We start from the raw sequence: 62272 nt of genomic DNA on the forward strand, positions 1-62272 counted from the left end.
CATCTCAGTCAGAGCTTAATGTCAGAGTCCATCGCTCATGTGCAATATTTACCTTTTCTGAAAAATGTACCCAGTGCTTATTATAATTTATTTATATATTTATTTGGGGGGGGGGGTTAATACCCAACATACTTCTCTGAAAGGTTCTGCAAATTCTCTCCTGGAGCCTTAAAAGGTTGATTCTGTTCATCTGAACGTAGTGTTTTTAGTGGGAGAAACGTTTAGTCGCTCATCCAAGTTACTGAATGTTTCTCCCATTGAAAATGTTACGTCCAGATGAACAGAATCAGCCTTTTGGGATTTACTTCCCTGGATGATTGAGCATGCATCAAGACTTCCCTTCTGGAATTTTATATATGTAATAAACTGTAATTTGGCATCTTAAAAAAAAAAAAAAAGTGCTGTCTTGGTACACAGTAAACAATAGTTGTATTTTATCATGAAAGTTTTGATTTGCTTAAAGAACACACTGGAGGATTAACCATTATAGAAACATCCAACATTTGTTAATACCAAAAATGCCAACACTATTAATTTAGGCCAGCTGTGGCATAAAGCTCACATTGGGTTAGTAGTCTTATACATTTGTTAAGTAATGCACATGACTACAATATATGCTAACAACTAAAGCCAGTATCAAAAGGTGAGTTTGACTGAGGATGAGGATTTACTTTGTGTAATTCATGTAGGAAGATGTCCAGGCTGTGTTGTCAGCACTTTGCATCAGCTGTGGTTTAAAAGTGCTTTATAAATAAAGGTGGATGGATGGATGGATGAGCAGTATATGGATGATAAATCAGTTTATGTGCATTTTTCCAGGTGAGTGTGATTCCCAAACTGCTGTGGAAGAGTCAGAACTGACACAGTGTGTGGAAGATGTATACAAGGTGAGGACGCAAGGTCTTTACAGACATGTAAAAGCAGGAATGTAAGAGGAGTGAATTTCTTTCATCTAACAGAGCTCTTTGGGAAGGATGTGTCCGGCATTGAGGATGTTGGTGGAGTAGAATAGGGCCATCAAGATGATCTCTGAATGTGCCATCCAGCATCTTCCTAATAACTAGGTCCAGTGTATTCCATTTTTTTTAGCCAGCATTATTGTATTGCCTCTTCCTATTCTTCTGCTTTAATCCAGCTGAACTGTGGTCTTTGAGTAACCTGCGTTTGAGTTTCATTGAATTGTTGTTGCAGTTGAGTCAGACATGTCTTCTCAGTGGCGTTGAAGTAGCATAGAAAAAAGTGCTTGTGCGAGTGGGTGAATGAGGCAAGTTGTAAAGCGCTGTGAGTGCTCAGAGTAGAAAAGTGTGATTATAAGAACCAGCGTATTTACCATTTACGAAGACCACAGATTAACTTTTGTAACAGTATCTAGTGAAAACTGCAGAACTTGAATAAATTGATTTGAATGAAATGTCATTAAAAAAGAACCATCAGCTGATTTCATGCCTGTACCTGCAGCTTGTGGCTTTGATAAACAGAATTCTTTCACAGGGTGAATCCTGGTCGTGCTGTTTACTTGATGCTTGTCTTGTGTCTCCTGTTGCTGCCAGGTCTGCATGGTTGAAAACACTCCCTCAGCTTCTCTTCTCAGAGCTCTAGAAGAAGTTCTTCCTGTTATCTTCACACTCTTCTGTTTTACCAAGAAGAATGTTTCTCACCTCCGGTAAACATTTTCTGTTTTTAGCTGCGATTTAACTTTGTTTCATTCTTCAGCTTCTTTTTTCCTCAGTTTGTGTATTTAAATGCATTTATGCCTTAGAGCAGCGGTCCCCAATCGTTTTTGCGGTGCTGAAAAAAAATAAGTTTTATGCATAACACATGTAAAAAGACCCAGGAAAACCGAGTTAACCATAAACCCGATAATAAAATAACGCTAAAAAAACGATAAAACCCTGAAAAGCATGCATTTCACACCTGAACCTCAACGCTCGCGGCCCGGTACCAAACGACTCCGTGGCCCGGGGGTTGGGGACCGCTGCCTTCGAGTGTGTAATGGATGTGGCTACAATAATATTACCCTTTGCCGTGTGGATCACTGCTAATTGGTTGGATACTTTGACCAACTCTTTTTTTTCTAAACCTGAGTTGACCATTTTGGAAGAAAGGGTTGAAGGATTCAGTTTTGGTCTTAGTGTAATCACAATTAAAATGCTGCTCAACAAACATTTTTAGTCACTAATTTTGTTGGAAAAGTTAAACTGATACTGGATGTAGAACACAGTAATTACCTGTGTGCGCTCTGTGCTCTACAGCGCCCCCTGTCAGGAGATCTTGCTGTGGTACTTGACCCACGCTGAGATGTCTGCAGCCTTGTCAATGCTGAGGCAGCTTTCAGGCCTCCAGAGAGGGAAGAACCAGGTGGCAGCAAACTTCCACTTCACTGCTGGCAGTGAAGGAGGGGCCAGGCTCAGCTGCAGAGAGAGCTGCAGGTAATGATGTTAAACATACAGATGACAGATCCTAAGTATTAAAAACCTTAATTTAAAGTAAAAAATAAAAGCACAACAATGTAAAAATGTTACATTACAAGTAAAATGTTCAAGTTTTACAAGTTAAGTGTTTATTAATACATCTTTAATGACTTGCAAAAATCTGAATTTGTTTTTGGTTTTCGTCTGATCCACAAGGTGTCGACAGTATACAAACAACAAGAAGCAGTCGAACAGCACAAAGCTGACAGGCAGTGTTTAGTTTTAAGGGAATATTGTTTTATTTTGCTTTCAAACATTGTGCACAAATAGGTAATGAACATTTGGTATTAATTGGTAAATAACTGTACATGAACCACTTGAGCTTGTTATATAATTTTATACTATAGTATATTTCTAACTAACTAGGCAGCTTATTTCAATGCAAACACAGGCAGTATTTGGCCTTGCAGAAGAGGTTAGAGGTCCAAAGTAATATAATATTTAGAATCTCATTATATTGTTCCCTATATGCTTACATAAGTTGTCAATATGAAGAATTAAGCATTAAGAAACATAGTTTGCCTCTGTATTTGAAAATCGCATATCATCTCATAAGGGAGATGATTTAAAAATGGGGCAAGTTAGAATAATGAGGGATGTATGTGTGTGATCACTTATAATGACTGGTTTTATTTAACCAAACATTAATGGGGCGTCCGAAAAAAACATAATGCTTAAGCAGAGTAGTATATTAAATATGTTATTTTCTTTCTGATGCTGTTTCCCAGTGATGAAGATGATGAGATGTATGAGAGACTGTCAGGGGACCAGTGGAGAGTGGAGTGTCTGACGCACCTGCTGGCTGAGCTCAAAGACTGTGATCTGCCAGGAGACTTTTTCCTTGACCTGCTGCAGGTAAACAGGGATGCACGAGGATAGACTGCTGAACTATGATGGTCAAAAGTGAGGGTTACTTCCAGCATTCAATCATTACCTCTCAGTCTTAAATGACTGATGAAATATTATTATCACCCTGCCAGGTGGAAACCCAAGTTTGTGAATGCAATAACTTGATAACAAGGCAACATAGGATTTTGAAATTCATACCGTAGGTGCATCTGCTAAAAATCTTTGAGCTTGAAATTAAGTGACCTCGACTTCAAGGTGACCTCTGACCTTGACCTCAAAGCCCCCACTCCTAGGACCCCACCAAGATGGACCAGTCAACGATCCAAGTCAACTCTTACATGTCCTCCAATTTCCTGATTTCCTGAAAGAATAATGAATCTAATTAGTTGAACAACCAAATATTGCAGTGAAAATTAGAACAAAATGATTTAATTTGCTTTATATTATTATTTTTGGCCATTTTCATTTAAATATGGATCGGTTTTAAAAGAACTGAACCTCATAAATAGTGCTTATGTGAGCTTTCATCAGCCTCAGTAGAAATTGATCATTTTATGTAGTTATGATTGGGAATTGGAGTGTTTTATGTCTAGATTATATTACAGTGTTTGCTCTGTGACAGAAAGCAACCTCAGATAACTTTGCTCCTTCTGTAGGAGCTCACCAGTTGGGCCGTTGCAGATGAAGAAACAAAGGATGAAGAAGAGGTTGACATGTCGGCCATGACGCTGCTGGAAGTGGAGCAGCAGCTACTGGGTCGAGCTGAGAAACAAGCCCAAAGACTGGCTTTGCTTCATGTACTGGCTACGATGGTTGAGTCCCTGCAGCACGCTCATCTCCTGAGAAAAACAACACAGGTGAGTGGAGACATACAGAAACGCATGAAATTAGTCTTAAAAGGTATACAGATCTGATGTGATCCAGAGGTGTAAAGTACGACAATGATTGTGTATATATTTTGAGCAGAAATGAGTGTACCAGTCCATACACTAAAAGAGGGCAAGTTAAACACATGTAGCAGTATTTTACAATTGCTTATGTGAAAATGTTAACACTGATAATTTACACACACATTTTTAAGGTCAATGTCAAAAATCAGATTATTTCTGCTCTCAAAACTCTTCTTGTGCATGCAGATGTCTTTAAAAAATAAATACATTTCTGACATTCTTTTTGCTCATTTACGGATTCTTAAATATGTGTGCACGATACACACAGGTCACATGTGTAGATGGGGTTTGAGGCTCCTCGGTGTTTCAGTAATATAATGTTTGTTCAAGTACTAGTAGGAAACGGGGAATTCAACTTCCTGTGAATTCCTGTTTTTCTAAATAAGCAGAACGACTGATCACCCCTCTACTAGAAAACATTTACCACTACCAATATTTTACTCCATCTCTGTCACCTGTATAATCTGTCACTATTAACTTTTTTTTTATTGCTCAGTATTAGTGTATCAATCCAAGCATGCGTGTGTGAGTACTCAAAATGTAAACACTAATCACCGTACACATTTTAAAATCTTAGTTTATGCTTGTGAATCTTTTTTTACACGTGTAAACCTTTTTTTTACTAATTTTGCTCTATACAAGATTTGTGAGTGGAGATAATGAGATCTTATGCAGCACTCCGTCACTTTGCTTCTTGCTCAGACAGACCTTACTCACCTTGGGGTCGTTTTCCTGCTGAAAAATTAATGATTTTCCCAGTAAGATCAAAGCTGTGCTGCAGCATGTTGTGGTAGCCATGCTGGTTAAATGTCACCTTGAATTCTCAAATAAAGCTTCTGGTCTGGACCTTCTGGACCAAACACAACATTTATACAGCAAGCCATTACCAGATTGGATTTGAATTGATTCGATATATGTAATTTAGTTTCTCCTAGACAGAAGGAACAGAATGGATGTCTTCAGTGTCATTTTTCCTAAAGCAGTTGACTTCAGTTTTGCACTGTCACTGTCAGTTGACGGCACAAGTGGAGGGCTGTTACTGGCTTTGGAGCAGTTGGGACTTTAATGCATCGTTCTTCGTGCAATCGAACCGAAAGCAATATTAATATGTGCAGTCCTCAAAGTTGTAGACACAAAACCTGAAGTCAGGTGAAAGGACACATTTATTACCCATCAGTTTCTGGAGTTCACATTTTTGGACCTCACCACACTTACCTTGGAGGCCGTGCTTGGATGAGAAGATAGAGGGCTAAATTACTGGTCAATGCTGAGAAGCTTGGTTATCAAGATGGATCCACACACTGCACAGGTGCAACACACAGACACTCATTTCTGCTCATTTGTACTAAGTGAAAGGCTAAAAAAATACTATAATTTTATTTCCCAACAGTGAAGCATAAACTTCTTAGAAGTTTCAAAGAAAAAGAAAAAAATTAAAAATAATCCATCTAAATTTTTCAGCTTTGGGTATAAATTCTAGTACTTTATTAGTATGCTATTTATGATAGTATTTGTTACAATCATATACACCTATGCTTGCTAATATCTTTGCACTTCACCCTTTTCAAATGAATTTTGTCACTTCAGTTTTTCAAATTGCTTTTGTTGTTTTTAGTCTTTCTACATTTGCCTCCCTGATGTTTCATCACTGAGCAACTGACCCCTGTCTGGGTTTGTTATAGGTTGTGGACTTTATGATGTCTCTGCTCCAGAGGGCCTGTGCGGGCCTGGATCAGACCGCTGGGCTGAATGCTGGCAGTGCAGCAGAGAGCCAGACACTGAGAATGGGGATGGGTCTGGTGTCTGCGCTGTTGTCTGAGCCTCAGGTATGCACAAGTGACTGATAACTCCATTCTGCTGCATGTGGCTCTTTCACGTTCAGTTCATCATGTTCTGTAGTTTCATTTTTTGTAGCTTTGATTATACATTATATTTGTACAATAACAGAGTATCTGCAGGTCTTGAGCATTAATTTTGCTCAAGACAGCAGCTTCAGTTAAATTTCAAAGGTCATTTTCTATGTGTTTTTATAGACGGCCACAGTTGGTAGTTGTTTGTTGTTTTGGGGGGTTTTAAGAAAGGTTTTTAATTACCTCCAACCATAAAAGGTGATGTAGGAGCTTCAAATTGTTAATCTGGGCATATCTACTAAATATCTCAGATGAGTCCAAATCTCAGTGACCTCAACCTCTCAGAGGTCACTTTTTCCTGAAAATCTAATGAATGCAATAACTTGAGAAAAAGGAGATAAAGAATTTTGAATTGATACCATAGGTGTGTCTTCTAAGAGGCTGAGAGGTAGCACCGGTGGTCGCCAGTAATTTCAAGTCATTCTAAACCTGTGATGTTCATATGTTGACTTTGTTTTACAAAATGCATCCCTCTATTTCTTGCTGCGTATCTGCTATCATGCCTCACATAACACTAGATAGCTTTTTAAAAAAAACATTTAGAATTTTTATTTAAGGAATGTTTTGAGATGCTGAGGATGTACATATGCCTGTTATATGGAGATCTAATCAGGTAGTATAATTCCAGCTTTAGCTATTATGTACTTCTGTGTACATGTGCAAACAATTTGAAATCTGTTTTTTGAAGAACATTAAAGCAACATTAAAAACAAAGTTTTAGAACTTTAACACACTTTATAACAGTAAATGCATAACAGAAACTCTCAAGAAACCCTTACATTTGACTTTACAGTTCAGTGTGGAGGACTACTTGTCGATGTCAAAGCTGCTGCCACCTCTGGAGATACTCTCTCAGCAGCATCCTGACGTGATTATTCAGGAGCTAGCGTCCAACCTGAGAGCGGTCATTGCCACTCACGGGGCGTACCGCCCTGACAGCAGCAGTGAGGCTATCTCTGTCACTGACGCACCGCCCCCCAGAAACCATAAAACAGCTGTAAAAAATGTAGTGAAAGGTGAAGCAAACGACTCACATAAACCTGCCCAAAGCCATGAAAGACTTACAGCATCTTCTGGAGGGTCAGGAATAAGTCCAGGATGTGAAGGACAGATCTCTGGCTCCAGTGACTCTTGCCCTCCTTCCAAGCCCATCTCTGACTGGCTGCTAGAGGCATGTGACCCAGACGTGCCAACAAGAGCGTACGCCCTGAGGGTACTGACACAAATGGTGCAACATAGAAAGCCAGAGGCCATCCAGGCGCAGGAGAAAATCCTGACGGTAAGTTACCTGGTAGCTGCTCTGTTTGTTTGTTTTTTTGTTTTAAATATGTTTTGGCTTTTTTGGTGTTTTCATTTTTTTGTACTGTTCTTTTTTTTGTTGTTGTTGTTTTTGTTTTTGTTTTTTTTAACTTAGGCTTTACTTTTCTTTTTGTTTGTCAAGTTGAGTAGATGTTATGTTCTTCACATTTGCAAGTCCTGTATAAATTAAAATTATAAATTAAATTTTTAGGTAGAGAAATTTGATTCAAGTACTTTATTTCAAAATAAATTAAATGATTATCCACACATATAATATACAGGAGTTGGTGTGGCCTGTGTAGAGCGGGTGAGATACTGAAGCGTTAGTTGCTCCCAGTGTGTTCATCTTAGTGTGACAGTATGTCAGTGTTAAATAGAAAAAACATTCAGACATTAAATAGAAAATCATTATATAAGAACCAGTATCATTACCATTTACAGCACTGTACAAAGGTCTTCAGCTACCCCTCATTTCTGTATATATTTAGCTAGGAGGATCTTAAGGCCATCTTAAAGCTATCTGTTACATTGTTAAAGCAATGATCATACTGCAGATTATATTATGCTGGTAAAATACTTTTGTTCATCCCCACAAACTGTGTCCAGCAATTTATTAAAAGTTGTTTAAACTGGTCACGAGCTGTGGGTAGTGACCGAAAGTACGAGATTGTGGATACAATCGGCAGAAATGAGCTTCTTCTGAAGGGTGGCTGGTCTCTCTTTTAGAGAGAGGGTGAGAAGTTCAGCCATCCGGGAGGGGCTCAGAGTAGAGCCGCTGCTCCTCCACATTGAAAGAAGCCAGTTGAGGTGGTTCTGGCATCTGACAAGGATGCCTCCTGGGTGAGGTGTTCTGGGCATGTCCCACCAGGAGGAGGCCCTGGGGCAGACCCAGGACACACTGGAGAGATTATATCACTCCATAAGACCTGTTATGCCCCCCATGGTGTACTAGTTAACACTTTCACTTGGCAAGTGAAAGGTCACTGCTTTGATGTCAGGAAGGGCATCCAGCTTGAAGCTTTGCCAAATCATGCAGGGGAGCAGCTAATGTAGCTTTTACTCCGAAAAACCAGTTGTCACTGATCCTCAGCCCAGTTCTTGAGTAATTTAGCGTACCATAGCTTTTCCTCCCAGTTTCCCTTCCTATGGTTAATAATGGCTTCTTGACATCTACTCTTCCATTGAGCCCATTTCTGTTTAGGCTTTTGTGAACAGCTCTCAAGTCTGTGTCAAGTGTTAGATGGATTTTTTTTCTTTTCCATGTTCATCTGGTGTATTTTTTTTGGCACACATACAATAAAATCTGTCACAGTGTGTTATTGTTTCAAAAAGAATGTGAGCACTGGCAATATCTTTGTCTCTTGAGACTTCTATAATAAATGAGGGAGCTGAAGCTCTTTGAGACAGCTCAAAAGAGCTTTGAGCTCTTGGGGCTTGTTAAGATGGTAAGAGAAGATACCAACTAATGTATTATTCTATTTGATCAGAAGCCCATCCCCTTCAACCATCCTTCAGCAAAACCCCCCTTTATTGATTTTTCTGCCTTGTCACACAGTTGAGTTTTCTAGAGGTCACTTTTCATGTGTACTGTCCTTTCTCCTTATTTTAACTGAAACTACAGTTTAAAAAAAAAAAGTTGTTTGTTTGATTGATGTATGGAGTGGTGTGTATTCTTCTTGGCTCTGCTGTTTGTATGTGTTTTGATGTTGTGTGTGTTTTTTACACAGTAGACCATGTGGTTATAAATCATGCTGATGGTCTATTTTTCTCCAGCTCTTCTTAGAAAGCCTGGAACATGTAGACTCATTCGTCTACCTGTCAGCCATTCAAGGTAATCTAGTGATTCATCCCAATGTTGATGAAGTATTCAGATGCTGCTGATGATTGATGGACTCGTTATAAACCGTCTTTAGGTCTGGCTGCATTGGCTGATTCCTACCCTGACAAAATACTGGAACGGCTCCTAAAAGACTTCCAACATGGACCCTCCCTCCTTTCCTCCAACAAAGAGCGCTCCGTGGAAACCCGCCTTAAAGTGGGAGAGGTCCTGATGAGGACAAGCAGGGCCATGGGTGAGCATCATCAGATTCAACTTAACAGTTATGCTGTGATGTTACTTTGTTGTTGTTGCTTCTGTTTCATGTCTGTCAGTGCTGTGTGCTCTTGTGTGTTGAATCAGGATCTGAACGCACTGTTGTGACAACATTGCTTTTTTCTCTGATGAGCTCTATAGACTCTCTATAAACTCATCTTATTTCTGTATATATAAAAAAGAAAATAGGTCAAAAGATAAGAATAGCAAGACAGAGCACAAGTGGAAAAGCACAATGTGTCTCTAATAGAGATGGACCGATCGGATATTACGTATCGGTCTGATACTGACCTAAATTACTGGATCGGATATCGGAAAGAAATAAAAAATGTAATCCGATCCATTAAATATCACAAAAGCACCTCAGAAGACTTGCGACATGGCGTAACTCGGCTCATAACCGTAGCACGTCGGAGCAGTGTGCATCACGTGATAGAGCGGCTGTGGCTTGCCAGATCTCTCGGCGGTCTGGTTGAGCATTTGTAGCCTCGCTACCAGCCCGGCATTTCATCTCCGAGGAAGTGATCCCAAAGAGAAGTAAAGCAAGTGTGTCAGTTCATCTCTGAATGTTTGTAAAGCATTCCTGCGTTAAGCTTAACAACCGATATATGGAGCGACTGCCTCTTCTCTCACCCTCCCTCTCCTGTTGCTACTTCAATCATGAAACCGATCAATGATCAGCTGATCGGCTTTTCTGTTGTGAGTCCGTGTCTCTTGTTTGTTTTTTGGCCCAGTTTGCGCCAGAAAGAGGAAACCAGCGGCTGAACAACAGCAGCACGTTTAAACTTGATAATCTGTTGTTAGAATTTATTTATTATTACTTTCTACTCGAGGATCTTTTTCTACGCAGCTGACGCCGGTCACTGTGCAGGGGCGGATCTAGCAAAGTTTAGCCAGGGGGGCCGATAGGGCATTAACAGGGAAAAGGGGGCACAAAGACATACTTTTCTTTCTTATTCTCATTTAAAATGTCTAGCTTTTAATAAATTATCTGAATCTTACACCCAGTTTTAATCTGATGTAAAATGTATAGAAATCAATTATTGTATAGAGGAACTATTAAGTCTAATATACCCCAGTAAGCTATAGTACTTTTGGGAAGGTACGATCTGTGCAGTCTGCAATTCTGTTGAAGAAAGATGTTGAATCTATTGAATTATTGTAGAAAAAGAATTGATTTCTGTGCTTTTTTTTTTTTTTTTACACGTGCATTAAATTAAAGTTGATTACGTCGATTAAGCATCGGGGGGGGGTGGTTCCCTTTTTTATTTTTATTTTTTTATTTTTTATTTTTTTGTGCTGGGAGTTTGCAACCCTATTAGTTAGGTTGTTTAATATTTCTGCTAAGTACTCTTTAAAATACCAGAATAGGGAGGATGGTGCAGGTTTAAGTTTATTAGCTTGATGAGTGTTGCTGAACTATGAAACATTTTGGGTGCAGTGTATTTTTTGAATACAGGTATAACAGAATAGCTTTAGTGTTTTGTTTTTTAAAACTTCACTATGAACTTATACACAATGCAGCAAGATATTAGAAAAACAGCTTTATTGATTAAAAATACACTATATTGGATTCATATCAGTATCAGCAGATATCCAAATTCATGATATCGGTATCGGACATAAAAAAGTGGTATTGTGCCATCTCTAGTCTCTAACTGCTGCACCTGTAAGAAAACGCATACAAGAACGCAGCAGCTGACCACAATCTTGTTGGTGTGTGTGTGTGTGTGTGTGTGTGTGTGTGTGTGTGTGTGTGTGTGTGTGTGTGTGTGTGTGTGTGTGTGTGTGTGTGTGTGACCAATTATACTTGGTAATGATGGAAGAAGAAGCCACACTAACTGTGTCTAGGAGCCAGAGGCAGACAGAGAAAGACCCAGGAGACCTGAGCCATCTGCAGCCTCCAGACTATGAAAAATCTTATTTAAAATTAGAATGAAATGGTTTATATGGTGTATATATCTTAAGGCATAAAATGTACCTGTACTCGACCTCTTTGACATTAATAATAGGCAAGTTTTTGTGTTGCTGAAGACCGATGGTAATTAATATTAACAATAATTCACTTGTCATGTACGTCTTTATTGGCTTGTGAAAGTAGCTTTTATTTAATTTTAGTTCACATTTTTAATGCAATTTAATGAATACAATATTTTATATTATTTCACTTTTAATCTTAATAATCTTGTGAAATCCTTGAAACATGGTCTAGTACACCCATGCCCCCCTTTAGACTCGCCCCTGTTATGCAGAATAGGACAGCTGCCATCAGCCTTCAATAAGCTGTATAATTTAAACATGCTCTCAGATTAAGTTAACAGTTCATCAGCATATTTTAAAACATCTGGAGGCTTACTGCAGATTTTTCACTGTGTAAAACAAACGGTGTGGATGGAGCTCGTGCTAGGTTTTTCCCAGTAAAGGTTTGAAAGGTGGTTACGGGAGCAGCGCTGCTGCCTGAGCTCAGTGTGTTGGTAACAGCTCTGCCTCTTTGCTCTTCACAGTGTGTAAACAGACTCTGGCTCCACGTTAAACTACACCAGCATCATTATCACTGCTGCTGTTGTGTTATCAGGTTTCTAATAATTGCTTCTGAATATTTTTGTATCACAGGTCTGTTTTTAGTTGCAAATGTGGGTGACACTCTTGCATTTACATTGTTTAACACAACGATCAGGTGTGTTGACCCAGGGTGATATCTAAAACCTGCAGGACCTTGAGACCTGGAGTTGCCCACCCCTGCCTTAAATGAAACATCGAAGAAAATAATTTCTGACAAGAATTTTTTAGAATAGAATTTCTCGATGCATCGTTGCAGCCCTAGATGTAATATTCGATTTAGTCATAATCAACATACTCAAAAAGCTGTACAAAACAGGAAATGACATTTTCACACCAAAAAGTGCTGACCAAAGAGCTAGCCACCTGACACCTTGGTAAAACATGGCACATGTCTGCATGGTGTGCTGTGTGTCCTTAAAAAACTGAGGAAACTTGACAAGTGAAGGGTAAAAGAAGTGTCACGTCTAAAAGCCATCCACAGCAGATAAACAATATCTGAATATCATGACCTTAAGAAACGGGTAAAAAAGTGACTACTTTGTTGTAGTCATCACAGCCACACAAAAACCACAGTGCACGCTTGTTTTCTTTGCAGATCCCCATCAGAAGGAACCCTGTGTATAAAAATCTTTCCTGACAGAACCCCCCCCACCCCACTCTGTTTTACTGTGCCAGATTGCCATCGTACCACTTCTCTGGGACAATTAGATGGTTTATATCCTTGCTGAGAGATTGGATCGAGATTCAGTTTGTTGCACAGGCACCCAGAGAGCTCCTCTGTTTGGCTAAAATGCTCCCACAAGACTGGCCAAGATTTGGCTTTTGCCAGGCCATCGTTTTTAAGTAAGAAAGTTCTCTTAATTGACTCGCCTGGTTGAGCAAATGTTTAATAAATGAATGTTTGGTTTGCTAACTGTGACTGGCTTAATGGCCTTGCACAGTCCTGTGAACTCTCATAGTAACCAGTGATAGGACATGTACTGAAAGGGAAGAGCTCTGAACCAGCTGCTGTTCTCAAAACATGATGTTTATCAGGATGTACAGGAAGAGGACGTGCAGATGTATTTGTTGGAGTGCATCAGTTTTACCAGCTTTACCAATGTTGAATATTAATGTGTGTAGTTGAGACACACACTGATACAAGTATGGACTCTAAAACAGCATTTCTCTTTCATGGAGTCTGTTAAAGGAAGTTGTGACCGGCTAGTGAAAGATGGAAATAAAGTGAGAGCAGCTGAGCTGAAAAAAGGCTATTGTAGAACAAGCTAACATCATTAAGGTGCAAGGTGTCTGTTTCTGGATAAGACACATCTAACTGGCTCTGTGAACTCTACATCATAACTTGTGACGTAACCAGAAACCCCTTTGACCCTGTTCAGTTACTTTAATTGGGCTCCCACTTTGTGATTGAGTGGTTCTGAAATGCTTTCACTTTGCTGTAATACTGATTACAGTAAATCGTGGAATATCTAGAAGGAAAAAAATGTACAAATTGACTGTTGCAGTGGTGGCATCCTATTACAGTACCATGCCTGAATTCACTGAGTCCTTTACAATTAGCCCACTCTTTAACAAATGTTTTTAAAGGCAGACCGCATGACTAAGTGCTTAATTTTTATACATCTGGAAATACCTGGAATCAAATATTAAGAGGTCATCCCAGTACTTTTGTCCATATATTGTATTTTCCACAGAAGATGGCTACAATCACCTAGAGAACCACAGACATGACATCCTCTGATAAATGGTCAGTTTTATGGAGCCTTAGATCTAACCTGTCTGCTTGATGTTTCTCCTTTAGGAGAACTAGCTCCCCACCTTGGCCGTCCTCTGGTGGGCATCTTCCTGCGAGAATCCAGAGACCCTGACCAAAGCATCCGGGCTAGCAGTCTGTCCAACCTGGGGGAAATCTGTCAGAGACTGGACTATTCCCTGGGGTCACTAGCTCAAGAGGTAGGATAATAGAAAATAAACACATTAACATTTCTAAGAACCCATTAAGCAAAAAACAGGTTATTGTTAGAGTATAAATTAAATGGCATGAAATTCTAGAGGCTTCATCTGACTCCTGTTGCTCAGGAGGTAGAGCGGGTTGTCTACTGATCAGAAGTTTGGTGGATCGATCCCAGGCTGCTCCAGTGTGCGTGCCAGATATTCTTGGGCTAACCCCATGTTGCTCTCTGCTGCATCCATCGAGTATGAACGTCTGTGAATGTTAGATAGAAAAGCATGATTCTTGTATGAATGGGTGCTTTGAGTGCTCCTGGAGAGTAGAAAAGAGAGAGAACTCTCAGTCCAGTCACCAAATCAAACAAACAGCTGTACAGCTTCAACTGACAAAAATAAAACCAACAAGATTTTACAAATAAACATTTTACAGCATTATATAACTCATGCCTCATACAGGACAACCGATGGAACAATGTAAACACAGGACAATAATTTACAATAGAAACAGTGAAAAGATAATTAGTAAAATAATTGAGTTGAACAAGTGGGTTTTCAAGAACTTTGGTTTAACTTCACTCTGTAAACTGGCTGACATGTTGGTTCCATGCTGCAGCCAGCTGGCATGAATGAGCCACCTCTGTATATGTCTGCAGCACACAAACAGATCTCACTCTAAATATACTGAATGTTTGTCCTGAGATGCACAGCTCGGCTCTATAGTGACTAACTCTTTGTAATTTTTCAATGTTGTTAAATTAACAGACTCCATGTCTGTAATATTACATAGATACTGAAATGAAAACTGCAAAACTCACAAAAATACTGAAAATACACCAGTTCTTTCAACCAGGCTGCAAGGCTGCAATAACCAACCAGATGTATTTGTGATTATTTTGGTTTGGTAGGTAATATTTTAAGAGTAAACCACGTGAAAACAAAAATGTCAAAAACCATTGCTATTCTCTATAAAACAAAGAATGTCCTGAACAAAAAATCATTATACACACTTTATTGTACTCTGTTTCTTCCATATATGACTTACTGTCTGGAGATATGGGGTAATGCATATAAAACGAACACTCTTCATATTTTCAAGTTACAAAAAAGAGCTATAAGAATTATAAACCAATCAAACTATATAGAACCAACTAACATTTTGTTTATTAATCTGAATACCCTGAAATTTTATGATTTAGTTGAATATAAAATGGCACAGATAATGTATAAAGCACAAAATAACTTGCTTTGCCGCAGTACTCAGAAGCTGTTCAAAGTCAGAGAGAGTCAATATGACTTAAGGGGAACAGATTTCTTTAAAAAAAACAAGATGAGGACAAATATAAAGCAGAGATGTGTTTCTGTTAGAGGAGTTAACCTGTGGAATAGTTATGACAGTGATTTAAAAAGGTGTAGTTCATTTTCCTTGTTTAAAAACATGTTTAAAAATAGAGTTTTAGAAAAATATATAAATCAAGAATTAAAAGAGCAAAAAGGAGAAAAAAAATAACCTCTTGATTCTTTTGCTTTGATGTAGTTACTTATCTAAGGTGGAAAGTTTTTTTTTTCTTTGTTTTGTTTTTTTTGTTTGTTTGTTTGTTTGTTTGTTTGGTTTTTGCTTTGTTTTATTATTTTCTTCAAGCCCTGTGTACAGGAGCTGCATACAAAAAGATATTTTGTGAAAAGGGTTGGCGTAATAAGCAAATGCTTCAGCCAATACCTTTTGATTAGCCTTGTCTCATGCTCTCTTTCTTTATGGTAGATTTTTGTTCTGTTTTCACTGTTTGTTTGTTTTTTCACTGTTTTCACTGAGATTTGAATTTGAATGCTAATCAATAAAATCAAAAATCAAATCAAAAGTTACAGCAGCTCTGTGCAAGATAAAGATGGTAGGTATTTAAAATAAATCAAACTGCACTAAGTCCAATTGGGAAAATAATTTTCTGTGTTTCTGAAATGTGAGACTCCATGCTTCCACAGTTATCTACAGTTGTGTTATCTGTGCTTGTTAGTTTAAAGCATTATTAACTGTTATTATCTGTCGTGGATACACTTTGTACAAATATAATTCCCCATAAATTGGGACACTTGTGTAAAATAGGAACAGATACATTGGACAAGGAATGCAATATTTTACATTTGACTCTTTCATGGAAAATAACTCAATTCATATTTGATGACAACAGCATGACTAAAAAAAAAGTTGGGACAGGTGCAGCAAAACGCTGGAAAAGTGCTAAAAAGAACATCTTGCATTCTGTTTTTGTGCAGATTAGCTCCTGTCTGACGTCACTGATAAAGACGGAGAAGGAGGCAGAGGTGAGGAGAGCTGCTGTCCACGTTATTGCGTCGCTGCTCCGTGGTCTTGGGGACAAAAGCACACAGGTACACTCTCATAGCTCACTGGGTATTTTTAAAAATGTCTTAGGAAGCACTGGATTCAGTTTTCTAAACCTAATGCCAGAAGACCTTAAGATGAGATGTTACTTCATATTTGGTAGGTGTATTACTGGGGACCCGCGTAAGGTGCTATTGTGAATAAATGTTTTATTGAATGTTCTATTATTGTGACATTAACACAGTTCCATAAGGGGTGTTTCTGACTGGGCTGTTTTTACAGACAACAGGCACAAGACACGTTTTTTTTGTTTTCTTTTGTTTTTTCCATGTTTGACTGCGTGCAATTTGCAGTAAATTGTGTGCCTTAAACTTTTTAATTAACATTTACGTGACTCATTTAAATATTTTTCTCCTAAAAGTGAAACACTTGCAAATGTGCAAATACGCTTCAGTTTGAGGTCAGGCTGTTAGCTTTTTCTAATATTTACATTTAAGTGTGACAAACATGCCAAAAAATAGGAGATCAGGAAGGGGGCAAACACTTTTCCATGTTTTGTAGTCCATTTTCTCCACATCCTGCATATTGTCATTTCAACATCCGGACATCATGTTGTTAATGAGAGACTAATGTAAGGTCGTTTTTATTCTCGGCACGCTCTTTTCGTTTCCTAAGTCCTTTTCAAATTTCCTACCCACTTTTGCTTGACCTCGATGCCGTTTTCATCAATGACGTTTTTATCGAGGTCAAGGAAAAGAGGTGGGGAAGAGGAGGAGGTACATTTGGAGTGCACCAGGCAGAGGAGAGATAAAAATAAAATCCAGTGAAGTCGCACAGAGAGGACTGAGGGACCATGACGTAAAACTTATTTCTTTAGCCACTTTCGCTCTGTCTTTTTAGCTGTAAGTGGTTCTTCATTGTTGTCTACCTGAACTGAAATGGAAAAATCCATCTGTTAGCCTTAATGTTTGGTTTTGTAGGTGTATGCATGGTGAATGAGAACTATGTGGAGAATAGACTGAGTCAGCTACACAGGTGATTCACTAGACCAGCAAGCTGGTTAGCAACTAAATCCAGGGAAAACCGTGAAAGCAGGGAAACAGTCAGAGAACTAACTAGAAATATCTCAGGATGAAACAACAAAAGCACACCAAAGAGTCCTGGGGTCTGTTTCTTACACAGAACCCCCCACCCCCACCTAGCAACCCATAAGAACCAATCAGCACAGTACATCCTTACAGTTCCTCTGTCTATGGCCAAACTGATCAAAGCCATGAAATAGAGCTAATAATAATAGGCTGGTGGTTTTAAAGCTGTAGTAGCTGCTGCTAATTGTATGTAAAAAGCTGGCTCAGGTGTTATATAGCTTTTAATAACCTGTCATGACCCCAGTGAAGTGGCTAGCTGTTTGACTTAGTCCAGGTTGTATAATTACTGGAACAGCTGGAGAATGGTGACACCAGCTGCACAGCACTAATGACACACAGTGACATTATTGGAAGACAAGACTGGGAAGAAACCAGAAGGACTGTTTAACCCCCCTCACCTCCCCCAACGACAGAATCCATTTGAAATCTGGAACATTATTTTTTTTAATCATAGTTTTCAAGGTAAATTAGAAATACTAAATGCTGTGTTCCTACTTTATTTAATCAGACCCTAAACCAAATTATAACAATAACTATCTAAAATCTAAAATTCCAGATTTTATGTAAACTGGTTCCCACTTTATGTAAAAAATGGGTTGTGCTGATTAAACTACTTTAAGCAACTTTCCAAGGTAGCAGTTGCCTTACAGTATAAGGGTCTGGATTCAGGGCAATTATCAATTGGTAATATAACTGGAAACAATATATTTTGGTCAATGTTGAGACCAACAAATAAAGTTTTCCTTGGCTTTGAATTTGACGATACTTTAAATAATGTCTAATAGAAAAAAGCAAAAAAGGCAACTAAAATAAACATGCTAAAGCTCGGTAAATATGAATGAACAATAGTTGAAGTACAAATAAAAAATGAATGTAGTTCAGTTAAGCAGACTTTTTATTAAGTAACCAATTACTATTATGCTTTTTTTTTTTTTTTAGTGTATGGGAGGATAAGGAGTGTTTTGAGTCATATTGTATGAAATGTACTTGGTAGCAAACTCAGCACCCCCACATTTGTGTCACTTTAGTGTCACCTTTTCCAAAGTTTCATTAGTGTCTGTCTCCTCCAGGTTCTCAGTGATGTTTTGTTGGACCTGTACCGAGCTCTCAAATGGGTGGTTAACTCTGACCTGGATGAGGTATCCGTGCTTCATGCCCACCTGGCTCTGGAGGAGCTTGACGACATAATGAGGAGGTTCATCTTCCCTGAGCAGAAGCTGGAGAAGAAGATTGTCGTCCTACCATAGAACTAATTTCCGTGGGCTCTTTGCACTACAATTTATGCCTCTGTGTAATGTGGATTAAGTCTTCAGAAATGTGGTTGACCACAAAGAGCAGAAAATCCTACATCCATGCATACCAAGGACTGTGACCTAGTGTACCACCCTATTCCACAATAAATTTTTAAGCATATTTTCTGTGATTTGTGATTTGAAATATGAAAATTATTTTAACTTTAGATTTATGTGAATTAAATACTGTAATAATACTGACTTTAATATATATTAATGTTGAATAATAATCCCAAAAAGGTTGATTCGGTTCATCTGGACGTAGCGTTTTCAGTGGGAGAAATGTTTCGTCACTCGTCCAAGTGACTTCTTCAGTCTCAGCTGACTGCAGGTTTCCCCAATCTTATAAACAGTACATTTGCACAGTGAGTGAAACTAGCACCCTTTAATGAACAATGGACTGTGAGGTCAGTTCATTGATCATTAATATGCAAATTGTCATGACCACTGATTAACAACCATTGATCAATGGCCATGAGTACAATTTACAGAGTTGGCATTGTAAGAACGTGAAAAGACCCTTTGTCTGTATGATCAACTCGGTCACCTATAACAGCTCAAAGTTTTTGGCTTCGATCCTCAACCCCTTGGTAGGCAGCTCTAAACACCACCACCCACTACAAACGCTACAACCAGATGAATAGAATCTACTTTTTGGGATTTCCTTATGATTGAGCACGCATGAAGATGTTAAATAATATTCATATTGTATACCACAAAAACTATAAAACTTTAAGCCCAAAGAAAACCTCATGCCACAGTACTGCCCTGAACTTCTGCACATTATCACACATCACACATTTGCACTTCTCTCCACTTCACTACCACGGGCCTTTCTAAAGTATGGGAGGCCATTATCATAAACAAAAAAAATTACATTGAGATTGTCAAAGAAGAAATTTGCAAGAGAGGAAGAATCCAAATTCTGATTGAAATATGCTACAATTACATGGTAATAAAATAATTCAAATCAATTTTTTAAAATGGCGCCAAATTGCAGCAACAGTTGCCTCAGGGCACTTTATATTGTGAAGACCCTACAATAATACAACGAAAACAGAGAAAACCCCAACAATCATGTGCATTTATATAGCGCTTTTCTAGACGCTCAAAGCGCTTTACAATTCCACTATCATTCACTCTCACATTCACACACTGGTGGAGGCAGCTACGGTTGTAGCCACAGCTGCCCTGGGGCAGACTGACAGAAGCGAGGCTGCCATATCGCGCCATCGGCCCCTCTGGCCAACACCAGTAGGCGGTAGGTGAAGTGTCTTGCCCAAGGACACAACAACCAGGACAGACAGAGCTGGAGATCAAACCGGCGACCTACCGGTTACAAGATGAGCTTCCCAACCCCCTGAACCACGGTCACCCCCGTATCCAAACTCAACGCTGGTTCCACAGAAGGGGGGCCTGAAAGCTGAAGGCTCTGCCTCCCATTCTACTTTTAAATACTCTCGGAACCACAAGTAAGCCTGCAGTGTGAGAGTAAAGTGCTCTAATGGGGTGATATGGTACTATAAGGTCAATAATAAATACTAACCCTAACTCAGGGACTTTTTAGGACATCCTGGTAGTCCAGCCTAGAAGGAATAAATACATGAACTAGTTTTTTAGCGTCACTAGATGCTAGGCAAATGGAAGAAAGCAGTCCTACATATTTGTTTCATTGAAGGAGATGAGTCCACTGTCAGAAGCCATAAGAAGATCATCTGTAACCTCGGAGGGGGCTCTCTGCATCGGGGTTGTGATCGACCGTGGCTGCTGTGGGTCTTCTCAGCCTGGCTGGGGGGCTTCTTTGCCTCCCTCCAGCTGTGTGCCCGGCCTGGAGGCTGCGGTCTGTGACCAGCTCCCGGTGCAGACAGCTCCGTGTGATAGTGTTCCCTCACCTGGCTCATGTGTGCCCAGCCCAATTTTACTTTTCAAGTGTGTTTGTTTGTGTGTGTGGGGGGGTGGGTGGGGGGAGATACATACACACACATACAAATGTGTGTGTATGTATCCATGACCGCTTATGTTAATGAGAGTGTGGGGAGTGATTTGGAGGGCGGGGTGGGGTGGGGTGGGCTGCTTTTAACCATGTAAAGCACTTTGTCCTACATTTCTGTATGAAAAGTGCTTTATAAATAAAGAGTGATTGACTGATTGATTGATTCACTGAAGCTGTTTGTGTACTGTGATGAACTCTTACTGAAACTCAAATAAACCATTCCTCTGCAGATGATCTGTTAGTTGTTTGACAACAACTCTTTCAAGAATTTTGAGATAAAAGGAAGGTTGGTGAATGGCCTGTAATTAGCTAAGACTGCTAAGTAAAGTAACAGTTTCAGTAACACTTTAACTAGTTCCAGCTTGAAAGCCTGTTGTACACAGCCGATTATAGAGATAGGCTGAGCATATTTAAGATTGAAGCATTAATTAAGTCTTTGAGCAGTCTGTAGAAATGGAAATAGCGAGCGGTGAGGAAAAAGGCTTTGCAGAGAAACATATAATGTAATCTCTGCACACTGTCCTCGCTTACCTTTCTATTTATTCAGTTACAACGTTTGGTCTTTGAGACCTTCGTCAAGTACTGAAATGTTGTAGCTGAATAAAAATAATGGCAGTTCAACTCAGTTCAATTTTATTTATATAGCACCAAATCACAACAACAGTTGTCTCAAGGTGCTTTATATTGTAAGGTAAAGACTCTACAATGATAGAAAGAAAACAGAAAACCCCAACAATCATATGACCCCCTATGAGCAAATGCTTTGACAGCAGTGGGATGGGCGAGACAGTGTGCGGGGTTATGTTATATGTTAGTATAGCCAACTAAAACAACACATTCTCACTCCCGAGGCGTAATATTTTACGCTAGGTGACAATAAAACATATCTCTGTCCTGAGACCTTGTGGAACTCAAACAGGTTTTAATCTGATTTTGCTTCCTGAAAGATTTCATCACCTGCAACAGTCACAGGCAGTGTGCAAAATATATGTAGAGCAAAATACACACTTCTCTGTTTATGTGGATTATACTTTTGTAATAATGGATTGTTATTACACAATGAATAGTATGTGGAATAGAATTAATTTCCCAATGAACCTCCTCAAATTAGACACAATTAGACACAGTGGGGCTGGTTCAGTGTCAGGAGTGTGGGTATGGGGAGACGGGAGTGGGACAGCTAAGCCTGAGCCTGTGTTTGTCTGTTTGGCCCCGCACCACGTTGTCACATAAACGATTTAGTGCAGGGGTGTCAAACTCAAATACACAGTGGGCCAAAATTCAAAACTGAAACAAAGTCGCGGGCTAACGTTAATATTTATTGAAATATATTTATTCCTCCAGATATAAGAATGAATCTTTTCTTATAGACTCAAACACGTTTTGCTGAAAAACTGAATATGGAACAAGCAAAGCGTAATACTAAACAATATATATATTAGCTGTATAATACCAGTAGGCCAGCTCTAATAGTAATTTAGTATGGCTTCGCGGGCCAAATGTAATTAGGCTGCGGGCCAAATTTGGCCCACGGGCCAGAGTTTGACACCTATGATTTAGTGTATGGAAAGTAAAGCAGTTTCCTTCATGTGGACTTCTCTATGGGTTTAATCTCCACCTGTCTCTCTTTTGTTTTTTGAATCTAACTTGTAACTTTGCACAGAGCTATCCTCCAATCTTACCGCTCAGCGTCAGTCCGGAGCGCGTGCACCTGGACCAAACCAAATCGTGTAAGAAGGAGGGGGAGGCGGGGTCAGAGGCTGATTGGATTTTATTTTTTGTTGCCAATAGCAAAACAAAACTAATGCTATAAAATAATCAAGTTCACAAGTATCCTTGTGAGTCAGACATTATTTTATGGTGATAGGTTAATAATTTTCTTTTAAAAGAAAAGACTAATTGACTATTTTACCGTTTTCTAGGGCCCCTCGTCATCACTTTTCTCCCCTTACGGCGCCCCTGGCTAAAGTCATGCGACTTCTATTACAATAACTACTACATCTCACTATGTGTCATAGAGAAAGATAAAGTGTACAAGTTTAGTATATTATGCTACCTGGCATGGATAGTGAAATGTGTTTACATGGCTGTGTTTAGATCGCTGTGCTTTGCCAGCCATCTATCGATTCTCCAGTGCATGCTGCAGTTTGTCCAGGTATAAGCGTGTCAGCAACTCAGCCTCAAAGAGGAGAGGAAAAGAGAGGGAGGGAAGATGAATAAGCCCATAAGGGCTGCCTTGAGTAAGGTAGAGAAGTGAAAGGAGCACCCAGACTTGTTAAAGACTGCTGGCTGCATTGCAGAGAGATCGGGTGCTGGTTAGGATGCCCAGGGAGGGGAGGGGAGCAGGTGGTGAAGGAGCCGCTCAGCAGTGTTGGGCTCTCAGTCGACCAGCTTGGACAGAGTGATAAAGGAGGACGCTTTCAGCTCTGCTGAAAACAGTAGGTGCAAAATTGAGCAGAGACTGCAGAAGAGAGAAGAGAAGCTAGAGAAATCCCCCGACAAAGAAGACGTCAAAACTAAGGCAGAGACGGAACCTTTTGCTTTGAATCTCAGGCATCTTCACTTTGCTCTGACCATGTCCATAGGATGGAGAGCAACACACAGACGGCAGAATAACTGCTGCTTAACACCGACAGAGACTGCACCAACGTCAGCTGCTGGCTGAGCACCTCTGATCACATCTCAGCTTGGGGACCTCATCCCCTGGGAAACTCCTGGAAGATCGAAGGAGAAGGAGGAGGGTGGCTTACAGGCACGCTGGTTGGAGTGTGGTGGTCAAAGCAGCCTGGTGTATTTTTGGATGTGAATTAAGCAAGCAAGCTGGAATAAAGATGTAGTGTGAGCTGGAGGAAGGAGGGGGAGAGAACAAGGAAAGTTGTGTGCAAAGGAGAGGAGAGGGCTGGATGTCCTGGCTTGACGGACTGAAAACTGGAAAATACAGAGGGGGCACTGGTTCAGGAAGGTAAGGTCTTTAAAATGTTTTTCACTTGCCCTCAGGATAGCAAAATCAGTCATTTCTTATTTCTGTAACATAACTACATTAAAATGTGGGTTTATCTTACAAAAGCTCATTAAATAGACTATGCTTAGGCTTCAGTTTTGGATACCTCTTCAGATTTGGTATGCAGTTCTAAAGATTAACTAAATGAAGGTTGAATAGAGACAAAAACGGAATGAAAAGTTAGAAAAACCGTATTAATCAATAGTTACATTGTAGGATAGTGTTCAGGCATGTGTGTTGAATGTTTACAGTGTATGGTAGAGATTTCTGCCCGGCACTTAGCTTGAATTGCTTAGCTTACTCTGCTTTAAAATTACACTGAAAACTGAAAAAATCAATGTGAATCAGTCTGAACATAACATTGTTATTGTGTCCTTGTGTTAGCTCCTAGCATATGCAACATTTTCCCTGTGTGGAAGAAGACAGCAACTATCTGAAAAAATAGCCAAAGAGTACCCATTTGAAGCTTCTGGTGTCTCCAATGAAAAACCTTGTACTGTTTGATTTTCCACAGCATCACTGCTGTGTTGGACCTCCCTAATGTGTTGGTCCTTTTTGCACAATGCCTGCCATTATTAGAGAGTCTCAGTGCATACAGTAAGAACTTAAGTAAATCTAAAATGCCTAAGACTGTGGAACGTTCATGCAAGAATGAAAATGTTCTTCCTATTACAAATAGGAAATAAATCGTTCTTTGCTACAACCTTATTTGGTGTGCTATGTTATATGATGGTAGCTGTAACAGTAGCACATTAGCAAGCTTTAATTGACTTGAGACAGATGTCTAAGACGAACATTTCAGAGTATTTCAGGCACAACAAATTCACACCCAGTGTTTTGTAGTCATGATGCTGTTTGTTTTTTAATAATTATTGTGGTTCTTAGGTTCATAATGTTCTTAGTTCTCCCTCACTCAGTGTTTATCTTCTCCTGTGTTTACTCGTGTCTCCCTAGTCACTGTGTTAAGCTTGGGTGTCTTGAATCTGAGTTGTGTGTGTTTCCTGCTTTATTTTGATAGTGCCTTGTTCAGTGTATTCAGCTTTGCTTCCTCCCTGTCACATTGTGTCTGTTTACGTCCGGCTGTGTTCCCTCCTGTTATCCTCTGTGTATTTAAGTCCTCTGTGTTCCTTTGCTTATTGTCGTGTCGTCCCATGTGCTGTGTCTTTTCCTGTGTGATCCTTGGTACCCCAGTTTATTCCTCGTTGTTCCCCCTAGTTGTTTACTTCTGGTTCCTTGTTTTTGAGTTTTTGGTTATCAGAGCTTCTATGTTTAAATATCGTTATTTCAGCAACAAAGCTGCCTCCTTTAGTTCACTCTTTTTTTTGAGTCCTGTGTTTTGGTCCTCATCCTGTCTGCCACACAGCGCCGCCATGAGGCGTTGGTTATTGATGAAGTCTCTGAGGCATTTAATGATCACATGATTATTTTTTACAATGAACACAACTTCCCATAAGTACAACACAATAGCAGTTCTGTGTTACTGTCAGCTACCATAACCATGACTGGCTTGGATTACTTTAGTAAGCGATTACTTTGACGGTCACTCATTTGTCTGAGGCACAAGTCCCATTGACTGACGCAACCCAGTATTGCCTTAATGCCAGATGAGGGCAAATTAATTTTTTCACTCTGTACTATGATGAACTATTTTCACAACAAACATAATAAAACAACTTCAAGAAAAATGTTGAAACTTTTATATTAATGCTTAAAACATGGGGTGCCACACCCTGAACTAATTAATAATAAAACTCTGTTAACATGTTTTCTTTTTCATTACATTTCTTTCCACTACTAGTGCCTGTCCCCGAGTAACAATTATGGTTGTAAACACTGCATTTAACTGTTCAATAAAACATTTTCCACACTGTGTTACGTTCACCAAATAAAACCCACAGTACCAATTAATCATCAGTTGTCTTTGCCAGGTATACATTATTTTTCCTGTCTAGATCGATAAACAAGTTTATCACATTACTATGACTTTTCTCCTGTAACCAGACTCAATATTTATCCAACACTCTACCACACTTATCTTTGTTTACATATTAATGCACTTCTCTTCATCTTAGTGTCTTCAGTCTGCATCAGTTTCTTATAACTGTCTCTCACACCTTCTATGTATATCTACAGGCCATCAAAACCTCACAGCCCCTGGGGGCAAATAGCTCCCATCTTAATACTTAAACAAATATTAAAACTTAATACGTTGTTGAGCTTCTCCTTCCTTTTGTCTCAGGCTTCTCTTTATTTGCTTTGTTCCCATCTGTATGGTTTTTCCACGGGCAGGCTGGTACATTGATGGAACAGGTTCCTGTGTATTGTGTCACTCTTTCCTCCTTTTGTGGTTTGAACTCATAAACTGGGATGTTAGGGCTTTTTGACTCACTACCACATACACTGCATCCCCCCAGTATGACCAAAGCTTCTCTGGACTTCTCTCTTTGAGATTGCCAAGCTTCTTTTTGAGCTGTAATAGGTGCAATCTCATAAGCCTCCTTCATTTGAGAGTGCCATTTTGTCACATACTTCTCATAGCTTGCTTGCTGGTCCTGTGAAGGCAAGTTGAACAAGACATCTACAGAAAGCCGAGGAGTGTGGCCAAACAGCAAATAGTATGGGGAAAACCCAGTAGCCTCCTTCCAAGTGTAGTTGTAGGCAGGCACTATGTTTGACAGCGAGTCTTTCCAATCTGCTTCTTTAAATAAATTCAATTAATTTCAATTGAATTAAATGTAATTTATATAGCATCAAAACACAATAACAGTTGCCACAAGGTTCTTTATATTGTGAGGTAAAGACTCGACAATAATACAAAGAAAACAGATCATATGACCCCCTTTGAACCAGTGCTTTGGTGACAGTTAAAAGGAAAAACTCCCTTTTAACAGGAAGAAACCTCCAACAGAACCAGGCTCAGGGTGGGGCAGGGTGAGGGTCAGCATGCATTACAAAATGGTCCACATCTCTTTGCATTCTCTGAGAGCTTGGACAGGAGCTATTTCAGCTGGGTCCTCAGCTATCCTTTTTCTAGCACCATCTGACTGAGGAAACCCAGTTTCTTCTCGAAGACATCACACTTCTGTGATCTGAGTTTGCCACCATGTTTCTGGTATCTCTGATGTGTTCGACATGAGTATCAAATGAAGGAGAGTGGACTAGGTTGTCTTCCAAATACAGCTGACAGATTACATCCTGAAGCCCTCTTAATTAGTCCTCCATGCTTCATTGAAACTCTGCTGAGGCTCAACGAAGAAATAAACAGGCAGGCTGCCCCAACCAAGGAGGAAGGAAGGCAGGGAGCAACCAACAGGGACCAGCAACCAAGCCCGATAGACATGCCCCTCACCAAGAAAAAAAAAAAAAAAACAACCAGCAAGGAAAGCAAGCCAACCTTGAATTCTAGAAATTTTTTAATTCTGTGCCTCTGTACTGACATTCTGTTGAGTCCCCTGAAATCTCAGCACAATCTCAGTTCACCTGACTTTTTTCTAATACAGGCAACTGGGGATGAGTAGGGTGACCGGGACTCTGAAATCCACTCATGGTTCAGCAGATCTTGAAGATAGTCTTTCACTTCAGAGGTTTTGAGGCTGATATGTAGGTCTTCAGTGATGTACATGTCTAAAGTGTGGCTGCATCCAACATGATAGTCATCATAAACAAATGCTGACATGCTCGTCTTTACTGAGATGGTCTAATTTATCTGGAAGGTCCCACTGAGGTGGCTTATGGCTGGGGGCAAAGGTGGATAATAACTTTATCTATCTGTATATGTGGCTTTAAGGAAAGTGGTCCCACTGATCCTGATGTCATGTCTTCTCTGCCAGGACTCTGCCCAAACTTTAGCTTGGGTCAGGTGTCACAATAGTTTTAGCACTGATTTAGCAGTATTTACTGACAGTGAGAAGATTCGGATGATTTTTCAAATGTTGCCTGATCTTTTTAGCCGCTTGCTCCATTTACCCACTCAAATCTGCAACATTGGGATCACTAGATCCCCGAATTTGAACTAGAACCCTGTTTTGAAGGTAACAGTTCAAATAAAACTCTGTCTCTATCCACTCATCATATGAGATTTCGCTGCCATTAGTTGCTAGAGCTACCAGTGGTTCTGTTCCCAAAAGCTCAGCATACTTCCTTCCTGCCGCCTGTTACTCTTCTTTAACCAGTTCATGCATGAATTATGACCTCAATCAGGATTTCTTTCTTAAGTATTTTTATTCATCTTTAGGTATGAAAAAAAGATTTTTGAACTTCAATTTTTTTTAAACATGTACTTTTCAAAGAGTTTTTTACATGTCCACTTAGGTGGACAACATATGTTTTGACTTATGAATTTGGTATTGAGTGACACATCAGTGTCCAATGTAGTGGTTTATGTGCAAGTATACCATCAACACTGACACAAATACAAGAAAACAGCCTTTGAATAGCTGTCCACTGTAGTGACCACTATGTGTGAAAGCGTTAAAGACCAGTGCTGTGGATACCACCTGCTTTTATTGTAGACATTGGTTGAGTCAGTAGGTTGTAAAATACTCGTAATATTGCAATTGTAGTCTATTGGCAGTTTTTACAGTTGAAACACATTTTGTTGTGCATCTGCATCACCAGAACTTGAATAGATTTTCTGTCATTTTAGCGTTTGCATTTTTTTAAGCATTGCATTTAGCATGTGAATCATTCAGCCATCATCATTCTTGCATATTTGGTTTTTGTAAAAAAAAGAAAAAAGGATGTGCTAATGTGTACAGAAACAACTAGTCAAAAGGTGTGTGTGAGTGTGAGAGAGAGTGTGTGTGACTGACATTCTGGGGATTTCTCTATATAGCTTTGTTAGTGTTGCTATGATAAATTGTTGTGGCTGTGATGTGGTATTGAGGATGTCATGCTGCCAAGCTTCATGCCAAGGAGTCATAGGAAGACAAAGAAATTGCAAATGCACGTAAGATATTTCTTTTGTTGTTTTTCTTTATTTGAAAAGTAACTACATCAAACAACATTACTAGAATTACTAGAATTAAGAACTAATGCAATATGTGATATTACTTTTTAACACCCAACACTGATTACTGATACGTCAGTGATAAATCGATTTAATGGTTAGCTGAAAGCAGCACATAGCTAAATGTAAATAATTAAACTGCTATTTAAAAGAAAGTTATGGTTAGCATGTTTTCAGTTCATTCAAAAGCGGACTCATCACCTCATCAGTTGAAAGTCCCTCTCTCATATCTGATAGAAGAACTTTGGCTGTTTCTTTAACTGGGTCAGGGCTGAGCATCTCATTTGCAATGACTTTGCAGGCAGGTCATATTAATGTGTCTGCGATGGTGTATTGCTTTTTGGATTCAGCTTCTAGGTAGCTAGCTTTGAGAAGTCTTTCAGACATCTTTGTGGTTAAACCAAACCAAGAGTGACATGTTTAGCCGCATGTTCTCCTTAAATTCCTGGTTGTCTGAGCAGTGTCCAAAAAATGAAATGGGCTTTATAGATAATTAGGAAACTTTCTGGGGAAAATCTGGTCTTATTAGAAGAGACGGCATCCATCCCACTTTGGATGGAGCAGCTGTCATTTCTAGAAATCTGGACAAATTTATTAACCCCCTCTAAAACGTGACTATCCAGAGTTGGGACGAGGAAGCAGAGCTGCGGTCTTACATGGCTCTCTGCAGTTTCTCTCTTTCCATCATGCCTGACACCTCCCCCTCCGAACAGAAAAGCAGGACAGAAATCTCTGGAGGGCTACCTTTGGCAGCCCATATCCTGGGAGGGGTGATGGGCAGTAACAGTAGTATTTAAATATTAAAAAATAAACAGAAAGAACAATATAATATCCACAACTACATCAAAGAGTAAAACTGTTAAATGTGGATTATTAAACAATTAGTCTCTCTCCCCTGAGTCCCTGTTAGTAAACCATTTAATAATTGGCTAACATATTGATTTACTCTGCCTTACAGAAACCTGGTTACAGCAGGTTGAATATGTTGAAATAAATCAACGTCCTCGTGATAAACTAACTGTCAGAATCCTCGAAGCACAGTCTGAGGGTGCAGAATAACAACAATCTCCCATTCCAGCTTATTAACCATAGACACAGAGTTTTAACTCATTTGATAGCCTGACTCTTAACCTTGTCCACTCTAATTGGAAAACTCAAAAAGCTGTTTTATTTGTTGTTATATATCATCTGCCTGATCCTTATTAAGAGTTTCTATCTGGTTTCTTGGGCTTTTTATCACATTTAGTGCTTAGTTCAGATAAAATAATTGTTGCGGGTGATTTCAACATTTGTGTAAATACTGAAAATGATAGATTAAACTAGACTCGACTCAGTTGGCTTCTCACAAAATGTGAAAGCGTCCACACACCACTTTAATCCCACTTAGATCTTGTTCTGACATATGACATAGAAACTGAACATTTAACAGTATTCCCCAAAAACCATCTTTCATCTGACCATTTACTAATAACTTTACATTTACAATAATGGATTATACAGCAATGGGGAAACATTTTATCAGAGTAAATGTCTTTCTAAAAGTGCTGTAATTAAGTTTAAGGATTCAATATAAAAGCCATCACCTGACCCAGCCGTCTTAGCTAATCTCCAACCTTCATTTAATTATTGAAAGAGTAGTTTTAAAACTTCCAGCTTATCATCTGCAGAGGAATCATTTATTTGAAGAGTTTCAGTCAGGTTTCAGAGCTCATCACAGCACAGAAACAGCTTTAGTGAAGGTTACAAATGATCTTCTTAAGCCCTCTGACAGTGGACTCATCTCTGTGCTTGTCCTATTAGACTTCAGTGTAGCGTTCGACACTGTTGACGATATTTTATTACAGCAATTAGAGCATGTCATAGGTATTAAAGGTACTGTGCTGCAATGGTTTATATCATTTCTATCGAATTGACTTCAATTGATTTAATTTGTAGTTTGAATCTGTTTAGTCTTTTTTGTATATTTTTCATATGTTGATTTATTTCACGATTCAGACTGCTGTAAGCACACTGAGCACAAGGGGAAAGAAATGCCAAGTGAAAAGGAGAGAGGAGATATTTCAGACAAATTAGAGCTACTAGAAACACTAAATTGTTGTGTAAATGACTAAATGACTCATGAAAACAGTGATTAAGAATATAAATGTTTTGTGATGTCATGTGATCCAACCCCTCTATTTGCAAAATTTTCCTTTCGGTCAGGAGCACCGATAAAACAGATTCTCCTGATGTAGTCTGCGGGCAGAATGCATGATGCCATGATGTAAATCTGTGAATCCATTCAAAAAAGTGTATAAATCTGCTTGTCCAACAGAGCTGAATGTAATAATGTAAAGAATAAACCAGTCTCTCCTGTGCAGTAAGTTAACCCTAGCCCTAACCTGGAGATGTGGAAGAAAGGAGCACCAGAGGTTCTAATGGCAGAATGGGGGATTTAGTTGTTTTAGTAGCTTTTGCTGTTTCTGAGATGTTTGTAGCTCAGTTCAGTTGCATTTTATTTATATGGCGCCAAATCACAACAGCAGTTGCCTCAAGGTGCTCAACTATTTTGAAAAACACACAAAGAAAATGGCAATTGTATAAATTCATGTTGAGTCTAAGTGACTCTCAGAATAAAGTTTGTGCTTTTTCAAAGCATGTCTTGTTTCATTACTTCCATATGACAGCAAATTAAGATTACACACGTGAGGTTTTTTTTCTCTCTTCTTGACCTCTTCTTCCCTCCACAAATTGTTCCCTCTTTTCCTAAACCCATCTCCACTCACTCCCTTGTTCTCATGTTGACATCTGTTGTGGACCCCTCTGCCTCACTTCCTGCTCCATCTTCAGATGCCCTCTTGCTACAGGAATGCGCTGAACATTGTGGTCACCACCCTTTTTGCCGCGGTGGTCCTCTTCACCATTCTGTTGGCCTATGTTACAGGTTCATTTCAATCACAAACACAAAAAGTATATGATAATTAAAATGTATGATCGTATTTACTGATCGCATTTTTTTCCCTTCTTCATTGTGAAGGCTACCAGTTTATCCACACTGAGCAGCACCACCTGTCCTTTGGCCTATATGGTGCCTTCCTCTCCCTCCACCTCTTTCTCCAGAGCCTCTTTGCATTCTTGGAGCATCGGCGGATGAGGAGTCCTGCCCGACCTCAACACCTCCGGCGTTCCGTGGCCCTCTGCATCGCAGCTTACCAAGAGGACCCAGACTACCTAAGGAAGTGTCTCCACAGCATCTGCCGAATCTCTTTTCCAGGCTTGAAGGTGGTGCTGGTTGTGGATGGAAATAGACCCGAGGATCGCTACATGATGGACATTTTCCATGAAGTGATGGGAGGAGCGGACCAGGCTGGCAGCATGGTGTGGAAGGGGAACTATCACAGGGACGGTAGTGGAGGTGGGGGGAAAAGCACAGCGCACATGGAAGAGATGGCACAGGTGTCAAGGATGGTCAGAGGTTGCCGCTATTCTTGCATTATGCAGGAGTGGGGAGGTAAAAGGGAGGTGATGTACACTGCCTTCAAAGCGCTGGGGGACAGTGTGGACTACGTGCAGGTAAGGGCTACACAGACACCATCACATATATGTACCTTTGCAATGGCAAAGAATTCATTTGAACAATTTAGGCTGACCTGATGTATAATCTGAATATTCATCCTGACCACTTGTTATGATCTGCATAGTTTGTATAGTCATTCTGACCACTTAGCTACTAACCACGGTAATGTAAAACGGGATGGCTGTAGCTCAGGAGTTAGAGCAGGCCATCTACTAATCAGAAGACTGGCAGTTCAATCCCTGGCTGTCCAGCCTGTATGCCAGATTCTAAACCCAAGTTGCTCTCCAATACATCCATTTTTGAATGCCAGAGAACCATGTTTGATAACAGATGCCATTTAAAACCTGCACTTATGTCTACCTGTGCTAGCTGTTTATTCTGAACTACATGCTAATGCTAACACACTAATGTTAAAAACTGGGCAAAATACTGCCTTAGAGCAAGAAGTACATAAGTTCTATGTGGCCATTAGAAAAACCACACTCACAGTGAAATAGAGTACACAAGATTTCTTTTTATTTCAAAGCCTACTAGTGCTGACAGTGTAATTCTGACCTGCAGTCCAGAGCCCAAGGATACCACAGCCTGGTTTCATACAGGAAAAGGTGGTCGCTCAGAGGAACAAGATGTCAATCACATATCTTAATAATCGGACTCTTGCATCTTCCTAAGAGAGTTTTCATCTACCTTAATAGGCCTTGTGTTAGTGGAACACGAGTTTCCATACCAGATCCTTGGAATAGAACTCTCTTTTTCTCTGGGTCCTCTGTGATTTCAGCAGGTTGGCCACCTCCTAATTGCACAGTAGGCTTTTGCTCAGAGCCTGACGGCAGATTCGGTCCAGTGCTTTTTTAAAAACTTCACAAACCCTGATTTAAATTGATCCTTCTGTCAAATAAAACTACGTTATTTTAAAAATAGGACCAGACCAGGTTACAAACTATGTTTTATAGCCCCCTTCTTTCCTGTTTACCCACAGCCAGATTCCCCCCCCCCCTTTTTATAGGGGTGGGGGTGGGGGCACCAATTATAACGCATGACTTTTCTTACATCAACACTGTGAAATGCGTTGTCAGCAGTATAAAATCCTGCACACCCAAAAATGACCTCTTTTGTATTTAACATGACAGTAACATTACTTGTGATTTTTTTCATAGTAAAAATAAACCATCTGTTTATTAGAAGAATGAAAACCTTCACCATCCGTGAAGGACTTGCAATGTAATGTAAAACAAGCATGAAATCCTAACTACTTTACACAAGTAATAGTCAAGCAAGACTGTTGAAACTGTTGTTGTTGTTATTTAACTGCTTATGGAAAGACTTTCCGGGTCTGCATCCAGACCTGTGGGTTAATGCTGGATATTGAGTTCCTTCTTCATGGCCAACTGTTGCACGCCTTTGTCCTTGCTGAGGGTAAAGGTCGAGTCCACAGCTGACCCAGGTGCATTGAAATTACAGAGAACCAGCTGGGATGTTTGTCAGCAGCCTCTCATTTTTCTCTTGGATTTTACAATCAATACCAGCCTGTGTTTGGCAACACCTGGGGTCTTAGACTGCTGGTTGTAATTGTCTGAGCCCGTCTTTAACCCCCACTAGGCCTCACCTTTTGTTTTTTATGTCGTCTTTTATTTCCCCAGGTGTGTGATTCAGACACAGTTTTAGACCCAGCATGTACCATAGAAATGCTCAAGATCCTTGAGGAAGATCCAATGGTGGGAGGGGTTGGTGGAGACGTGCAGGTAAAACAGCACTGCAGAGGAAAAGTGAAATGAGAAAGTCAACTTGAATTTCCTCTCTTGTTATTGATTAAACTCAATATCTAAATATCAGAGTCACAGAATACTGAACCCTTTATGCATCAAAATGGCTTTTATCTTCTTTATTACGCTGCGTCTGTGAGTATGCAGTTCATTTTTGCATCAAAGTACAGGGCAAACTTCAGATTGCTAATATGCTCGCTTATGCCCAAACCACCTCAACTGGCTCCTTTCAATGTGGAGGAGTAGCGGCTCCATAGCGGTGGGTGTTGTTGGACAGGGCTTCCCTTTGTCACCGATTGTCACTTTGCCTTCTAGTGTACTTTAAAATATCACAACAATTGGAAATGTCATAGACAGCTCTAAATCCTTCTCAGTCATACAGTTATCCTTTTACATTGAACACGTGTAAAAATAGGAGATATTGTGATTTGGCAAGCAGCCCTACAACTAACTGCCGGATGGCTTTCACTGCAAGACAAGGCCTTGTTAAATCATTCAAAGACAGACAATCCATTTTCTTTGTCCTTGGCATGGCTATTAACACAACAGTGGCCGTCATTCACAAAGAACCGTTCTGGGCACTTCAACGAAAAACTGAAATTATAGCTAGCCTAGCAAGTGGTCGTATCCAGACTGAAGTTATAACAACATTTGCATCATGAGACGATGCTTTCCCTTGTTGTCGGAAGACCATGGCTATATTGTGAAGCTTGAAGGCTCTACTTGAAATGCAAATTGGTCTCATGGTGTGCTCAAAAATCAGTCAATCAATCAATAAATAAAAAGCAAGAGAGGAATAGACTTACCAGAGCTGGGGGACATAACGAAAGGAGATAAAAAGAAAAGCACGTAACATCAGCTTCACATCCAAAGTGCTGTACAATAAAGGAAATGCCAAAGGGGAATCCACACTGTTACTAGCTCATCTTCCTGTAGCCAATTCCAGCAACGAAGAGGATTGAACAAGATAATTAGTATTCACAAAGCTGAACTTGACAGCTATGGACACTCAGCCCAAAAACCAAGTGCTCAGTCAGGCCTCAAATAAGGACACTAAGGACACTGTAATGCCAGTTCCACCCACAATCCATTGCTCAACAATCTCTCCGTAAAGGCAATGGCAGGTCTGCACCTCCTATGGCAGCCCAAGTCCATAAGACAACTCTGAACAAAAGTCCCACACTAGCTGCTGCTCAAATCAGGCAATTTTACAAGTAGACAGTTCAGTGAGCTACATTTAGGTGAATTATCAGCTGTCATAACGCTAATTATTTAAGCTGACAGAATCAAGTGAACAGACATGCAGCCTACCTATAGCGGGTTAACCTCATATATTGCTGACAGCCAAAGAGAGACATGAGAAACAGAGCAGGGAGCATAACCAGCCCAGCTACAGCCACAACCTTGAATAACATAAAGTTTTACATTAATTAAAGTAAAGGAGTTTAATGAGGTAGATAGATTAATTAGCAATTTAATGAGTTAGATACAGAAATGAGCTGTATCTAACTCAGAAAAGTGGGCTAACCATGCATATTTTTGCACATTTGAAATACTCAAATGTAAAATCCTCACAGAAAAAAACGACAATGCAAAAATGTATAAAACTACATTTGAAATGTCATCTAGGTCCTGAAAATGTGTCTATTTTATTCTATTTATATCTGGGACAAAAAAAGGTGAAGGCTCCTTGGAGAGTTTCAAGACAATATTCCCTAAACCTGAAAAAAAAAAGGAAAAGTTGATGGAAAAATCTTAGCTTTCAGTAACTGTTAAGATACAATGAAACCTGACTGTGATTTTCCTTTCTTTCAATCTTAATATATTCTTATGCACTTTCCTATCTTCCAGATACTCAACAAGTACGACTCATGGATCTCCTTCTTAAGCAGTGTGCGCTACTGGATGGCCTTCAACATTGAGCGTGCGTGCCAGTCCTACTTTGGCTGTGTCCAGTGTATCAGTGGCCCTCTCGGGATGTACAGGAACTCCTTGCTACAGCACTTCTTGGAGCCATGGTACCATCAGACCTTTTTAGGCTCCAAGTGCAGCTTTGGAGATGACCGCCACCTCACCAATCGGGTGCTTAGCTTTGGGTACAAGACAAAATTCACAGCTCGATCACAGTGTCAGACTGAGACACCAACCCAGTATCTGCGTTGGCTCAACCAGCAGACTCGATGGAGCAAGTCTTACTTTCGTGAATGGCTCTACAATGCCTTGTGGTTCCATAAACACAGCCTCTGGATGACTTATGAATCCATGGTCACTGGCTTCTTCCCGTTCTTCTTGGTTGCTACAGTCATCCATCTCTTCTATCGTGGACGGCTGTGGAATATCCTGCTCTTCTTATTGACAGTCCAGTTGGTTGGGATGGTGAAGGCGACCTACGCCTGTTTTTTGCGTGGCAGTCTGGTCATGATCTTCATGTCACTTTACTCACTTCTCTACATGTCCAGCCTTCTTCCTGCCAAAATATTTGCCTTGCTTACCATAAACAAGGCTGGATGGGGCACATCAGGCCGCAGGAAGATTGTGGTCAACTTCATTGGAGCGGTGCCAGTTACAGTTTGGGCTATGGTGCTGCTTGGAGGTGTGGCATATACAGTTTACTGTGAAACACAGGAGCCATTCAGTGAGACTGAGAAAGCCTTATTGATAGCAGGGACGATACTCTACGCCTGCTACTGGCTTATTCTTGTGGTACTGTATTTGGCAATTGTAGCCAAACGGTGTAATAAGAGGGAAGAACAGTATCATCTGCCATATGAAGAGGCCTAAACTGGAAATATTGCTCGTCTGAGTTTCACGGCAGTTTGATTCAAGCAAGGTCTCTACTCACCTTGCTGGAACAAAAAGATTGAACAAGGAAAACACATCTTCATTGCTGGTGCTACAACACTGTGATTCTTAAATTTGAGAAGCATGACTCTAGTTGTGGGGACTTATAGATCCATACAGTTCTTCCATTTATCCCATTTTTATGGTGCTTCACAGTGAAAACCTTAACCAAGCAGAATAGGTCATAATGTTTTAAAATATCCATATACTTGCTATGAAAAACATCAGGTAATTGATGGGTACAGGTTGCTTTTTGTAATGAAAAGTGTCATACAGTGTTTTACTTTTTTTTTTTTAAATACATGTGAAACTTTTATATTTAAGATGTTTACTTAGATTAGTCAGAGCACCTGCTTTGGAAAAGATTAGGGAGGCTCAGTAGGTGTAGAGTCCAGACAGAGACAAAGCAAATTTTAAAAAATATGAAACTGCCAACAAATTCAACTGAAGATGTGTTTAACATGGAAGAGAGGAAGAGATGAATTTGTCCTGGCCAGTCAGCATGAATTTAAAAATATAGAGAGGTAGGAAGTAGGAAGAGAGTCTTTAAGAAATAAACAGAAAATACACTAGTGTGTGAGTTATACATAAAAATACATCCATACTCTGTAACATCCTAAGATCTGTACAGTTGGTGCATGAAAAAAAAGTACATAAATATTCTGTGTCTTAATTTCGCTACTTCCATTTTTACTATTTATACTTTAATAGTATATACATTATACTATGTATCTACTAGTGTAGTGTGTGAATTTCAGTAAAGTAACATTGTCTCAAATTGTCTGTGTAGGTTCTCAGTCATCCAGGTGATCCAGGTGAGGAGCTTGGAAAGAAATCATCTGGACTTCTTTAAGTTTCTTTAAGACTTTTAACCTCTGATCTGAGAAGCTTCTTCAGGTCCACTGGTCATTCACAGTGGGCATAGATGAATGACCATCTTTGTAAAGAGGGGATGGCTTACGACACCAACTGTCTGCCACTTACTATGCAGTTCTGTGTTCCCTTCCCAGGCGCCTCACCCTCCACTTAGCTCTTGCATCAGGTGATCTCAGTGGGTCAGATAATAGGGAAAGGCAAGGCCTCACAATGGTTTCAACCGAAGCCTCCGCTGATAGTGACCTTTTTTCGCACCTTGCGGCGTGTTGTGAGGCACGAGATCAAGTTAGTTTTAGAACTGAAGAAGCTTCTCAGATAAGATGTGAAACGTCTTCAAGTAATTAAGAAGTCCAGTCACTTTCTTTCCAAGCCATTTAGATCATTGTCTCAGATTACAAACAGTAAATTGTAAAGGTCACAAAAATAATGTTTGTAAGGTTTTACCATGATTGTGCACCAGCTGCCACCTTTTGTAATAATTTGAAACATGTTGATCCTAAGATGATACATATTGCTAAATTCATCACCAAACACCACCATAACGTGTTGTGTTAGTGCTTGAAAAAGATCTGCTGTGTTTACCTCGTTGATTAGCATTGCCACATAGCATTCCACTAAAGATGCTTTTTCACACTGATTTGTTTAACTCTCTTTCAGTTACTGTATGTAGCCAAGAGTAGATTAAAAAAGTATGGTTCACTCTTAGCTTTGACCGGTACCTGTAGGGCTCTTGAGATTTGGCAGGTGGGTGAACCACAAGATTTAGTTTATCAGTGCAGGGAAAAATTATTCTCAAATTAATATTTGCTTTGAACTTGAGTAACAGCAAGAAGAGATATAGACAAATGAGGAATTGCAAGAAACATTACTAATATAGCTTCAAACAGTCATGGAAAGCTGTTACATTATTAAAAATGTTATACTGTTATTAGGCCAGCTAGCATATCTCCCCATGTGAAGACCCTAAATGTATTTAGTTAAGATGCATACATACAGTGATATGAAAAAGTATTTTCCCGTTCCAGATTTCCTGTTTTTTTTGCATGTTTGTCACACTTAAATATTTAGGATTATCAAACAAATTTAAATATTAGACAAACATAACACAAGTAAACACAAAATGTAGTTTCTTAAATTCAGCCGTTCATAAGTGGACTGGCTGGTGCGTTTTGGGTCATCGTCCTGCTGCAGAACCCAAGTGCGCTTTACTTTGAGGTCATGAACAGGTGGCCGGACATTCTCCTTCAGGATGTTTTGATAGACAGCAGAATTCTCTGTTTACCACAGCAAGTCTTCAGGTCCTGAGGCAGCAAAACAGCCCCAGACCATCACACTACCACCACCAAATTTTACTCTTGGTATGATGTTCCTTTTCTGAAATGCTGTGTTACTTTTATGTCAGATGTAACGGGACACACACCTTCCAAAAAGTTTAACTTTTGTCTCATCAGTCCACAGAGTATTTTCCCAAAAATCTTGAGGATCATCAAGATGTTTTCTGGTAAAATTGAGACTTGATGTTCCTTTTGCTCCGCGGTGCTTTTCATATTAAAACTCTGCCATGCAGGCCATTTCTTTCCGTCTTTCTTATGGTGGAGTTGTGACACTGACCTTAACTGAGGCAAGTGAGGCCTGCAGTTCTTTAGGTGTTGTTCTGGGGTCTTTTGTGACCTCCTGGATGAGTCATCAATGTGCTCTTAGGGTAATTTAGGTCGGCCGGTCACTCCTTGGAAGGTTCAAAACTGTTCCGTCCTTTCGCCATTTGTGGATAATGGCTCTTATTGTTGGCTGGAGTCCCACAGCTTTAGAAATGCTTTATAACCTTTTCGAGACTGAGAGATGTGTCTGATTTGCTCCTGAATTTCCTTGGACCGTGGCATCAACTCTGGCTTTTGAGGATCTTTTGGTCTACTCCACTTTGTCAGGCAGGTCCTATTTAAGTGATTTCTTAATTGAGAACAGATGTGGCAGCAATCAGGCCTGGATGTGGCCACAGAAATTCAACATGGATATCACATCCAAAGATGTGATATGCCACGGTTAATTTATGTTATAACAGGGGGGTCCAATCCCTTTTTCACACAGGTCGATTTATGTTTGGATTATTTTTGGATTCCCCCCCCCCCTTAATAATAAATGCCATCATTTAGAAACTACATTTTGTGTTTACGTGTGTTATCTTTGTCTAATATTTAGATTTGTTTAATTATCTGAAACATTTGAGTGTGACAAACAGACAAAAACATAGGAAATCGGGAAGGGGGCATTCAAGACATTAATATTTTTTGTGCTAGTTAGCAAGCTGGCAAATTGACTAAAGCAATAGGCCTACAGATTTTACACTGCCGCAAACTGCCACTACAGCATGGCACTACAATTCTGAAATTCCTGGGGATAACCCTAAAATGGGCGTTTTTCTAGTAATGCGTAGGCATGCCAATATAAACAACTGTCTTAAACATTGTTGTGATAAATTTTTGAAACAACTGATTTTGCAGCAACTATGAGGAGAAAAAAAATCCATATTAATACCTTTAATGATTCAAAGTATGTGGTCGAGGTGCAATTGTCATTTGTTCTACTGGGGTATCAAAGTCTTCTTGTCAAAATCTAAAAACAGTGACCATCTTATCAGACAACAGTATGTTGACACAACTGTATTAAAGTTTAATGATGTTTGGAAGTTATATAGTGATTTCAGACAGTACTATGAACCTCCCTTCTGCATACATGCTAAAGTGTGTACTGTATCAAAACCAGACCTGAAATCTGTTCCTACTGAGACACTGATTGCATTTGGAAGTATACAGGATAGGTGTGGAAGTTTTCTAGACTTTGTGTGTTTCTCATGAATCACGAACAGCATTATCGTCCACTATGATTTACCAGAAAAGAGAATCCAAACATCTCTGAAGGTAGGGCTGCATTTTGTTGTGGCTGAGCAGTGTCATTGTTAGAATTATTTTACAGTTCTCGGTGTGTTGTAGTTTAATTCAGAAGTCTTTTTTATATAATGAAAAGTTGCCATATTATATCTGTGTTTTTCTGCTGGATACAGTTATGTTGATGTGGGTCATTTACACATTTTACACTAGATTTTGATTTTGTCTGTTCACACCAACAAAAAGACTAAACACCAAAGTTTTTTTCTAGGATATGTTCCAAAAACCTGTATCTGTATGTTTCGTGTGAGAAACATCTGCATAATGGACACTTTAAAATATTTAAGTTATATTCATATTGCTTTATTTTGAGATGTAAAAGCTTCAACTTGAAAGGTGAAAAGGTCACATACATTTAAAGGAACATTACAACTCTGACATTTTGTAGCTCTTGTTTCTTGATCTTCTGCTGTTTCCATCTCTGGGCATCAACAGGATGCTGAAAGTCATTAAACTGCTTTCTATTTAGGACACAAAAATCCTATTCATATGATACAGAAAATGTCTCATTTAAAGGACTACATGGATTTCCCCCCTGTTTAAAATCATTTTCTGACTGTTTTTTTACTGTATTTTTTGTTCACTTGAAAACATAAAATTCATTTTTAATAAGTCACTTTGGAATCGTTCTTTAGTGTCGTCACTCTTCAGTCTTTTTTGTGTCTTTTCTTATCTTTTTCTGCAATCAGCAATATTTTTGCCTTTCACGCTGCTATTTGGTTCATTAACATACAGTACAGACACAGAAAAAGCAAAAAAACACATTAAACAAAGATATACAGAGACATACAAGACAGACAGACTAAGTGAACACAGCATGTTGCCCAAAGATAGCTTGGAGCAGCCAGGGACAGAGCCACCTCCCCATTAGTACATGACCTGCTCTACTACAGCCTTCCCACCTGAGAAAACTAAAACTGGAATTGAATTAAAGAATTGATAGGAAGACATAATTTCTGGTGCCAAGACTGTGTTTGGAGAACTCTAAACATGGCATTAAATCTGCAAAATCCCTTGCCAACTAGATAAAGCAAAAATAGTGAAAATGTAACCGGACAAATTACATAAAGTGGAAATTCTGATAAGCGATTCTACACAAATTTTAATTAAGCTCATCCTTCCTAGGCTGGATCAAAACATTATACAGTTCTTTATAGCATCAATCCTACTGCACTTTATATGCATATGAAACAAAAAATTCTCAATTTGAGTGCATTGACTCTTTATAAATATTTGTAAATATTATACATTTTATAGGTTTTATTTTTTGCTTTTATGTACAAAATTTTTTCTTATTTATTTTTTCTGCTATATCTTTAATTCGCTTTTCCTTGCTGCTATAATGTGAATTTCCCTAAGTGAAATAACGTCTATGTCCTGTTCCTCCTCGTGAAGCTTTCTGAAGGAGTCACGTGAAGGACAGTCTTGGATTCCACCCAAATGATTTCACAGTTGCAGCCCTGCTTTTCCCACTGCTCTCTGCACTTCTTGTAAAATAAAAGCTTTAAAAATTTCTGATATATACAGTGGAAATACAATTTACTAATTACAAGAGAAAGCTGGAGTGGATACTCCAGCAGAACAACATGAGAGATGTGGAGTGGCAAGAAGACAATCACTGGATTCCTGCCATCCAACAGCAGAAGAGCTGAGGGTGGTGAGGACAGAGCCAGTCTTTAACAGATTCAACACTGCAGTTAATGCTCAGCCCCCTGCTGACTTACCTCTAGTCTGCCTACAATCCAAAGCAATGCCACTATAGCCTCTCTTATATTAGCCCTGTCACCCCAGGGATGTGGTCAAAGCCTTGCCAGCTGGCAAGGATCCTCATCAGGCTGTTCAACCTCTCCCTGACTCATGCCAGGGTTCCCACCTGTCTGAAGGCCTCCTCCATCATAACCTGCGATTCATTTCAAGCTATGCATGTCTTCCACAGTGTCTTTTATCCTGTCTTTCTCCCATCACCTCCAACTGACTGTGGGAGATGGCGAACCCTCCTTAAAATCTGTTCTGCCAGAGCTTTCTTCCTGTTAAAAGGGAGTTTTTCCTTCACACTGTCACCAAATGCTTGCTCCAAGAGGGTTGTTTGATGGGATTTCTCTCTATTATTGTAGGGCCTTTACCTTATAATGTAAAGCACCTTGAGGCAACTGTTGTTGTGATGCTATATAAATCAAACTGAACGGAATATTCAGATAAAACAAAAACACATTAGACAATTACAGTATTACAAATTGAATTTATTCATGTACATATTCTTAAACTGCCCATAAACCTTTATTTTTAACTGTATTTGTTTCAAACATCACATTTATTCAGTTTTAACATCATTCAATTTCATCATCTACACTTCAGTTTATTATAATACAACTGCTGCATCAATCCAAAGACAGTAAAGAAACACAGAAGGGATGAGAAGATAGCTCAGTGACTCACAGTGTGCATGTATCTTTGGGGAAGATACTGAACCCAAATCCACTGCATCTGTGAGAGAGTGTGTGAGTGCTTAATTTTTTATTTTTTTAAAGTCCAGTTCAAAATGCTCTCAGACTCTGGGCTACTATGTGATGCTAGAACAAATTCAGTGTGCACTGGCAGAGTTCCCAAATCTCTGGAACGATCAAAATGTGTTACTCCGAATAAATGTGTATTGATTTGCAGTGCCCTTCCCCTCCAGAGTGTTAAGGTGAACTAAAACTACAAAACAATTAGCATCATCTGATTTTTATCTCGATGAATCCATTTTAATTAAATCTATTTTACAAAAAATAAAAGTAAAACAAAGTGTAAGTGAAAGTATGTCTAATTTCTGGTTCAAAGCCCCTAAAAAACTTTGTCTGCACCAGTATTTCTTTATAATATATATTCATGACTGCACACAAAAACTGCTGTTACAAACATCTCTTTCACTTATCCTTATCAGGGTCACAGGTTTAGAGCCTATCCCAGCTACCACAGGCGCAACAGGCGCGGTACACCCAGGAAAGGAAATACAGACAGGATAAGACCCACTAACTGCAGGTCTTCATCCTGTGGGAAGAAGAGAAAACCTTCTTGCTGCGAGGCACGAAGGTTGAGGTTGAGTGCATCAGTTATTATATATGACAAATATAATTTTTGCCTTCAGACACGCTTCACCTGTCCATCAGTCCACCCAGCATATACAGTCTTTCCTATGATTAAAAGGAAATGACAATTTTCATTTGCAGTTTTTCTTTAAATTTGGACAGAAAGTCAGGTAGTGACAAACCCATTGATGTCTTATTTTGCTTTCCAAAAGCTGCCTTCAACAACATTCAGATCAGAAACCATCACAGTATAAATACTTCTTAGAATAAGACAAGTCAGACAGGGACTCTGTCCCAGCAATGAAATGTAGTCCTGCTACACCTTCTTGGGTACATTAGTGATGATAGGTTTGGGGCGGATCTTAAAAATCAGTTTTGTTTTAATGAGTGCGGACACAGAATAAGATGTGGAAGCAGAGCCTTGTTGGTCTGTTTCCATTGCTTCCTGTGTTATTTCATCGTTGTTACTGCTGTGACTGCCCTGTGAATGGCCCGAGTGCTTGGTGAGAACAGCAAAGGGTTTCTCCAGTTTGACCTGCTTCCCGTAGATAATGTGATGTCCTACAATCAGCACTGGCACCCCCTGGTGGATGGGAAACAAAATAATAATTCAGTGGCAGTGGATTCTCAGCTTTCCCCCAACACGATGACCATTTACAAGAACAACTCAAGTACCACTTTTTCTTTGATCTGATGACTTGGTTATTTATTGACACAATAGGACTCATGGGTTCATTTTTGGAAGTCTGCTGTCTTAGCCCTAAAAAGGGGTATCAAACAGACGCTTAAGTGCCAAGTTGATGGCAGTCTTGTGCAGCCACAGGCACAGCCCAACTGAGACAAGTGGAAGCGAACATTGTTGTTACTTCAGTTGTACATGTTGATATTATCATCAAGTATGCTGACTTCACGAGTCTGTTTGGCTGGTATGACCATGGTGTTTATGCTGGGAATGGAAAATTCCTAAGCATCTCATTTTCTCTCACCAGCCATTTTTGCACTGATGTGACTGCATTTTGAAACTGAATTAAATTAATCAAAGTACACAGATGTTTTCGACATAACATAGCAGCTGTTTCTTCACATTCTGTTAACATTGTTAGCTAAGTTTGGAAGCCTGTAAACTATTTGCATTTCTTTAATTAATCTTTGTATTATCCAAAACTTGCATTTGGGTGACACAATGACAACTCAAAACAAAACTGAAAATGAAAAAATTCAGAAAACAGAGCTTTTCATGTCAGTCTGTATTTTGTACCAATACTGTCCCATTTCATAAATAAACTTGCTTTATTACTACCTAAAGTACTAGTAATAGTGAGATTGTGCTATTCTCGTATAAACTTAATTTTAATTGATTTATAAACACTGCTATTATTTTTGAGGGAAATGATGCTGGATTTTAGTAAATACATAAATGATCTTTTTTGGGGGGCTATACTGTGTTTTTCAGCATGTTGTGTACCTCTTTGGTATACAGTAGATCTCCCATCACATTTCCTGCCAGACCAGAGTTGTGTCTAGACACCATCTCCCCCTGTAATTCCACCACCAGCCACTCGGGGGGACTGCTGCCATCCGGGCTGCCTCTACAAGAGCAGATGCATATCAACAGCCTATAAAGCAGTCATACTCAGCCTGTTTAATTCGGTAGATAAAAGAGCATATGTTTTTAATTAACATAAAAAAACATCAGATTAAAAGTTATATTTCAAGAGCAATACAACATCCTTTCAAAGTTGCGTTTAATAATGGCAATGCTGGAAAATTAAGAAAAACTTTCTGATAAAATCCTGCCACCTTGTGGTGAAAGATTTCATTACATTTTACAGTTATAATTTTCTATAATAAAAAGGTACCCCTAAAAACTTAATTGTAAAAAAAACAAACATTCAAGTGTCAATATATTCTAAAAAGAAAAAATATAAATATTCACACTGTTAGCTCAGGCACACACCACTCACATGTACAAAACAGATTCAACTTTAGACTTAAACCTTGACTTCCCTCATTCTCCTACAAACTTATTGAGCTAAAACAAGTATTTTATCTCCGCATGTATAATGTGATAGCAATACTGTATACTGATATAAATTTCAAAAAACATAAATTTGTTAAAATGAAAAAAAAAAACATCTCATCCTCTGATGAATGCACCTGTCCAAGCCTACACAGGGATGTCTAACATTTCTCTCCCTCTCTGTCAGCATCATGGCAAAACCACAGGAGGATTTACTAGAGCTTGAATACCCAGGTCCTGAGTTTTTAAGAATGAGCCTTTTCTTACTTTTAACAAACCAAACATTAAGCCTTTCAATGGTCTAGTCTTTGTCAGAAGTGTTGCTGGACCATAAATCCCGCTTTAAATTTAAGTATCAATTCTACTCTCCTCTTAAAATGTGGCTAATGACACTATAGTTGTTCCGATCATTAGCGTGAACTTGCCTTGAGTATTTCCCCCATAAACATATATTTGGCACTAAGTAATGGAAAGATAAAGTTCGCTCATCAGTTTTACCTGATCATTATTTGAACCATCCTCCCGTCAATAACGATTAGCAATAACACTAACTAATTTGCTACCGATGTAGCGCTTCAGCTGCAGCAACAAACCAACACTCTTCACTCAGTTCGTATTCCGACAGTATTTCCCGCCCACTGGGAGCGTTTCTTCTTCGTCGTCTTCTTCTTCGGCGCTTGACATCAACAACCAGGTTTATTACCGCCACCTACTGAACTGAAGTAACAAGACTCCGGGATGTAATCTACAGCACACCATGGGAAATTCCCATTCCACAAAGAATCCACGCACCAATTACCAACTCCCTGATACTTGGAGCAGTTGAATGAACCATTCCAATAAATCCATATGCAACTACTATCCACTACATTTTATCCAAGCCGTTGTCCGTACTGTCGACGTGATGACGTATGTCCATGAATCCACTACCGGTTCAAAGGGTAACAACGTGGGTCCTGGCGTGTCTCAGTTGGTGTTCAAGATAGTCTGGCGACAGCGAAGAGGCACAGTTGGTAACTTATGTTTTACATTAATAATTAATGCAACTGAATTACACGACGTGTTTGTAATGAGCTGTAAGGTGTTACACTTTGCTAACGAGTAGGTTGTCGCAGTGCTTCTTATGTTAGCACACAGAGCGAGCACTTTTTTTTACCCAGATGTGTGAATTTTGTGATATTTGTTTGATTAATATATTCAGCGCAGCGTGTGAGAGATTTTTAACTCGTTTACTCATTATGTACCTCAGGTGGCAGACCGGTGTTACAGTTCACATTAACTGGTTATGTTTAGCCACATGTCAGCCCGTTGTAACGAACAAAGTAGAACATCTCAGGCTCCCCCACACCTGGGGGGCTGAGATGTTATAAGAGAAAGAGGGAGTCTAAGACGCGTTTTGACACACAGACAAACAAGCACACACAGACACAAACATGCATTCCCACCCTCATGCACGCATATATAAACACTCACCCAACATGGAGACACAGAAATGGACGCCGTACACACACACACACACACACACACTGCCCATACAAACTCTGAAGTGCTCCGGAAAAGACCCTAGGCCTCACTCCGTCCACTCATATGTGGTGTTGATGCAAAAGCCTGTTTTTCCTCCCTCGCTTTTTCTTGAACGCGCTAACTCCGGAGATTGTGTAGGGAGCAGATGTATTGTAAACAACTCCACATAGCAAGATCCCGATTCACCGGAAGTTGTCACCCTCTCACAAAGCTCCTTTTGATGGTCTTGTATCTCATCAGAACTCATCTGACAGCTGTTTTGTCTCATCTATGGTGTGCCATCACCATAGATGAGACAAAACTCATGTTGAGATGTGCCACAAGGGGGCATAGCCAGTCTGTGGGAGCCAGAATTTTGACTGGGCTTCAAGGCATCAAATAGTTATTTCACTTAATCATGTACAAAAAATTGTATCATTTGTATCTATCTGGGTTTTTTTCCTGAACTTTTGGATGATTTTTTTTATCTCCATTACGGTGAAAAGACTACTCATTTCTGTATATTTTATGAACTGGAGATGGCGAACTTTTCATTTTATTGCTTTGATACAAGGTCTTAATCTTGTCAAACTTTGTGATATACTGGCAGGCAGAGGTGACTGCTCGTTGAAAAGGACGAAGCGTTTTATATGATAAAACTGCGAATTGTAAGAAACGTCTTTATGTATTCTAGGTACATTTTCAGATCGGCAGTAAGTGTTTTCAAAAAATAATTTGGGCTTTTTGGAATTGTCAATTTCTTACTAAGAAAAACCTTCAATGAACTTCAAAATGCCATTAAAGGTTGTTTTATGAGTATTGTTTTGCTTCTTTTGCCCAGCTGTCACTGAAATGAGACTACCTTTTTTCCTGTTCTCTAGTCAATAATGGGCGAGTTTAAAGTACACCGAGTCCGCTTCTTCGACTACATGCCGAGTGCTATCCGGACCATGGCGTTCAACAGTCAAACTGAGCGGCTGGCTGTGGCCCGGGCTGATGGCGCAGTAGAAATCTTCAACTTCAATGACAATTTCTTCCAAGAAAAGGTAATGCCATCAGATAGATGACATTACTGCATGGTTTAAATGCACTAAGTATTCATTCACACATCCAAATCATCCATTGGAACACCCAAGTTGGCTACAAGTATATAAAATCAAGCAGCTAGGTATGCAGACTGCTTCTACAATCATTTGTGAAAGAATGGATCAATTTCAAAAGCTCAGTGAACTCCAGCATTGTACTGTGAGAAGATGCAACCAGTGCAACAAGCTCAGTTGTGAAATTACCTCTCTACTAACCATTCCACAGTCCACTGTTAGTAGTACTGTAAACAGGAACTCAGCCATAAAATGGTACGATGTGTAAAATCACAGAGTGAGATCAGGTGCTGAGGTGCATAGTCTGCAGAAGTCTCCAACTTTCTGCAGGTTCATTTGTTACAGACCTCTAAACTTCATATGGCCTCCAGAACAATGCATAGAGAGATTCATAGAATGTGTTTCCACGACCAAGCAACTGCATCCAACCCTTACATCACCAAGCGTCACATACAGGTGGTGTAAGCACGCCACCACTGGTTCCTAGAGTAGTGGAAACATGTTTTCTTGAGTAATGGAGCGTTTTTCCATCTGGCAATCCAATGGATGAGTCTGGGTTTGGAGGTTGCTAGGAGAAGAGTACTTGTATGATTGTGTTGTGCCAAGTGTTACGTTTGGTGGTGTGGGGTTGTTTTTCAGGGGTTGGCCTCGGTCCCATAGTTCCAGTGAAAGAAACCCTAAACCCTTCAGCATGCTCACACATTTTTGGCAATTTCATGCTCCCAACTTTGTGGGAACAGTTTGGGGATGGTCCCTTCCTGTTCCAACATGACTGCACACCAGTGCACAAAACAAAGTCCATATAGACATGAACAGTTTGGCGTGGAAGAACTTGACTGACCTGCACAGAGTCCTAATCTCAACCCAACAGAACATCTTTGGGATGAATTGGAGCGGAGACTGAGCCAGACCTCCTCATCCAACATTAGTGTCTGGACTCATAAATGTGTTTATGGAAGAATGATGAAACGTTTCCATAAACACACTCCTAACCTGTGGAAAGCCTTCCCAGGGAGGATGATGCTGTCACAGCTGCAAAGGGTGGGCTGGCATCATATCGAACCCTATGGATTAAGAATGAGACGTCCATTAAATTCAAATGCGCGTGAAGGCAGATAAGTGATTACTTCAGCAGTATAGTGTAGTTTTGATAATGGCTGGAAGATTAATTGTAGGGAACCCTTCACTGCTCTGTATCACTTTTTGTCACACTCTTAAACCATAGTGTTGTTTTTTTGTGCAGTAATTTCCCTCATTATTGAAGGAGTCAAGGATGAAGCCAACAGAGACACTGGGTCTCCAACTCCTGCATCTGTACCAAATAGATCTAAAAATGCACATAGCACCTTAAAAAATAAAAGGAGATAAACAAAAATACAATTCTGCTGTGTGTTTGTGTGTGAGAGAGAAGATGTCAGGAAGCTCCCACGACAAGTGGAGAGTGGCAGGCATGGGAACCCCCTCACCCCCAGTAACCATGTTAAAGAGCCTAGCCAGACACTCGAACTGCACAAAGAGACACATCCACCTCACCGTTTGAAGTGTGGATGATGGGTGGATGTTCAAGACCAAGGCTTCTGGTTACTGTCCAAATTTCTTTCTTTTTTTTATTGCTAAAAGCCAATGAAAGTGGTTAAATGTAGCCACAGGCATGATGATCACTGCTGTGAATGTGAGATGTGTCAGGTGCCAAAGCTCAGGGGTTGCATTTTTCGACATTTTTCCAAACCCCTCAATCGCATAATGGAGTTTTGTAAAAGTGGTCTTGAGGGTAATAATATGATGCTAAAATTATTATTAATTTTTGGTTTGGGTATTTTGTACTTTGCTTTTGTGTTGTCTGTTGTTTCTGTAATGGCAGAAGGAAGGTAGATGATTCACAGCTGCAGACCAAATGTCAGGTACAAATAAAGAAACCTGAACCCAACCTCCACACTGGTTTTAATTTTCTCAGGTGATCCCAGGACAGGATGGCCGAGCTACTGAGGCTCTGTGTTGGGTGGGCCATCGACTGTTCAGTGCTGGTTTGAATGGAGAGATCACAGAGTATGACCTGGAGAACCTGAGGCCCCAGTATACTGTAGATGCATATGGAGGACCAATCTGGACCATCAGTAGCAACAGCCAGGGAACACAGCTGGCAGTGAGTGTAAACCTTCTGGATGTTATTTTACACTTCAGATATTTCCTGTGTCCGACTCATCAGGAAGTCTTGTTGATACGTTAATCACAAGAAATGTTTTCTGGGTCAGGTTGGTTGTGAGGACGGGACTGTAAAGATATTTGCAATATTGGAGGAGAGGATCCAGTTTCAAAGAAACCTCAACAGACATAAAGGTAAGACGACAAACTAGTTCACAGGTCTTTTCTTTAAAGAGTCTAAATTTCTGTCTTTAACATGGCTACAAACGTTAGACAGTGAACAGTAGAACAGCTAATATTACTGCAGCTGCGATTGTCGTCTGTGTGTTGTATTGAAAACAGATCAACTGAACTTAAAATGGTGTCAGGCTGTGCTTTTGCATAATACAAATTTGTACCACAAATGGTGCATCGAGTTTTTTCTGACTCCAACTTGGAGTCTGCGCTCTGGAGAGACCGAGACAGCACCTATACTAATGAGAAGATGAGATCATTTGTGTTAATAACCACTGGATGACAAAACTGTCTTAAACAAATATTTGTGTTTGTGAACCCGCCTGATTCAGTTGTATTTGACCTCTTTAGGACGCATCATATCTTTGTGCTGGCATCCATCGAGTGCACAGATTGCTGCTGGAATGACTGACATGATCACAATCTTTGATGCAGAGACGGGTATTTTCTCCTTGAGCTGCTTTGCACAATTAGCAGAAATGCAATCAGTTAAAACTGAAATGGAGCATGAGAAGAGATGTGTGTTCTTTACTGATGTGATTGTGTTTGTGACTGCAGGGCATGCTACACGCAGACTGCTGGTGGACAGGGCTATGGGAGCATCAAAGAATAAAGAAGTGGTTGTTTGGAGTGTTGGTTATCTGTCCGACCACACCATCATCAGTGGTGATTCTGCAGGAAAGGTCCAGATCTGGAACGGACTCACAGGAACTCTGGTTAGAACTTACCTGGTCACCAAGTGGGATGTTCTGGTTCTGTCCGTTTCAAAGGTGAGATGATACACTCACTGCTGCAGCTAGCTATGGGTGCACACACCTGTAAAGTCACTGGTTATAAATGCTTCACAGGATGAGAGCAGTGTCATAGCTGGAACATCCGAGGGCACTGTCATCCAGTTCCAGTTCATCTCCTCAACCATGGACCAGCATGATAAAGAGTGGGTCCGGACCAGGACGTTTCGAAACCACTCCCATGATGTGAGTGCACTTGCTCACACAGACACCGCAGTGGTTTCTGGAGGTAAGTGTTAAATCTGCTTTTGGAAGTTTCTATATGTAATCGGTTATTGTTGATGTTTCAAAGTTTATACAGGCGATGAGTCCACGATTCTGTCAGTAAAGATGTTTTCTAAGTGTTCTTTTAATGTTGCTATTGACATGATGGCTGGTAGCGAAAGATGAGCTTTGTAGGTGAAGCTGTAACTGAACTAGTTTTTTGATCTTCCAAAGGAGTAGAGCTGCCTTATTAGATTAAAGGTACAGTCAGTAAGTTTTAGGTCATTCAATAGGAAAAAATGATATTATGCTCAAATTTAGAGATGAATGTGTAATTTCAAACAAAGTGATGCATTCACATAAATGTATCTTTTAAAAATACATAGGAGTAATCACGTGAGCTCATATGTAGTACACCAAAGGCACAGGGACAGACGTCAGAGGTGTTCGTGTGCCGTAGAGACATTTAAATGTGTGCCAGCATGAAGGTTCATGCTGTTTAATCATTGGAGACGGGCTCCCCAATAAATGAATGAGAAGGAAAGGGACAAAGCGTCTTAATAAAATGTCATCCTCCTCAGCTCAAGCAAACATAGAAGTTAGTATTTGCAGCATATTTTAACATGTCTTTTTTTGGTTTTTTAGCCAATATTTCAGCCTTGAAGTTTCCTGTGACCTGCTCTCTAGAGCACCCATTCCCAAATTCAAGAGTGCTGTGGCCTACTTAAAAACAAGAAACTCCCATAGAGCCCACCCAAGCTTAAATCTTCACTCTAATCAAAAGATGAGGGAGAGTTATGTCCTTGTGAATGTTACCCAGTCATACGCAAAGTGTTAAGGACAAAGTGAGACTCACCGGCCACTTAGACACAAACCTAAATACAAAAGCAGTAAATTCAGGTCAACGTAATGAATAATATCACAAACTAACCATCTCAAATTATGTTTTAATTTGCTTTTTATATAAAAAAAAAATACATTTATATGAATATGTAGCTGTACACAGAGTAATTTCAAGCTGAATTTCTGTTATTTCTGCGGCCCTTCTGCAGTAGTATCTTTGTGGCCACCAGGGGGCCCCGGCTCACTCTGAAAATCACTGATCTAGAGATGAATGTAGGAATGCAAGTATTCAACACTATGTGTTAACCTGCCACCTCCCCAGGACAAAGTCTGTGATGTCAGATTGCCTGATGTGCAAAGTGTAGGTAACTGTGCATTTACCTCTACAAAGAGGGCATCACCAGTGTTGCCTCCAGTGCATCCTCTCAAGGCAGCAACCTCACCTAAATAACACTGAGTATTTCCACTTGTCCAGAAGCATCTGGAGCAGACTATTTTCTGCTGTTTGGCACATGTGAGAAACGAAGGCTGGAAAATGTGGAAAATAAAGGATGGCTCGCTTCTGTGCTTCAAATCTGTGCTCATTCTAATGGCCAGTACAGGCAACAACCCTGGTTGCACAAAGAAGGTGGCTTGCATAGAAGTCTTATTGAACACAATGTCATGTCCCTATTAGTGGTCTGTTTGTGGTTATGGTAGTGTCCAGATGGATAATAGAGCTGGGTACAGTCTTTTAAAAGTCAAGTTGCTGTTGCTGCCGTTAGTTTTACATTCAAATTCAGTCATGCTGGTCTCATGATGTGTGTTTGTAAAAAGTTAAGGTGACAAAAGGAAAAAACATTTGGGATCATGCAAATCAGCGCATTAAATCAAAGTGGCTAAAGAAGCAACCCAGGGATTTAAAGTTTAGATGTAAAGTTTAGATATTTTCCTTCAGGTATGGACACCCAGTTGGTGGTGCGCCCATTGCTGGATAAGGTGGAGAAGAACACTCAAGAGTCAGCACTGCGCAAAATAGCTTTTCCACATGTGAGTAGAAGAAAACGTCGAACAAGTCAATTCAGCTAAAGTGGCGTCTTTAAAATTGAACTAACCTGTTATTCTATCTGTATTTCATGGATTAGCCTGTTAACAAATTATTCTGAAGCACTTTAATAATGTTTAATACCATTTATTAAAACAATGTTGTCCATGACTGTTCCTGTTACAATGTGCAGTGACCTTTTTTTCTGTCTTCTTGTAGAGGAGCCTGGTTGGCTGTGCAAAGAAAGCTGGACTCCTTCTCTTCCAGTTCCCTGATCGCTTAGAGCTGTGGAAACTTGGAGAAAGTGAAGGACATGGTGAGCAACACACTTGCATAGAGAAACATTTAGCTCTTTGATCTACGTAGTTAATCAACAATGAAACAAAAAATTCTACTGCTATTGAGAATAATCCCCTTATTGTGTCTGCTTCAGCTTTGTTCGTCGTGCTAATTGTGCACTCGGCACCTTCACTGATTTGCTAACAATGAAAATTGCCCTTGAAGGGACAAATAAAACAAATGATTATTTCCAGTTCCACAGTTTATTCTTGAATACTACAGCAGCTTTGCATGAATTACAGTCCAGTAATGAGAATCCTTGATGAGTAAATAATAATAATAATAATAATGACAGCAGGTGTACCATCTCCTTGACGACCTCCATCGCTGTGCTGTGTTTGTGTCACATACTGCGTCACAGGACTTTTGGCTGCACTGCTGTAACAATCCCACATGCATTAGGTGGTGCTCAGTTGTAATAGATGTGGCAGAAACCGAGTGGAGTTTAATCGAGTTGTGCCGAGTAGGTACTGGTGGAAAAGCTAAAGTGTAATAATTCTGTTATGTACACACAGGAAAACCTGGTGACCGTCTACCTGTGAAGAGGAAACCAGAGAAGCTGATCGAGCTGAAGAGGAAGGTATGTGTTAATATTTTCGATGTATCCGTAGTTTCTTTCAGAGCAACATTTGGTTTGCTGCAACGCTCTAAAAGTTGGCTGCTTCCTTTCGAGCTGTGGCGTCAAGGCCTTTCTGTTCACAAGGAATGTCACATTTTTAGAAAGTGTACAGGAAAAAACAATTCTCTACAATCATGAAATCTGGTAACTTATCAGTGTTTAGTTGACATAAACACTAAAATATATAATCTGTCTTGTTTGTGTGTTTAACGCCCTTATATGTGCGAAAAGTGTTTTTACAGTGAAGTTTTCTTGTGTACGTCCTGTGATTCACAAAATAACTTTATAGGACATTTGCTAAAACTACAGCAGCATGATTGCACACATGGTAAGAGTCCAGCAAAACATCCTAATAATAGAAACGTCCTTTATTGTAATTGTACATGTGCAACAAAATTGGGGGTACACTGCAATTGTATTATGTCTTTATAGTGTGTTAAATAAATACATAAATAAATAAAATAAAAAAAACAGACTTTGACCTTCTAATTCTAATGTGACCAGCTTTAAATATAATTACATTGTCTTCTAATAAAATACATTTAATTTAATTGCAGGGAAATGATGTCCCTAGTGTGTTAGTGTGGCCTTTGTGTTTCCTTTCAGTCAGATTGAACAAGACACTTAACAATGACCCTTGAAGAATTAGCTTTAGGCGCTAGTGTGCTTGATGTATCCATACTTTGTGTGTCGCTTCCTGCAGGGAGAGGATCACATCTGCTGTAGTGCTTTGTCTGCATGTGGAGGCTGGTTGGCATATTCCACTGTCTCCAGTGTTCGTCTCTACAGAATACAGTATAACAACACCATCAGCATTAACAAGGTGGGTACCTTAGCACGAGCATGCCTGTGACATTGCACTTAAATAACACAACTTTAAATCATAGCAGGAGTTTTTGTTTTCTTTTGTTTTTCTAAAGGTGTAAAGTAACTTCAGCAATGTATGTGTCTTAAGTACTGTGTGGGATGTCCCTCTTGTCAAGAACTGTGAGTGCAAACAGTGCACAGCTCTTCTCTCAATGCACCACAGAGTGGCTAAAACTAACATTTACCCCCCTTGACAAGCTACTGGGGTGTAGACCGCAGGTTCACTGGATGTATCAATTTACCATCCAACAAAAGTTTTTACATGTAAAGCTGCTCAAATAATCACAAGAGTAAAATGATGCCTTTGACTAAATATAACAAAGTGTGATGGTCTCTGTGTCTTCATCTCTCCAGGTGTCCAAGCTGCCTAAAGAGCTTCGCTCGGTCCACCAGCTCTGCTTCTCCTCTGACTCCTCCAAACTCTTTGCTTCCTCCTGCCAATCTTCAGTTATTGTTGTTGCTGTCAGTCAACAGGAGTGCAGATATCTTCATACCCTTAAACATAAGACCGGTGAGTGGAAAGCCAGGAGCACAACCCACAGAAGCCAAACCAAACGGAAAGACAAGACAGTACCTTAAACACAATATATTGTGTACATGCATCATATTTTGAAGCAAATTAATGCCCAGGCCTGAGTGATCTCACCAAGGCTAAAGTTCCAAAAATGCATTCGAGTGAATGCGTTTTTGGAACTTGAAGCTGGCTCCTGGACTCCATGCTCCTCGGAGCCTGTTAGTGAGTCCAGAGTCCAACACAGACACACACACACACACACACACACACACACCCCATTGTGTGCATTTTTTTTCCACTTTTCTATCCAGGTATAGTTTTACTGCGCTGGGAGACTGTTTGGGATCTTTGTCATGCTGATAAATGAAACCACTGTCCAGATGATATTGCATGGTGATCAAAAAGCTGACAGTGATTGTGTGTTCATTTAATTACAATTGCAATAATTTTAACAATACGTCTGGTTGAAAAATAATCCTAAGCCATGGCAGACGTTCCACCATGTTTTACAGATGCCTGTATACTCGCTGTTCTGACCTCCTTTATACATATTTATGACAAATCAAAAATATCAAATTTGGATTCATCATAGCTTCTTGTAATAAGATTACGGTACAAGAAGGTCTGGCCCCTTGGAAGGAAAATATAAAGAAATGATTGCACTAAACGTTCTCCCTCAAATGTCTAGGGACGGTTCTGTAAAGCCCGATATTTACAGGGACAGATCAAAGCCGGACTTAAATGGTAACCAGTAGGCATTCCCGACCTGATGCAGCTCCTTCTGTCAAGTTATTGTTTCCTCTTTGTAGATTGTAGCAGTAGACTCAACTCTTGCTTAACTCTCCTCAGGCTTCTTGCCAGAGATCCTCACTGCTTCTGCTCCATGATGCAAATTGCCAGTGTGGTCACATGTAAACAAATCCTAATGCACGAAGGCCATTCCCTGCCAATGCTACATGCAGCTATACTGTGCAGTTGTAACTGTTTGATAACATCTTGCATAACTGGTGTGTGTATGTATGTGTGTTGGATATCAAGGTTCCAGACAGCCAGTGCACCTCCTTTGTGCCAGTGATGATGGTAAATGGCTTGCTACAGCAAACACTGACTGTGAGATCCACATCTACAACCTCCACAAGATGAAGGTGAGTTCTGATTTATTGACGTGTCAAACTTGAATCATTTTTGATAGATTGGAGTTTGTAAAATTGTAATTTTTGTTTTGTTGTAGCTCCACTGTATGGTTCCTGTGTACAACTCCTGTCCGACTACAATCGCCATCCACCCAGTGACCAACAATCTCATCTCTGTGCATGCTGACCAGCAGGTCAGAAACAGCTTAAGATTTAGTTTTACTCAGATCTCATAGTAACCAACAGATCCTGTAACTACATGTGTTCTCTGTCGTGTGCAGATCTTTGAATTCTCCTTGGTGCAGAAGGAGTACACACAGTGGAGTCGAAGACTGCAGGCACAAGGACTGCTTTCCCTGTGGCTGGAGCGGGACACGCCCATCACCCACATTACCTTCAACCCAAAAAACCCGGATCACATCATTCTGCACGACACATACATGTTCTGCATCATTGATCAGAGTCTGGTATGTGTGTGCATGTCCATAACTGTGTTAAAATAGTTGGCCCAGGCGTCAGTGTGATAGAGATGGAGGAGAAAGCTGAATATGATTCAATGGTCTCGATAAGCTTTAATAACAGGAAGTCCAGAACCAGTGGCAGCCCTGATCACGTGACTAACACCACTGTGCTTGCCTCTCTCTTCATGCTACATCATAACTAATTCAGCAGTGTTGTTTTTGAGCACTCAAAACTACAAAGCACTGCAGACTTCTGTGGAGAGCAGCAGCTGTTTCTGTGGTTTCCTACTATGGTTTAAACATCTGTGTGTGTCTGAGTCATGAGCAAACATTTTAACCCTCTCCAAGGATTTATGGACAGTTCAGCAGTTATTTCAGACCTTGTTGAACATTCTGTGGTCTGCATTTATACTCCTCTTCACTGATGTTCCCTTGTATGACTGATTAACTAATATCTTTGGATTAGTTTGTATGTATCCATTAGGACAATTAATCGAGAAGTCCTTGGGAGAATTTTTGTTATTCCCGCCAGCTTTTGCCTTGAGCATCCAGGGGGGGTCGCATGAGAGGAAGATGGTAGTTGTTTTGGTTAGTGCGAACAAACTGCTTCCAATTTTACAGTTGGTCTAATGTCAGTCACTGGTCACCAGGTCTCTCAATTCCCATTGTTCTTCTTCAAGATCTTATCCATATTGCGTTTAAAAACAAACACAGTCTGAGTACTCACAGCCCTGCCCATCATCTATCATGTCGGCCAGCCTTGTGGGATTTTGAACAGCTATAGCCGCTTCATGTTCTTCGATAAGCCAGGTCCGAGCCAGCTCCAATCAGCTGTTCATTGTCCTCCATCGAGAGTGTCGCCAGACACACGATGCAACCGACCATCGAGTATCTGGCAACAAACGTCTCCGCAGGACAATCAGGCTCTCCCAAGCCCAGGAGGGTGTCAATTCCGTTAAGGGACCAGTTGATCAAATCCATAATTCTTCTTTAGGTTTTTAGAGAACAAGTCTGGGAGACTCTCTTAGGGTTAGAATAAGCGAGATTATACAAAAGACATGAGAAGCCAAGCAGGAAAGATAAGGGAGAGGGAGAAAGTGCGACCGCCTCTGTCAAGAGCTGGCTAAATTTTTAGAAAGATTTTTTTGAGAATCTTGAGGCTTTACTAATCTCTTTCTGTCACTGTGTATTTCTGTGTCTTTGTATCTACATGCAGCCCTTCCCAGAATTGAATGCAGTGCTCTGGAATCAAATGACATTAAAGAGCCTTCCTGTGTCACAGAGGATTGGACAAAGCCATGCCTTTAAGATCTGTAAGAGTTTCCAGGTAGGATATTTATGGTGACTACAATCTTTCATTTTACTCCTTCAAACAGTAGCGTCCGCTTCACACTCATCTATGTTTATAAGCGCACATGTAGTAGTTTTCAAGGATGAAATCCCACCTTGTGAAATACACATCATCACAGTCAGACAAATAATTCAGAGCTGCACGGTGGTCAAAAAGCAAAGAAACCACCTTGTTTCAAATGAGACATTTGAGCAATGTCATTGTTGTTGCAACAAATAAACAATAAACTACAAATAATAAAAAATAACTTTCAGCTTCCATTAATCCTTCACATGAAGCTGTTATACTAGCTCGCACACTTGTAGCCACGTGTCACTAAAGTGTGACTGTTCTTCACTGTGAGTGAGGAAGACACAAAGTTAACCAGAGCAAATGAAAAGAGAAAGTCCTGCTATTGGCTAAAGTTATAAACATGCTGGAAAATAAAATATGTTTTTGTGTTGTAAGGTGCACTATGTCAGGTAAGGGTGGATGTACAGCAACGGTTTTCAGTTCATTGTTTGTAGCTCAGTCCAATAGCAGAGCACTTTATTTTTAGATTCGTGTAAGGGAGAGAAGATCCTGGAAGTTTAGAACGAGCAGTTCCTTGTTTGTCTGGAATTTCAAGTCCCACAGGACCTTGGCACTGTTGTTCACAACCACAGCTGATGATATCTTCCAGAGGGAGACGGCGGCACAAATATTCCTGTACACTATCACAACCACTTGGTTGTGTGTCTCAGTTTATGCCGTTCCAACTTGTATCTCACATTCTGCTAATGTGTGTTGTAGATTGTAGCACTTGGGTTCGTTGGCTGTGGCAGACACCTGCCTCTGTGGATATTATACTGGTTATACGTTCTTGCATAACCAGTGCTTGGAGTTCGTCAGAATTTGTGGGTTTTGTTTGTCCACCAGCTTCTTGAGGATTCACTGCAAGTTCTCAGTGGGTTCTGTGCCGTTTCCTGGCCATGGATCGAGAATTTTGATGCTTCTTTCACCAAGCCACTTAGTTACCACTTTTCTGCTGACATCTCTTCTACTGATCTTTTGTCCCACAGCACCTCATGTGTGTCAGTCTATTGGAGGATCTCTCTCTGGTGGTAGTGGAGCGCCCCCTCCTGGACATCATGTCTCAGCTGCCAGCACCTGTCCGCCAGAAGAAGTTTGCAACCTAAAAGTACATGTGATAGGATGAGATTGTTTCCTCATTGTATTAAGTATCCATTTTGTACAAAAAGTTTTGATAATGTAATTTGAAAATAAAATAAAGTATTTACTGTTATCTGTGTTGGATGCAGAAGTGCGCTGAAATCTTTGTCTCTTCTTCACTTAATGTTATGAACTTGCTGGAAACCAAAAGTGTAAACCAGACTGGAGCTATATGATGGGGAAAAGACAAATGATGGAACGTTTCAAAGACACAAAGACCTGGATGACTTCTAATCTTTAACCTGGATTTCCTTTTCCTTCCGTGTGACTATTAAACAAATATGTAGGACTTGCATTTGCACAAGATCTCTATAATTGGAAACATCCTGTCTCAGTAGTGCTGAAAACTAGTTCATGCATGACTTATATCTCACAGAACTGTATGCTTTTAGAGAAAATAAAGCCAAATGCCACTCTGATTACAGTACTGTTGACATATGAAGCGAACGTTTTTAAACCTGTGCTTTGGTGTTAATTTGTGTTTTTAAATTAATCTGCACAGTTAATTGGGAAAGAATCATTTATAGACACTTGGGGGGGAAAAGTCTATAGCATTACATTACCTGAAGTATACAAATGGTAAATATATTCTATTAAATCTAAAACTTGTCACCTCTCAGTATAGATGGTCTTTGATTCACTCTGCTTATGTAGCGCTAACACAGAAACCGACAACCAATTTAGAATCACCAGCAAACCCTGACCCCACTAACTGCATGTCTATGGGCTGTGGGAGGAACCCTGAGAGGACCCACCAAATGAGAGCTCAGGATGTTCTTGATGCACAATTACCATGTGGGTAATTAATGACTGTGAAATATCCATAAATCACCCCCCTCCCCAATTCAAGGTTGTCGATTAGCTAAAGTATGCCACTTAAGAGATGTGGTGGGCTGCACAGTCACAGACAACAATTCAAGCTCACATTCACACATTTCAGAATGAGGTCATTGCTTTGAGTTTGCATGCTTTCTCCGGGTTCTTCGGTTTCCTCACACCAGGTTAGTGATTTTAAACTGATCAGTGGTGTGAATTTGAGCGTGAACCCGACAGTTAACTGAACACAGCTGGGAAAGGCTTGAATACCCCCTCAAACCTGAGTTAATTTAGCGCTTAGAAAAATAAACCGATTGACATTGTTTTTTCTGTCCGAGACCAGAATAATATCCACTGTATATGCTTAACTGTATTTACTTTAAGTATCCTCCAAAATAATAACATTACTTGTAACTATGGCACATTCAAGTATCGCCTTGGAAGAAGTATCATCTCTCAGTGTTGCCTCTGCAGCAACAACTTCGACTTGTGTAGGGACTCTGTACCAAAGATATGCAACTACTGACTGAAGTTTGCCTCTTTTTTTTTCTAAATCTACACAGGAAATAAAAGTTTCCACGGGCAGAGTTGGGGTCAACATTGGGCAGTCGCATACCTCCAGTGACGCAGTCATGCTGGTGAAAACCAATCTCCGCCCTCTGTCTGATCGAAAAGTGTGGGCGGATGAACACATTTGTGGGATTTTCGTGAAACTGTTGCTTCTTCTCCACCTCCTGTCCCGTTTTTTTCAAATGACGATTGTGTATTGTCTGGGAATTCCGAGATCCCCAGGAGAATTGGCAGCACTGACAATAGCGGGTGTATTAGTGGGAGGTGCACACCTGTGCACCAGGTGTGGTAGGTCTTGCTCATTGAGCAAGTGTGGGAATTTACGTGTTTGTCAAGCGCAGAATATTATTTACTTATATATCCACGGTTTGTACTTTTAACTAGTGTTGGACAGGACGAGGCTCCGTGAAACACTGAAACATTCGAGCCCATCTCCACGGTGACGTCTGCTGGATAATGTGACCATCGCCACATTTTGATAATGCTGTTCTGTGAAACAACGACGCAAGCGTTTATCCTGTCTTCCTTATCTCACCGCAGCAGGGACGTGCAGAGAGGTTTAAAGGGGCGGGTGCTCAAAGTTAAAAAGGGGCACATTGAACCATGCTGAATAACAACAACACACATTCATCAAGAATCTAATA

At 40.0% G+C, this 62272-nt stretch overlaps 4 protein-coding genes across 4 annotated transcripts in view; 3 read left to right on the forward strand and 1 right to left on the reverse strand.

Moving 5' to 3' along the window:
- tango6 (transport and golgi organization 6 homolog (Drosophila)) overlaps positions 1–18979 on the forward strand; it is a 21965-nt gene extending 2986 nt beyond the window's left edge. Inside the window, exons 7-18 of the mRNA XM_005747885.1 lie at positions 820–887; positions 1551–1663; positions 2253–2429; positions 3200–3326; positions 3977–4177; positions 5953–6096; positions 6974–7459; positions 9253–9310; positions 9393–9551; positions 13935–14086; positions 16352–16465; positions 18637–18979. Of these exons, the coding sequence (XP_005747942.1) occupies positions 820–887; positions 1551–1663; positions 2253–2429; positions 3200–3326; positions 3977–4177; positions 5953–6096; positions 6974–7459; positions 9253–9310; positions 9393–9551; positions 13935–14086; positions 16352–16465; positions 18637–18813 (1976 nt within the window). The 3' untranslated portion in view covers positions 18814–18979. The remainder of the gene's footprint in view (positions 1–819; positions 888–1550; positions 1664–2252; positions 2430–3199; positions 3327–3976; positions 4178–5952; positions 6097–6973; positions 7460–9252; positions 9311–9392; positions 9552–13934; positions 14087–16351; positions 16466–18636) is intronic.
- Positions 18980–31689: 12710 nt separating this feature from the next.
- Positions 31690–36960, forward strand: has3 (hyaluronan synthase 3). The gene is made up of 4 exons (XM_005747886.1): positions 31690–31783; positions 31877–32412; positions 34057–34158; positions 36031–36960. The coding sequence occupies exons 1-4, from the start codon at positions 31690–31692 to the stop codon at positions 36958–36960; spliced, it is 1662 nt and encodes a 553-aa protein (XP_005747943.1).
- A 6106-nt stretch (positions 36961–43066) lies between these two features.
- On the reverse strand, positions 43067–46585 carry chtf8 (CTF8, chromosome transmission fidelity factor 8 homolog (S. cerevisiae)). The gene is made up of 3 exons (XM_005747887.1): positions 46425–46585; positions 45372–45495; positions 43067–44489 (listed from the first exon to the last, which is right to left on the reverse strand). The coding sequence occupies exons 1-3, from the start codon at positions 46442–46444 to the stop codon at positions 44223–44225; spliced, it is 411 nt and encodes a 136-aa protein (XP_005747944.1). The 5' UTR covers positions 46445–46585; the 3' UTR covers positions 43067–44222.
- A 265-nt stretch (positions 46586–46850) lies between these two features.
- utp4 (UTP4 small subunit processome component) lies at positions 46851–60326 on the forward strand. Its single transcript, XM_005747889.1, has 17 exons — positions 46851–46939; positions 48311–48475; positions 50484–50672; positions 50782–50866; positions 51257–51346; positions 51464–51675; positions 51754–51925; positions 53681–53772; positions 53987–54083; positions 54622–54686; positions 55429–55548; positions 55947–56103; positions 57145–57251; positions 57338–57433; positions 57521–57706; positions 58917–59027; positions 60092–60326. Exons 2-17 carry the CDS (start codon positions 48317–48319, stop codon positions 60206–60208), a joined length of 2055 nt encoding a protein of 684 aa, XP_005747946.1. The 5' UTR covers positions 46851–46939; positions 48311–48316; the 3' UTR covers positions 60209–60326.
- Positions 60327–62272: the final 1946 nt, after the last annotated feature.

This window comes from Pundamilia nyererei, unplaced genomic scaffold (assembly GCF_000239375.1).
Source record: "Pundamilia nyererei isolate P.nyererei 1_Seehausen unplaced genomic scaffold, PunNye1.0 scaffold00208, whole genome shotgun sequence".
Classification (NCBI taxonomy): domain Eukaryota; kingdom Metazoa; phylum Chordata; class Actinopteri; order Cichliformes; family Cichlidae; genus Pundamilia; species Pundamilia nyererei.

Excerpts from the sequence above, each read along its gene's own strand:
- utp4 (XM_005747889.1), top strand. The coding sequence starts at position 48,317 with ATGGGCGAGTTTAAAGTACACCGAGTCCGCTTCTTCGACTACATGCCG. Across the intron at positions 53,773-53,986 it reads GCAAAATAGCTTTTCCACAT|AGGAGCCTGGTTGGCTGTGC; the intron begins GTGAGTAGAAGA and ends GTCTTCTTGTAG. Across the intron at positions 59,028-60,091 it reads AGATCTGTAAGAGTTTCCAG|CACCTCATGTGTGTCAGTCT; the intron begins GTAGGATATTTA and ends TTTGTCCCACAG.
- has3 (XM_005747886.1), top strand. The coding sequence starts at position 31,690 with ATGCCCTCTTGCTACAGGAATGCGCTGAACATTGTGGTCACCACCCTT. Across the intron at positions 31,784-31,876 it reads TCTGTTGGCCTATGTTACAG|GCTACCAGTTTATCCACACT; the intron begins GTTCATTTCAAT and ends TTCATTGTGAAG. Across the intron at positions 34,159-36,030 it reads GGGTTGGTGGAGACGTGCAG|ATACTCAACAAGTACGACTC; the intron begins GTAAAACAGCAC and ends CCTATCTTCCAG.
- chtf8 (XM_005747887.1), bottom strand. The coding sequence starts at position 46,444 with ATGGTTCAAATAATGATCAG. Across the intron at positions 45,496-46,424 it reads ATGGTTCAAATAATGATCAG|AGGCAGCCCGGATGGCAGCA; the intron begins GTAAAACTGATG and ends CTGCTCTTGTAG. Across the intron at positions 44,490-45,371 it reads ATCTACTGTATACCAAAGAG|GGGGTGCCAGTGCTGATTGT; the intron begins GTACACAACATG and ends CCCATCCACCAG.